At 39.0% G+C, this 72,089-nt stretch overlaps 1 protein-coding gene across 12 annotated transcripts; it reads right to left on the minus strand.

Annotated features, from left to right (window-relative positions):
- Positions 1-7,750: 7,750 nt before the first annotated feature.
- vit (vitrin) lies at positions 7,751-32,753 on the minus strand. 12 transcript variants are annotated; one of them, XM_058796789.1, is made up of 23 exons: positions 32,669-32,753; positions 28,919-29,015; positions 27,707-27,766; positions 27,459-27,615; positions 26,065-26,198; positions 23,774-23,851; positions 23,251-23,412; positions 23,001-23,033; positions 22,581-22,619; positions 22,439-22,492; positions 20,211-20,273; positions 20,033-20,095; positions 17,791-17,865; positions 17,540-17,605; positions 17,111-17,173; positions 16,222-16,272; positions 16,002-16,034; positions 15,093-15,158; positions 14,846-14,993; positions 14,267-14,370; positions 12,590-12,816; positions 11,975-12,488; positions 7,751-10,830 (listed from the first exon to the last, which is right to left on the minus strand). In XM_058796789.1, exons 2-23 carry the CDS (start codon positions 28,950-28,952, stop codon positions 10,652-10,654), a joined length of 2,403 nt encoding a protein of 800 aa, XP_058652772.1. In that variant the 5' UTR covers positions 28,953-29,015; positions 32,669-32,753; the 3' UTR covers positions 7,751-10,651. The 12 variants fall into 12 exon arrangements, with proteins under 12 accessions (XP_058652772.1, XP_058652771.1, XP_058652770.1 ...); XM_058796788.1 differs by lacking the exon at positions 23,001-23,033 and adding an exon at positions 23,100-23,150 and having other exon boundaries at positions 20,033-20,092; XM_058796787.1 differs by lacking the exon at positions 23,001-23,033 and adding an exon at positions 23,100-23,150.
- Between the last annotated feature and the right edge of the window lie 39,336 nt (positions 32,754-72,089).

Below are 72,089 nucleotides of genomic sequence, written 5' to 3' on the forward strand. Positions count from 1 at the left end.
GTGATGAGCATTGTGATGAATTCTACATGCAACAATCTCGTAACCAAGAACCTATGATCCCCCGATAAAAACCCAGTCGTCTTCAGTCCCGCTCCTGCAGATTAACCTTCCTTTATGGCTACCGCCACATGACCTTTGTGCTTTGTTTTAGCACACAGTTATGTTTATTTTAGTAATATTAGTAAATCTTTAGATTTAATTATTTATGTTACAGTATTACTAGATAGTGTTATTTAGCAGAGATTAAGTTTAGGGATTTCTGAAATAATGACGACTTCCAGTTTGATAATCAGTTTAGAAATAAACTCAAACATCACACATTCATCTCACAGATGTCTCTTTTATATGAGGGTTTTCATCTAGAACATAGGTCACTAACAGGTGGACCGCGGTCAGAAGCCATCCCATCTGGACCCGGGGCCTGTACCATGAAGCCGGTTTAGCTGGCTAGCCAGGTAAGTTTCAGTTTAGTTTGCGCCAACTCTGGGTTTTAGGTACCATGAAAGTGGTTTAGCTTTTAGCAGTGTTCATCGCCATAGTAACTTACGCTCTACAGTTAACCTGCTCCGGGGAAGGTTATGTTCTGGTTTAGAGAGCTCAAACCGAAATTTGACCAATCAGCTTCAAGCAAAGTGACACAATAAAGCCATTCCTCCAGTTTCTCTTACTCCAAATTAAAGGACGCTACATAGTAAAACACTTTTAAAAGATAAAATCATCTGATTTTTTAGAGATGATTATTTTTTATAATTATTTTATATTTATATAATTATTATACCCTTAATTCATTACACAAGCCAGCTTAGTTTAATAGTAATAAGATTTTGTTTAAAATAAATGTAAACATATAGATAATATGCAATATAAATAAGTTTTAGAATCAATAGCTTTAAGCATGACTACATATGAGCTTCGATTTTTAAGTGTTTTTATACCTATAAACATTCTCTATAAACTAACTTTACAACTTTTACTTGCACTTATATGGTAAGATTTTTTCTTTAAGTTTTCCTCATTCATGGATAGATCGTTTCATGATCGTGCTGTGTAAATGTGTTTAAATTCTTCATATTGTTCAATCTTTTAATCTTCGCACTGACTCTCTCACAAGACGTGAATCACAGTTTTAAGGCATGTGATTGGCTGCTAGTTACTGATGTCACACTTTCATGTGCACGTGCTCCATTAACTCAGCTCCATAAAGCCTGAGTTGACAGAGAAAGTTGATGATCAGCTTCACGGTACCAACAAAGCCGGATTGGACTGGTTTGGTTTTGTCAACTCAAAACTAATCCTGTAACCCTGAGTTTGTTTAGCCACCATCATGGTGCAGGCCCCCGGACCTGTATCTAGCTTCTATTTCAACTGGCGCAGCTTTTGTAGTCTTTACGGTAGCGGAATCCGGTCCGAATCCGTGAAGGCTTTTGACATAATGAAATAAATACCAAACGCTAATTTCTAGTACATCAAATTTATATCTAGCAGATCATGGTCAGCTCTAGAGCCGTTTGGGTGCAGTCGTGCGTGCAGTGATGAGAGCAGAGAGCTGCCCGCTGCGTGCAGACAGATGAAACTTTCAGTGGGTGAAAAGCAATGGCATTTAAAAAAATTAGGAAAGTTGAGGGGTCCTTAAAAATCTTAAATGTTACAAGAAAGTCTTAATTATGATTTCAGGTGTTAAATGTGGGGACTGAAAGACAAGAATTGCGCTATTCTTTGAATAAATATGAGCGCTGCATGTTTCAAAGTCATCTGCTTCGCTGCTTTGTGGAGTCTGTCTGTTGGGCTTTGTGTGCTGCCGTTCCCAAAGCGCCACCTGCTGGAAGAGAATGATTTTCCATTTTCAATCAGCCCGTACAGTCTGCTGTTGTCAAAGGCCAATGTGAAAATCAATCCATGTTTTTAAGCAAACACGCAGAGTTGTAAATGTGAACTGGTGGATCAACAAGAAGATGTGTTATAAAATGTAAACAATTAAGGCAGTAAAATATATTTATATGTTATTTAATTAATATAATACTTGATTGTTTTTGTGAAAACCTGCATCTGAACAGTAAATCGTGCTTTTTACAGCCATTTAAATTTTTTTTTTTTTTTTTTTTTTGTGCAGGTCTTAAAAAAAAAAAAGGTCTTTAAAAGTCTTGAATTTAAGCTTAAATATCCTGCAGATACCCTGGCCTGGCAAAAACTATCAATTGTTTTTTATATATAATTGTTCGGACCTCGGCTGGTGGGGAGGGTTCATTACTGGACCTCGAGCCGTTTTAGTTGAAGACCCCTGGTTTAGATGATTTAACAAGTTTATACAATTCTTCATTTACAATAGAAGAGAATGAGTGGAATTGTTCCTCAGGGGATCTATAGCGTACTATCTTATGCGATACTGTGGCTGACAGCTGCATGTAATTCAGATATCCACTTCATTTTAATTTTTGGCCACCTATTTGTGACAGAAATGCTACAGCCTCTTTAAATGCTTCAACAAAAACATGAGGACATCACAACCCTTACCAAAATTAACCATTAGCCATTCATAGTAAAACTGCTTAATTTTATTTTGTGTGATTTCTGAATGCTCAAGACCATAAAATCAATCAGACAACTGTCATGATGGAAACGCGGAAACAGTGCGCAAGTAAACTCGCTCTTTATTGAACCATAGAATTGATGACAGATACAGTCCAAAACAGAAACAGGATAGTGGCGCAGGGACTTCGATGGTCAGATAAGTGCCGTGAAGAGAAGTGCTGATGAGACGTGATGAATCCAGAGAGACAAGACCACAGGAACACGAGCAGGAACGTAGAAGGGACCAGACTGGAATGAAGACAGGATCAAACACAACCGGAACTCACAAACAACAATCTGACAAAGGAGATGAGAAAGTGGTGAGTATTTAAAGGTGGTGTGATGAGCTGCAGCTGGTGATGAATCAACTAGATCGTTGATCAGTGCTGATGAGTCGGCACACTCTCACACACACACATAAACAACGAGCACGAGACGAGAAGGAAACATAGGATTTATGAACCGTGACAACAACTGTATTAATAAAAATCATTGCCATAACTGTCTAGAGCTACAATTGTAATTGATAAATACTGTATTGTCCCGAATATAAGACGACCCTGATTATAAGACGACCCTCCTTTTTCCAGACGTACCTTTTGAAATCTAAATCTTTTTTTTTTTTTTTTTTTATAAAACATTTTTCTTAAATTATTTTCAAATTGCATATTTTTCCTATTTTAATTTTTTGTTTTGAAAGTATGATAAATACTGGTAAAATGTACTAACAATGACATTGAAAAATATACACTTTTTGATATACCATTGAAATAACAGGTAGCCCATCTGAATTATATGACATTTAGGCTATCCATCTCATAGCCTACCAAAATTTTATCACAGTAGAAGTGAAATCTTATTGTAGTCTTCAAATCTGGTACTGTCTTATGTTTTAAAATCACTTACAGAGGAAGTTTGTTCCCATCAGACTAACATAACAGTCACGACTCGTGCTGCTGCAAGCTTTTCTTTTTCTTTTGTTTTCACTTGCAATCTTTACAGCACACATTACATTACATATTTCATGGCACACTCGTTTTATGCGTTTTTGGCGCCACCTGTTGTTGTGGGTGTATTACTGACATGTCAAAGCCTAGACCCCGAATATAAGACGACCGCGTTTTTTCAGATGTATTTTCAAGAAAAAAACATAGTCTTATATTCGGGTCAATACGGTAATACAATTTAATTTCAATTTATTTATTTACTTTTGTATTTTATTAAAGTTCTACTTTGACCCCTTATAGTAGGTGTTTTTTGTTTTTTTTTTCCTTTCAGGGAGGGGGCACAACAATACTATTTTGCTTTTGGCACCCATTTGGCCAGCAGTGGCCCTGCGTATTACATCCAACAACAAAACAGGAGACATTCTTGTCTACACTTGCTCCAGCATCGAAACAATGGCGGACTGATGACAGCTCAGTCAGGGCGGGTCTAAGGTAAAACACCAATGTCAATCAACAATGGTGGGAGGGTCCTGCCAAAACTACATCACATTGCCAAGCAGCTTAATCTGAGAAAAAGTTTATTTATGAGGATTAAAAAAAAAAAAAAAAAAAAAGTGGATTTTTGTCATTATAGGGTGTTTGTGCACACACATTGCCAACACACATTTATGTTCAAACACCATGTAAAAGTTAATTTTGCATCTGATGTCCCCTTTATAATAGTCTTATGAACTGTGCTATTTTGGGACACCATGAATATGAACTAAAATGTGCTTTTAACATACTATATTAAAAAATGTATTTAGTTGCCACTTGTAGTACACTTGAACCCATCTTTCATACACTAGTGGGTTCCAGTGGTATATACATTATTATTATTATTTTTTTCAATACAGAGATAGTATGTTAAAAGCACATTTTAGTTCATGTTCATGGTGTCCCAAAATAGCATATTTGTGTACACCTAATTGTTCTGATTATCTTAAGAAGTACCAAAGATCTTTATTTTTTTAGCATATTAAGTACACAATTAGTACGTGAAAATAGAGTATTTTAAGTACATTATGGAAGTGCATTTTTCCCTTTGGTGTTCGGGTAAAGCAGAGAGGATCAAGATATGTTGCCCAGGATCCCGCACTGGACCCAGAGATGATGCTCAAACTCACCATGGAACCAAAGCCTGAGTCCGCGCCTGCTGTGTACCACAAGCTTGAGCCTCCTCCATCACTGGTGATAGAGCCAGCTACAGTGTCCACCCCAGAGACAGAGCCGGTCACCGCATCCGTACTGAGGCTGGAACCAATTGCCAGGTCCATCAGAGGGTTAGCGCCGGTGAGGCATCTTTACCTCTCAGAACTCACCTGCCTCAATGATGCCTCGCAGCTCCATGGCTATGCCCACACCGCAACTCCCTCCATCTTGTCAGCTCTGCCTCAGACCCTCTCATTGCTAGCATGGCACTGTGAAGCAGAAACCCTGGCTTCACCTCTGGGCATCTAGGCCCATTGCTCCACCTCACCCTGTCGGCTCTATTTACTCCCTCAGCTCAGCTGTGGTCTGCCATCACTCAGGCTCCACCAGGCTCCCTCATACTTCTGGCTCCACCTTGGTCCATTGTCACCCTGGTTTCTCTGAAGACTTTCAGGCCTCCATGTGCACCTCAGTCCTCCATCCCTTCAGCTCTGGTTCTGCCCTCGTTCTGACTACCTCCAGTTGTCACCCGGTTCTGTCTGGCCTCCATCTTCGCCTCATCCATTCAAACGCTGGTTGGCAGGGGGACTAATGTCAGGGTTATGTTATGTTTATTGTGTTTTGTTCTTGTTCCTGGGTTTCATTTCGGTTTAGTTCCTGTTCGGAACCTCTGAGAGTGTGTTCATGGTGTCTGTGTGTGTGTGTGCACTTGGATGGGTTAAATGCAGAGAACAAATTCAGAGTATGGGTCACCATACTTGGCCACACATCACGTCACTTTCACTTTCATTTTAAGTTCTCTGTGTTTAAGTACTCCCTCTTTTGTTCATTCCTTTGTCAGTTCTCATCTATGTGTAGTGAACAACAGTCAAACTGGCATTCCAAGGACCAGTTTATGGCAGGGCCCCTCTCTAACTGCCGGCGTGGAGGGAGATGTGCCCAACTGTGATTGGATCTTGGTGGAGGAACATAAAAAGATGTTCAGAACCATCAGATAAGATGCCAAGACAACAGCCAGACACCTCTAACAGGACAGGAAGGGAGACCTTCTGCATCCACAACCACCTAAGAGAGGACTTCTCATTTGGACTACAGGTTGACCCTCACCATCACACCCAATCCTAAGGTTTAGGAAATGACTGCCATAAAAATTCCTCCAGATCTCTGGATGCAACAGCAGTGGCCGAAACAAAGAAAGGCCACACAGATCTATCCAAATCCATTCATACCCATGTTTGGAGACCTTAAATGGATGCAAACTGCAAGGGATTCACTTCATCCTCAGATGAAGTACAGTTTATGTTGATGGCTATTGACTGTTAACACAACAGTTCACGGAAGCAGGCCTATTAATATATTATGGTATCAACAAGTGATAGTTCAACAGTTTCCTATCATGTTTGGACTCTTTTTGCTCCTCATGATGCTGATAATAGTTTGAAAGAGGTTTGGTAAAGAAATATTGCATGGGTGAAATGTTAAAGATACTGTTTAACTTTGTACTCCACTGTATGCAAATGAGTTCCACACTAGGGCGGGCAACATCATGGCCACCTTGGACACAAGTGGCCAATCACATTCCGGGAACGGAGAGGCGCCAGATTCCAATCTCCAGAGAGACAGTAGCAGATACGACGTTCTGAGTCTCTGGCCTGACGAGGAAAGAGATTTCAAGACAGCTAAGGTTTAACTCAGCTCCTGAGCAAACCTTCCTTATCGCATTTGGCTGCCCTTCAGTTGCAATGGACCCAGCAGTGACGGACCCCGTCTGACTCTTGCCGCTCCGAAAGCAGCACAGCCCAGTTCACAAAGGACCTCCGCAGTGGACACTGCCTGAAACCCACGGCTCCTCAACGACGCAGCCAGGCTGCAAAGGACCCTGTGAAGACCCATCTGACCCAGCTGCCCGGTCCATGCTCTAAGGACCCTTTGTGGCACAACAGAAGTTCAGCATCCTCCAGGTCAGCATTGACGGCTACCGGAGCGCAAAGCCCTCCCCACTGCATGCAGTCTGCATCACCAGTGGAAGACGTCTCTACCGCCGGACTGATCACCCGCCTGTGGAACGTAATTATAAACTTACCAAACCTCTTTCCTAAAGACCTTGGCTTAGTTTATACCTGCAGTGTGTGTTTCTCTAACCTGTTTAGATAACATTTACTTGGGGTCAGCATTACAAATAATAGCTATATTATTTGTTCAGAGATAAATAAGCAGTTATTTATCGTTAATTCCACCAGAGCTATTAAGTGGTTCCCATAAGCAACATTTCCATAGAAATCTCTTCCATTGCTACATTCAGCTCAACAGCATTGCATTCAGCCGTTCTGTGTTCATTCCATTTATTTGTTTCTGCGATTTAGTATCTTCCTTCATATTTAGTTGTCTATTATTCTCTATTAGCAGTGCATATTCACTTATTGGTATCATCACTAGTTGTTGTATTTACTCTTGCATATCTATTGTTAATAAATTTCATTTATTGTGTCTTCTTTGTGTTGAGGATCCAAGGCTCTACTAGCTAGCTAAATCACCAATCTTTCAGATAAATCAGTTGACCAGCTCCCTCCAATGTGTGCAATTCAAAATATTGAACAGCTTGTGGGAAACACGCCCGCATTGCCAAATTACCAGTCTTTGACTGGTGCACTAAACTAAGTGAGGTGGGAATTGGTCATCTGATATACTCATAACCGCACCTTGAGTGACGTGTGACCCAAAATCACAACGTCTTAGGTGACGTGAGTTCCACATACTACATATGTTGTGAGTTATTGTGGTTATTCTGTGTATTTTCCTGGTTAAATTCCCTTAGTGTGTATCTTTGACACAATATGCATTATGCTGAATTTCTAGGAACCACCATACGCATGACAATACATCAGAAAAAAAACAGCATAATAGCATTAACTTTGACTCTTTTTCAAGGTCAAGGTCAAAGTTTATTCATATAGCAACTTAAAACAACACAAATGTTGACCAAAGTGCTTCACAAGCAGAGCAAAAGACATACATAAGAAAACAGAAACACAGCTAGTTGTCACGCTCTGCTACTGTGTTGGAGACGAAAGAGATACACATTCACTTGTCATTATTAATCCAAATAAAGACACACATGTAGCAAGGGGGTTTGATGTACAATACCAGAACCAAGACACATGGACACACAGGGCTTAAATAATCAAATTAAATGAGATGATAACTAAACACAGCTGGAAAAGAATGAACGTTGATTTACTAATAAACTAATGAAAACAGAAACTAAACCAAATAAGGGCAAAACAGAATTAAACAGGAACACACATGTGACAAGTATTTTATCTGATAATTTAATACTTAATAAAACTTAAAATAATAAAAACAGGAATCATAATAGTCAAAAAATAGCCATAACCTGCTACAGCATAAACTGCTACCCCTAGCATTAAAAAAAAAAAAAATACGAGAATAAAATCAAGTTATGAGTAAGCCTGAGAAAAAAAGATATGTTTTAATTGATGCTTTAAAAATGGTTAATATAGGGGAAACTCTAATCTTTAGGGGTAAAAGACCTGTCTCCTTTAGTTTTCAAACAAGATTTCGGGAAATTTAATAACAGCTGGTCTGAAGATCTGAGTGATCTCTGAGGGGAATAAAGACTTACAAGATCTGGTATATGGGCAAGTCCATGAAGAGCTTTAAACACATAAGTTAAAACCTTAAAATCAATTCTTTGTTTCACTGGGATCCAATAGAGGGAGGCCTGGATAAGTGAAATATGTTCCCTCTTTTTTTGTCCCAGTCAGAAAGTGAGATGCAGCATTTTGAACTATCTGTAATTGTGAGAGTGATGACTGACTTATTCCAGCACTCAAGGCGTTACAGTAATCAAGCCTTGACGAGATAAAAGTGTGTATAACAATCTCCAACTCCCTAAAAGTAAGAAGGGACTTAAACTTTCGAAGCCGCTTTAGCTGGAAAAAAGCCCTGACCACCAAATTTATTTGCTTGTCAAACTTAAGATGGGAATCAAAGATGAGCCCCAGATTTTTGACATAAGAGTGATTGTTTGACTGAAGATGCCCCTAGAAAACACTGCATTTGTCAGTCAGCGGTTTGGAGCCAAACAGGATAATTTCTGTATTTTTTTCATTCAACTGAAGAAAATTTTCATCCATCCATTCTTTAAAATCCTTTAGACATGCTAGCAGAGAAAAAAAAAACAGAATCACTACCAGAATCTAATGGTTACTAGACCTGGGTATCATCTGCCTAGATGTGATAGGATATCTTATGACGCTCAAAGATCGAGCACAGGGGAAGCATGTAAAGAGAAAATAAAACTAGACCCAAAATTTAACCCTGTGGCACCCCACAGGTGATTGGCACTGGGGATGATAGAAATTCTCCAATTTCTACAGATATACTCCTATTTGAAAGATAAGACTCAAACCAGTCTAAGACAGCATCACAGATGCCAACCTCGCGATTCAATCTATTTAACAGAAAGCAATGGTCCACAGCAGAGGTCTTCAACCCCATTCTTGGGGACCCACTATCCTGAAGAATTCAGCTACAACCCTAATCAAACACACCTGAAGTGGCCAGTCAAGCTCCTCAAGACTGCTTGAAAATTGCAGGCAGGTGTGCTGAAGCCAGTTAGAAATAAACTGTCCAGGAGAGTGGGACCCCAGGAGAAGGGTTGAAGACCTCTGGTTCACAGTATCAAATGCTGTGCTTAAATCCAGCAGAACAAGGACTGCAAGGTTTCCAGAGTTGACTGATAATAAGATGTAATTTGTCACTTTTAAAAGGGCAGACTCAGTACTGTGCTTAGCCTTAAAACCAGACTGAAAAGGGTCTTTCACCGCATTCAGTGTAGACAGCATCACTGATTATAATGAGTTCTATAGTATTTTGTCGCGCCGCTCGCGTCCCGTGTAGACACGGTGTTATGGTAAGGCAAGAAGTAGGACCCGTGTAAATATCGGATCAGCTTTCCAGCACTGGAGAGAATTCAAGAAGCGGGAAGGCCTGTGACACTTAATGGCACTAACATTCTTGGCCATGATTTACATTACTGTTTTTTTTAGTTTTTAAAAAAAAATAAATCTCAGCATATAAATCTACTTGTTATTTGTGCTTGAAATGTAAAAAACAAACATTGTGTGCTATGGCATGAGCATTAATTACCCAAAATAATTATCAACATTTTAGCATAAGATAGATAAAAGATATTCTCTCTCAGTGTACATTTCAATCCAAAACCGTGAATTTGCTGGTTTTTAATAATCATTTTATTAAAAACTGCATTAAAATATTTGATCAGTTGACAAAAATACAAGCATTTTTTATATATACAAATACAAAAAAATTACATTATTTGAATTTAAACTGACAAGAAAAAAAAACATTCTGTTAGAATAGTTAGGAGAAACCACACAACATGAGCTTTTGAAATATTGCCATTTTTCTTTAAATGTAGTTGTATTCTCTGTAACTTAACATTTTCTTGTGCAGACAATTAGCGATAAGCTTTCCATATGAACAAAGATATTATTGTTAATTTATATCATTTTTTTTTCATATTCTTGTGTTCAGCATGTAAAATATAAATAGTCTATAACTGAAACCATTTATGCAAAAACTGTAAGCAAGTATTTTCTCTTATACCTCTGTGGATGTACACGTCAGAAAATCTGTAACTCTGAAGTCCATCACATGTTAATCCAAAATCACAGAACACACATCCACTGCCATATTTACCCTTTCCACATTGTATTTTGTTTAAATTGCAAAAAATCAAATCTGGAAACATGCTGCCATTCTCTAAGATTTTCATCCAGAAAGTAAGGCTTCTAACTACAGTATGCTAAATTTATAACACTGTATTTCTAACTGTGTGGTAATGCACTTACTCCTTGGATTTTTGGTGATATTCCACAATTTCCATCGGTAGGCCTGGTTCAGTTACGTGGTTGGGAGTTGAACTCATTGCAGATGTTGTGAATAATCTTTGGTACATACTTGTAGAGGTTGTCAAACTCATCTACGAAGAAAGAGTGGTCTCTGTCGGGGTCGGTGGCGATGTATTCCAGCTCGTCCTGTGCTGCCCAGGCTATACCAATGGAGTACGCGATCACACCTGGTGCATAAGATATGGGAGAGTGCAATACTTAAAAAATGTAGGCAGTGCTGGTCTGGAAGTCAGCTTTCTTCACATTCATAGAAACTAAATACTTCCTCTAAAATAGGTACTTTTATCATTCAGCAACACTTAATTAGGGCCCAGAATTTTCTAGCTACAGCCTTGACTGTGAATTCTGATGTTTAATGTGATTTACCCATGTTTCTGGATCTACATCTCTGACTGATCCTATAGGAACAACATTCCTATAAAGCAGTCACTGACTATGTTTACATGGATATCAGTAATCTAATTATTTACCTTATTCTAAATAAGACAATATTATGATTAAGGTGTTTACATGAGTTGCTTTTAGAATGTTCCATTCATGTTCCCATTTTACTTGTTATAGTACATAGAGCAGGGTTCCTCAAATCTTTCCCTGGAGGGCCAATCTGCTGCAGAGTTTAGCTCCAACCCTGATCAAACTCACCTACCTGTGATTTTCTAATGATCTTGAAGACTCTGATTAACATGCTCAGGTATGTTTGATTAGGGTTAGAGCTAAACTCTGCAGGAGTGGGCCAGATTTGAGGATGCCTGACATAGAGCGATTAATAGCACACTTCATTACGTCCCCATGCGACGCCATCTGACGTTCCAAATGAAGTTCAAACATATAGTTCATCTTCGTAATGATGCAATATACAGGTTTGAGTGTTTCATTTTTAATTTTACGAAAGCTTCAAGTGGAGTTATTTATTTCTCATGCTATACGTGCAAACTGATGACAGCGTTGTTGAAGCCATGCTCTTTTTTTTGCCGTCAAACGGTTGACCACTGCTGAGTGTAGATCCTGCCGCAAAATGCAGCGAAAAGTCCTACATGATGGTAATAGTGTGATTTAAGGTGTGTACATGTCTATACTGCACTTCAAAAATGCAACTAAAATAGGAATACTCCACATGTCCTAATTCGATTTGTGTTTACTTCTAGTATGACTTTTCAAAAATCTCTGTTTACATGGTAGATTCTTAATCAGAGTTTTGTCTTAATTGCATTAAAATCGGATTATTGTTGTCCATATAAAAGTACCGTCTGACTGTTCCAGAAACAACCATGGGTGCTGACCCAGGGACCTACGGTGTTCTACCGCACTCACCTTTACGATGTACCGCCAGCGCCGGGGCCCGCACGTCATCGTAGGACCGTCCGTCCGTGATCACAATCATGATCTTGCGCTTGTTGGGTTTGGATTTGCTGAACAGTTGATCTGCAGCAAATGTGATGGCGGCTCCCGTGCTGGTACCTCCGCTCCAGTAGTTTATACGCTTGATAGCATTCAGCAGATCAGCTTTGTTGTTGTATTGTCCGAAGGCGAACTCAAGCCTCTGTTCATACGTGTACTGTACGATTCCTACACGCGTATCCGTGTCTGAGATCTCAAATTCCTGCGTCACGTTTGCAACGAACTGGAGCACGGTGCGGAAGTTTCCGGTTCCCACGCTGCTGGAGCCGTCGATGACGAAGGCAATGTCGTTGGCGTTAAGGCAGGTCTTACTGCACACCAGGCGGTCTGTGTCGCACACGCGCTTCACCAGAGGCTGTACGGCTTTGCGCAAAGCAAACCAGCTCGTGATGGGGAACGAGAAGAAGCCATTGGTTCTGCACACAGCCTACACACCAAAACAAGAAATAAAGTTCCCTCTGTGTCCCTCAATTGTGTTCGTTTGCCATGAAATTCTGGTATGTCTCAAACTGTAATCAATATTAATACCTTGTCAACAAAGTTGGTCTCCACCACGTTCTGTTTTTCATTCTCATCTGGGCCCTCGATGGTGACAAAGAAGATGTTGATGCCTGACTCTCTGGCCAGACGTGAGGCCTCCTCCACTTTGTCAGTGGGCCAGCCGTCCACCAGGACCACAGCCACATTGGGCGCCCCACCTCTGTTCCCATTAGTATCACTGAAGAAATGCTTGTTGATGTAGGAGAGGGCCTTTCCTTAAAGGGCCACAGAGCCAGAATCAGTACAAAACAGCTACAGTTCCATCGGCCTTCCTCCCTGTGAACACTCTCTGCCGTGTTTCAATTGCAGCACTGTTTTGGGTCCAGTCTCTGCCCTGAAATGCTTTCCTTAAATGCTTCCAGGACTTCAGGAAAAGGCAAGAGTGCAGCACGCTACTGCTGAAAACTATCAATGTAGCAGTTACTAAAACTGCAAAACCTCTCTTTATCTTTGTTTCCACCACTTATAATTGATTTCTCAAATTTTCATACTTATACAAATGCTACATTAAATGGACCTGAAAAAGTACTGGGGAATTTAAGGCACACCTAAAAGCTTCTAAATGTTGGTGCATGAAGGTTGCTAAAACTCTACATGACTTTTGCCCAGATTTCTCTTGAAGAAGAGTTTCACTTGTTGTCTGGACGTTTTCACTAGTCTCTGGACGAGTAAGTGCTGAGATTTGGAGCCAATCTGCAAATTCTGGTCAGTCGAAGTTGACTGATTTCAGGTAAAATGGAAAAATATTGTTTATTTATTTATTTTTTCAGTTCTTTCCTCTCTAACCATTTATAAAGTCATCAAATGTATGATGTCTAGTGTTTTAAAAAGTCATGTAGTATCTTCCAGCTTTTAGATCAAGTGTCTGTATCTCTGTGTCTCAAATGCAGCAGGAGAGTTTTTCTTTAATAACTTTCACTTTAACAATTTTCACTATCATTTATGCTTAATGTATTTTAATCAGCTGTTTTAATGATTTTTAGTGGATGCATGAAAGTCAGTTCTCCCCTAGTTCACCAAGCTTGATACATTTACCACAACCAAATGTCTATATTTTCAACACTAGATCTATTGTTTTAACATTCCAGTTTAAGCATTGAAATGTGTAAAAAGGTGTATCATGTTTCTCTACAATACATGACACTTGCTTTGATATTTTGCTATCTAATATTCATATGTTGCGCATGACTTTAGTGCCCGAATAGTTTTGGGGTCACTGCAGGCCTCAGGTATTTCTGAGTCCAAACAAGCAGGTTTGTGTAAATCATGTACAGAAGATGAAGGGCTATGGTCCTGATTAAACATCATCCAACCAGATTCATCAAAGCAGATAATGTTGTGTCCTCAGGCTATCTTTAACTTTATAGCTCTGCTAGAGAGGGCAGCTGCTTTTTTACAGGATTCCACTGTTATATTAAAGTGAAACACTATCTATAACACAAACCATGCAACCAATGTGAAAAACTAATCTCTAGGTTGGATAAACCTCAGGCATTTGGTCAGCTTACACAAAAACACCACAGAGTGGCACCAGCCCTGTAATTTAGCCACAGTTCCCAGCTCAGATTTAGATCTTATTTGAAACGGAGATGTGAAATTCAGTGAAACCATGTGATGACTTCTGCTCTTTGTCCTTCAGGGTATAGTTCAGGGTCCTTCACTCACCTACATTGGACAGACCGCCCTTCTGGACTATTTTGCTGATGGCCGGCTTCAGGTCCTTGGAGCTGGAGAACTGTTTTAGACTGAATTCTGTGACTGGATCATCCCTGGATCAGAAATGAAATGTTGATACGTTATATAAGCATGATCTACCTGTGTATATGTATGCTTTAGTACGTTGGGTACACACTAACATGCATATTATCAACGAAATTGCACCACTGACCTTAGAGATGTACTTAGAGATGTTTAGTTCTCTGAATAATATATTATACATTAATTAAACCATGCTATAAGTTCCTTAAATTCAGTAGTGTACAATCTTGGAAGGATTCATACACATTTATGCACACGTGAAGATCTTGTTTAAATATGTTTTCATTTTAGACACTGTCAGTATATTGATACTGTATGTTTCAGTGGCTATCCATGTGAGTGAACATTTATGTATGCTAAAACCAAATTTTACTTATGAATATCTACCAATACTAATGATATTATGTTTTATGTGATAGTCCCTCACTTATTCTTATTAATACTTCAAGTATTTGAGTGTTTTCTGGGACAGGGACACATTATTACCCATATTGAATGATGCCCATCATGGGTCCAGCTACACCCACATTAATGACCTGAGAAACCTCCACGAGAAAGTCTTTCTGAATCTTAAAACGGCGTTTCCCAATGCTCCAGCTGCCATCCATGAGGAATGCAATATCAACTTTACAGTCTACAAAGACAAGATGAGGATAAAATGAGAGCCATGAAAGGAAGTGAATAATACTCTCATAATTAGTGGCAGTTTTGAAGGAGCATGAAGGAATTGTACTTGAATCTCCTTGAGACATGAGTCCAGGAACTCTGGCTGTTATGTCATATCCTTGTGGGCTGAAACCTGGGAGATGAGAGGATGTTACAATTACATTTTAGGAAAATCGTGATCCTTATCTATAGTACTTTAAAGAACTATCTGTATGGCTATATTATCAAGTCCAAATTTAAAATTAAATAATTTGTAAATAATCATAGAGTACATCTTGAAACTATGCTTGCTGATTAAGGACATTGTGAAGTAATCCCAGAAGGTGCTCTTTAGTAGGGTTTGAAACAACTATTACGAAAAAGAAGAATCCAAGGCACGTCTTCTGGTAATAATTTGCCTATATAATTGAAAAAAAAAAAAAAAAGAAAATGGGAGAAAGGCTACAAGTCTACTGGATTTTGCTGATCAAGTTACTTATCATATAATAACATATAATAAAGCAACCCAGGCCCATTAGAAAAATCATTTCTGCAAAATGATATTTTGCTGCTTCTTACACGTTTGGCATGTTCAGTGAAATGTCCAGTGAGTGGAACTAAAAACATGTTCAGGTTTATCTGACACAGACAAATGACAAATGACACAGTATTGTGCAAAGGACCACTATTTCCCGGCCATTGACATTATTTTCCAGCTTTCCGTGCTTTCACCATTTTATGGAAGGAGGCGCAGTTACACATTTTCTAAAAGAGTGCTAAATCTCTGGATCAAACACAGGCGAAGAAGAATCAGAAGAAAAGTGTTGGTATTTTACTGCTACTAGTGTTCATTTCAATGGGAAAATGCGGTGAATTGTATGTATAGGTATGTTTTGGAGTTTTGCAAAAATGTACATATAGGCACATTTTTCAAATGAACCCATGTGGCAAAAGAAAAGAAAAGAAAACAAAAAAACTACTTAGTTAGATGTCTCACCTGACTCGAACGGTTTTGACCCAGCAAGCACCTCTGTGGCAGTAATCAAAAACTAATTATTATATATCACGCGATAATTAAAAAAATGAACGAATTAATCAATTAAATTAAAAATCCTGTATTCAATCATAGTTTCTTAAGCAGGACTATATAGCAATATTGTGCACTGTGATAAAACTGTGCGCCTTAATATACAAATGTGCTTGTGCCTTTGACACACCTCTAGTGTGGCTCGTCTCAGATGGAGGCTTGTGGTCTTCTGGCGCAGGAGCTGAAGACAGAAAACATGTACACACGAATCAGGCCTCCAGTTTCACAAAGACACAGTGGCTCACAGTGTTGGTGACCCCTCCTCACTACAGTTACACAACTGGTAACATACTCACTAGAGCTGTGCACCCAACTCCGATTTCACAGCCATGACGACTGATGCTTTGAATAAATATGCAATAAACCTGGGAGACTGGCAAATGCTTATAAGTTTCTTCTCATTAATCCAGGCATGATTTTCTATTATAGCATTTACTATGAGTACAGATACTCGTTTTGGTACATGCTGCATTATACCAATGCATGTATTATTAGCAATGATGTAACATAATCTAACTTATTTAAATAAGCTATCTAGCAAAATGTTTATGAAAGGAAATTTGGCCCAGGCAGTTTTTTGCTAGATAACTCAAATATTAACTGACCATGGATTTCTGTCCCTGTGGTACAAACCAGAGTCCAGCAGCATTTACAGCATGACTAAGGCTCCCAACAAAGACTCTATTGAATCCAGACACGGGGACAGACATTGTAGTTATATGGAGTGTGCGGTCCACACATTGCTCACTGCCATCACACACTTAATGGAAGCTTCCCACCATAAGTCAGGCAGAGAGACCCATTAGACCAGACCATCTTGACCATGTTGGGAGAACGGCTTAAACCAGCTAAGACCAGCGAAGAAGCTTAGGCAAGGTTACAATGTTATTTCAGTTGGAAACCCTAGCAGAGAGCCATGTTCATACGGAACACGTGTTATAACACATGTATAACATATACTCATTGCATAGACTTTTTGGCATAAATGTGTTATTCCAAAATAAAATGAGAATACTTACAATACTGTCCAAAGTTATGCAGCTGGTACTCATGCTCTGTGTTATCAGGCCTTGGGTCAAGAGCTGCAGAATAGAGGCAGCATTTGCAGGAACAGTTAGTTCAGCATTGTGCATTATGGAAAATATACCCATAATACCCATAAGAAAATAAAAAGCCAAACAATCAAAATCTATAAAGAGGAGTACAAAAACCTGTAGCTTACCACCTATTCTCTGACATGAATGATGAAGTTAAAGTCATGTAGCTCCAGCAGAAATGCATGCTGCTCTGAATGTTTTTGATATCATATGGGTCGCACATTGGCATGGACTTTTAAAACTAACTTGAAAGCTAGTGGCATGGCCTATTTAAGGACGAGGCACTGCAGGTGAATAGGGTAATTTTTTTTAGACATTTAGACATATAACATCAGCGTATGAAATCCTTACCTGTGGGGTCACCAGTACTCATCCTGCTCCATTTAGAGCCTGTGTTTGGCACAGAGTGGCTACTATCTGAACACAGAAAGTGACGGTAGGGCCTCATGTCAGATTTTGATTAGCATGAATTATGAAGTGTTTATGGATATTCACTTGGAATTTAAAAGGATGTTTAATCTACGTTTATGTCTTTTTTATTGCTCATATGGAGGGTTATGTTATTGAACTGGATGATGAGACCTGCATAATGATTATGATACCTGTTGGTCTTCTGGTGCCAGAGAACCAATCAGGTCGTGTGTACGCAGGGTGCGGCCAATCTCTTCTTGCAAATGCTAGATAGGGAGATTGAAAAACTATTTACAATACATTACTTCAAGACATCAAATGGACTTTTAGATGTTTATGTAGCAAGGAAATATTTTATATTAATCTGTTAATCATGTTAAGAGGTTTAGAGATCATTTACTGTCAGATTCAAGAAAAACAATGTATTCTGTCATGTCAACTATGATGTCAACTCCAGTCAGACAGTTCTGATAAAATAGTCACTTTGTATATCACACAAGCATTAATTGTCACGTTTATGGTCTGTTTTGGTTTTATTTTGCCCGTTTCTGTTCTTGTTTCCTAATATGGTCTTTTTCCTTTTCTTGTTTAGTTAATTGATTATTCCTCGTTTAGTTTAATTACGATCCCCTGCACCTGTGTTTTGTAATCATCCTGTGTACTTGAGTTCCTGTCTGTTCACTTCTGGTTTGTCAGTCAGGGGATTTTACAGTGATTCTTTCTGCAGGTGAGTGAGTCAATGAATCATTCACTTAACCGATTTGTTCAAAAACATGGAATTATTCAGAAATAAACACCGTAACTGTGCGTATTGTCCTCTTGCATTATCGACACACTATTTTCCTGTTTAACACTGTAAAGCTGCTTTGACACAATTTGTATTGTATGAAGAGCTTTATAAATAAAGGTGACTTGACTTGACGTGATTTGTTGCTTAGAGACACAACTGTTGATTCAGCTTTGACTTTGTTTGACAGGATTGGTTTAATTGGCAGTTGAGCATAATTAGAGAAAGTAAGTGGCAGTATTGTGTCTAGAAACAATTTAAACCATGTCCTGTTTATTGAACTGTTGTATAAAAGCATTGTATATTTGTGTCTGAGATATGTTTCAAGAATCTGTTAGGTGCCTAAGAGCCTTATTCACGCCTTAAAGCGGTCATGAACTGCCTCTGTTTTTTATTTTGTATTGTTTTCTGAGGTCCACTAATAATGTTATCAATAATTTACATTTTAAAAAAATCATAATTTAGAAGCAATAGGCTATTTGTTTTTTTTTTTGTTGTTGTTGTTGTTTTTTTTGTCCTGCTTTGACCCCCTGATCAGAACGCTCTGTTTAAATAGGCGTGGAGGATTGTAGACTCAGAAGTAAACTCCCACTGCTGTGATTGGCTAATAGTTGTGTATGTTTGACAGCGTGCATCCTTCACAGATGGACACATAAATACTCAGTACATATCAAACGATCTGTAATAACAGACAAAGCACTAGTGATCACATAATGAAAACAGTCACTCACACTTGTGTGTTGGGACATTACTGTCAGAACCAATATATTCGGCACAGCATCGTCTTTTATTTTCAGTTTTTCTGAAAATTCTGCATTGAATTGTGCCTTGTTTGTAAATGAAGTGAACAAAAGACCTAGTTCATACTGACTTGGTCTGCATTTCATTAAAAATAAAGTTAATCAAATAAAGTTTATCAATTGGTGTCTGCATAGATCTGCGTTTGCCGCTCTTGTCATTTACCTACTACGTGTGCAGGGCTAAACAGGCAACGATGCAGAATCGGTGGGCGGGGCTAAACAGGCAACGATGCAGAATTTAGAAATGATAAATTGATTGTCAATAAAGTATGAAAATACAATTATTAAACATTATAGATATGCTCAAGAACAAATCATTTATAGCTGTATTTATAAACTATTTACTATTGCCTATTAATGTTGGAACAATGCTTTATAAAGGATGAATTGACTATTTACTAATGCTTAACTAATGATTCCTAGTGTGCAGTTTTTTACAGCACAATGACCTCTTATATATCAAAAGATCAAGGGAATTGTGATTTCTCAGTTCATGACCCATGATGCAAGTGCATGGTGTTGTCACTCGTCTGAGTTGCCTTACACTTAGTATCCAATTTATAACTAGTCTTTAACTTACCTGATGTCACTGCAGTAAGCTGGTAAAGCTGTTAGTAAATATAACCAAGATGTACTCAATATTTATTTACAGTCAAGTATGATTTGAGCATGTTTACTTGCTTTGCTAAAGCCTTGCTATTTCTAAAGGTGCTAATTTCAGACAAAGCTTTACCTGATCCCTCTGATGCAAAAAGAGCATTAGACTTCCAAATGTGTTTTTTGATGTGTATCAGCACACATGTGAAGACACGCACATGCTAATAGACGGCATCTGCAGATACTTACCAGGATTAGAATGCGCCGTGTGCTGCTTCCTCTCAGACTGCGGCTGCACCCGACTGAAAGCTGCTGAACAATGTGAAACAGATGTAAAAATATCCAAGAGAGAAGAAAGCAAGAGTTCATGTCTGCATCGCAGCTGCTACTGAGTGATGTCTGAATTGAATGAATGAATCATGCGAACCTGAAGCTGAGGAAACATGCGGCTGTCTTCGGATTGCGGTGCCCGTCTCTGGCCTGTGCACACCTGCCATCAAAATGCAAACACATTCAAGACAAGACACATGTAAAGCTGCACCGTCTGAGACATTTGACATTCACATTCACAGTCTGAGCTGATCTATCAATGCGATATACTAAGAAATGTGTCTTTCACAGTGGTGGGCCGTCAGGGCCAGCAAAGCCGTTTATGCTGGCCTAAACACTGCCAGAATCACTGACTTAGTTTTAATATATATATTTTTTTTCCATGAATGTGTATTAAATTATTTCCAATAGTCTATTGTCTTCATTTCATAGCTTTTCTCTTGGTGACTTCCACTAGTGTATGCTTATATTAGAGCTTTTATCCAATCATATTTCAGCAATTGTGTTGCCAGGGTCAAAGAAATCTGCCTAAGGCCTTCAGAATCAACAGTGCAGGCGTCTGTAGCTTAAAATCAATGGCAATGAAACCGTTGTTTTAACCAATCAGATTTTGAGTTGGCAGCACCAGGGTCATCTAGCAGGCTTACGACAGCATCAGCATTTTCTCGTTCTTTGATTGGATGCTCAGAGAGCATACTAGCCAAAGCTAGCTAACAGCATCACTGTAAATCACATTTTTGTTTTCACCATATTATTAATGTTTCTCAGGTTTCTTACCGTATATGCTGTGTACAGTGCGTTATTGTATATTTTCAGTGCATTCTGAAAAATATTCGCCTTCTGTAAATCTAAATACTAAAGTACTAAGTGACTGCGAAAAACAACCACACACCTCCTCGGCAACGGTGCTGTGAAAGACTCGTGAAGATGAAAAACTACTAGAGTATGGTAGGTTATATTTCATTTTTGACTTTTTATTTCTTTATGCTTTGTATTGCATAAAATAACTGATGTTATTTGCAAAATATAAAGCTAGGTTTAAGTTTCCATAAGAATATCTCAGTTTCCCATGTTGAGCTGTGTTAACTGGTCTCTTCCTCCGGCCGCAGCACCGCTGGCAGAGAGGCAGACCGATGGGAGACTCGGTGTGAAGATGAGAGTCACAGGGGTATGTTAAAACACATGTATACGCTTTTCTTCATCGTCTTGTATGATTTTTTTTAATGTTACTTGCTCGCTCAGTGCACGGGTAGAGCGGACTCGTTAAGACGAAAAGCAGTAAGAGTTTGTTAAATTGTTAAGTCAACTTTAAAACACATGTAATGGCCTTATTTGTTTTATACCAATGTTATCTGTAAGGTATAAATACGTTCGAGTTAATAAATGTCTGTAAGAACATCGGGTGGACTCTATTTGTTTCATTTTGTCAGGTTAATGCCCCAGCTAGAGATTGCTGTCTGTGACACAATGCCCTGTTACACTGCATTTCTGCATTTCCATATTTATGGTTTCTATAGCCATGGCATTATTATGATGGTATTAAGAGGTGTATTAATTCATGTAGGATGCCATTGAAGGCCTACAGTAGGTGTAAAATGCATGGCCTGCCACTGGTCTTTCATATACTACATGTTCTGTCTTTGGGGAAAGTTGTAAGTGCTCCTTGTCTTCAACTATTAATTGTGGAAAACAGAAATGGCATTGTCACCAACAGAGGAGGATACACTGAGGATACACTAATTTCCACAACAGAGGTTTATTTGCAGGTAATGTTTGAAACAAGCCATGTGAACAGTTGAGTCAATGAGTTCAGAGAATTTCATCAAACTTAGCTCAGATGGTAATAGGCTTTCTATTTTGCAGGCACAGCATATAAAACAGTGCAACAGGTAATCATGAAGACAGACGAAGACGGAAGACAGGACAATCCACAGCCAAGAGCCTCTGGTAAGGAGTCAGGTAAGTAATAATGAGGTAGGTTAATGTGCTGTCTACCCTAGACAAATCAGGTTCTCCATTTGTGTGAAGAAATTAAATTGTGAGCAGATGTTTGATATTTCAAATGGTTTGATCATGGTGAGGAAATTGATGGCAGGAAGTGTCTCATTATTTGTTCTGCATGCACCCTTAGACACGGGCAGAAAAAACTTTGGAGGAAAACAGCAAGTGAGATCAACACTCATCTAGCTCAGGACACAAACAGTCACCAGCAACATATCAAATTCCAAACAATATACCTGTTCCTAGAGTACAAAGAAACTTAAACACAACAGGCAAGCGTCACAAGACAGGACACACAGTCAGAGTAAAAGGAGTGTGGTTTACCTGAGTTTGTGCGGGGTGAAAACCTATTGGCATAGACGGAGCTGCCTCTAAATGCTTTAGACAAATGTTATGGTTAGAGTTTAGGGCTTGTGTCACTGACAGAGGAAGTGAGGACTACAGACAGTGTCAAAGCAGAACATACCTTGCGCAGGACCTTTTCCTTGGGCGCTCTGTGACTGTCCTACATGCAGTGTTTAGAGAAATATAAGAAAAAAAATAAGAAAAATATCTTAAACCATCATCAAAATCTAGTAATAAGTTCTGCCTTTGAAACAACTGGTGCTCCAAAGAAGAATTTACATTGAATATCTTTGTTACTCAGGAAAACATCATATGTTTGAAGTAAAATGCTGTTTCATGCCGACTTTTCACAGGCCAACACCATCTACACCCCAAAAGACACAGACGGTTGCTACGAAAACAAAGAACCAAAGGAAAACTGCAAGAGACCATTAGTTCTGTAAACCACTAAAAACACACCCAGAGGGCCTGAATAAAATTATATGACAGCAGCCACAAGAAGTGCCACGTGAGGGAGATTCAACATGCCTGCTTGACTTACGTGCAACAGAGCTGAAATACGGGTGACTGCTGCCTAGATCAGAAAGAAAGAGGTTGCTTTAGAAACGGAGAAAGGGAAGAGGATGGATAGAGAGGGAACCTGATCCATATCGTCCAGACAGGATGCTCATTTCAATAGGGTACTGAAAAACTGACCCAAGAACAAATGGATAAAAGTATTGCATTGAATTTACTGTAATAAACTATGATTTATTCAATTAAGGCATCAGATCTGTAAAAGACTGGCTCACCTGCCTCGCGGACTTTATGAACGGTGACCCGTGGCTTGGCTGATGTGGTGATGGGTGTGGTCACATGAGTGGTTGTGGGCGGAGTTGCAGTGGAGCTCGGCTCCGTCTCTAGAGCCTCTGTCACAGGCGACGCTGTGGAGTATGGTAGCTCTTTGAGATCACCTTGGGATCAAGGAAATGTGAATAGATGATGAGCTGCGACATGGATGATTCTGAAAATGGATCCACTCTCTGCTAGGCTCTGCCAGATGGGAGCTGTGAGTGGCTTTAATCACTGTGTTTGTCAGACAGAGATCCTTTGGCATACTTTCCATGTTTAGCCATTTAAGATTGAAGTTTGACCCTGGTAAAATCTCACATTAGCTGCATCTCACCTTGTCTACTCAGCGATTATGCATTCTCTAGAAATCAAATCCATGATCTTGGCATTGTTAGCACCATGCATTACTGTTTAAGTTAGAGGAAAGGTTTAATGACATAACAACACATATAGGAGCATTACCAGCCGGCTAAAACCGCTTACCTGTTTTCACTGTGGTGGGTCTTGAGGGTACAAAGACCAGAGTGGATGGGTAGGTCACCCCCTTCTTTGGTTTACCCACTGACACACAGAACCGTTAAGCATGTGAGAAAGTACTCGTCATATGAAATTACTGTGTCTTAACTCTTTCCCTGCCAAACACAGAATTTTCAATTATTTATTATACAACGCTTCCCCACCAAAAACAGAATTCTCCAGGTATTCACTGTTATACACTCGGGGACGCTATTACACGTCCTGAATCAGTCCAGAATCTCTCTATTAAAAACACAGGTGAGGAAGACGCAGAAACGAGCGATCTCATAAGCAAATGCATGCAAAAAATAATGTAATAATCAACAATAAACCACATATAAATTAAAATGGTCTAATGTTACTGAGTGAAATGTCGATCCAGGAAGTGCTAATGGCCTGTGCAAGCTTTGGGAGTGCTGATGGAAGCAATCTACTGCATCTTTGCTTTGATCATCATTAGGGATGTTCATATCGGTTATTTTTCCTAACCGACAACTGACGCTCGTTAACCGATTATTAACCGTTAACCGACAAGATTATTTTAAATTAGAACTGAATTAAATTAGCAAGAATAAGTGTCTGTGACCCGTTAAAAATACTAACATTTGTTTTCCGGGGATTCATTTTACACGCGCAAAAAGCAGCAAACAACAGAACATGAGGATTCACATGGTCATCATAGCTATCACATCACGCACCTGCATCGCTTCAGCAGCAGAGAAAAACATAATAAAGCTAGGCGCTATATATATATATATATATATATATATATTATAACGAATAAATAGGTCTATACGAGAAATACATTTGCACTTAAATCATAATTTAAGAAAACGAAAGAAAAACTGTGCAACAAGTAGGGAAAAGAAACCAGATGGCAGATATTGGCCTATTTTTTTGGCTTATTTTACAAAAGCGCAAAGATTTGTTTTTATTGTGAATGTACACAAATAAAAGCAAACCTTTTACAATTCCGATTATATTCATGACTAAAAGGAGTAGTTGCTTCCATTGTTACAAGGGGGAAAAAATCAAGTGATTGCTGCTGCGCCGCATGCACGCACACAGTTAAGCATTCTACCTTGACAATGCAGCCTGTTCATTATCATTATAAAAACAATCAGTCAAACATATGGAGAAAAACAAACAAACAAAAAAAAAAACCCACACTGCTCAGTTTAAATATGTAGTAAAATCTATGCCGTTAAGCGTTATCACCATACCGCCGTGAAGTTATGCAAAACGTTTTGTTTTACGTGGATATTGGAACGCGAGCGAAGTAGGCCTGTACATAAAAGGTAAATAATATTTTGGCATTCAAATACATCACGAATACGGAAACATTTGATTTTGTTTGAATGAGAGACCCAACATTGGTTTCAGTTACATTTGTTTTAGCCTAAATTAATTCGTTTTGGTTTTTGGTTTTATATAGCTAGGTCTATAGCTTCTTACATTTTTAATTCTTGTTCTTTTCTAAATAGCCTACTGTTAATTGAAAGGATTTGTTGAGGAGTGATGGGAACTAAAATAGCCTATATGTTTACAGTGTTTATTATAATGTTTGTAATTCGCGTCGGCCTGTTTCTGAATGAAATAATAAAATGCGACTTATAGGTGACTTATGTTTTTTTTCTCTCTCTCTCTCTCTCTAAAAAACGTATTTTTAAAATTTTTATACGCATAGCTTATTTTAACCATGCAGCAAACCTTTTAAAATATTTTTATAAATGACTGAAAAATAAATAAATAAAGTGACTTTAAACCGTTTAACTGATTGTATTAATCGGTCAAAATTCTTATCGGTCGGTTAACGGTTAAACGGTTAAAATGAACATCCCTAATCATCATACTGAATATGATCCAGATAAAAATGTGATTTTCTCAGCTTTTTGCTCAAAATTTCTTTTTTAAATGTATTTATTTATTTATTTTTTATGAGACTTACATATATTCAAGTGTTGATAAAAAATAAATCTTAACGCTAGAATAAAACTTTTTGTTGTTGTTGTTGTTGTTTAAAAGTAGAGGCTCTGTTCTTTACTTTGATGTATGAATATCTGAACATGCAATACAACAAAATATTCTGGGGGCCTTGAAATTTTAGTGAAAATTATCAAAAATGCTGGCGGGGAAAGAGTTAATATTCTGTTGGCATATTTCTCTTTTCTATTTAACTGCTATACAGAGCCTGTTTGCCAATACAGTACATATAGGTGTTTTCCAACTGTGTTTGTTCAGGGTAAGGTCTACACTACCTGAGACAGAAAAGGATTCTCTCCAGTTGGGTAAGGACAGAGAGCGGACACCGTTGGCAAAGCTACCCTTGTAGATCGTCTGTCCTGCCATCTTCATCACAATTACCTTTCCTCCAGAGTTAGTGATGACTCCACTGACAACAAAATAACAGCAAAAATCACCATGTATGTGAGATGTATTTATCTAAGGGATCTGTATTGATTTGGGTAGCTTTAATAGCTTAGAGTGAATATTGAGTAAAAAAAAAAAGGGGAAAAAAAGGCTAGAAATGCGTAAAAATGCTATGCTATGCTATGAGATCGTGTAACTTAAATTTGACTGAGATCCAATGGCAAAGATAGCCAGATCACTTCTGAGGGTGGTCTATGGAATAAGAATATAATCCAAGCAAATGCATGCCATCTGTCTTTTACTGGCTGCATACATCTCCCACATGTGCACTGACTGATACACCATAGCAATTGATAAACTAACACAACCTCCTCAGCTGACATTATTTGTTGAAGAGGCACACACATTTTGTTCAGCTTTCCCTTTGATCAACCCATGTTATTCTAATCATTTATCAAGTTTTATAGGGTCAGAACTTGACCCATGAGGCCTTCATCTCTCAGGATGTTGTGATTACACTTAACAACCATGAAACAGATGGCTGACGATCAGACTCTACAGATGACAGATGTTCGCAAAGCAGAGAAGGCTGTAAAAGATCTCTAAAGCCATCTTCTCCCTTCCTGAGGTAGATCCATAGCATCATATACAGGTTTCCCATACTTTTTGACTACTAAAATGTTATGAAAAATCTCTGAAGAAGCTGCTTGTCGCACCCCATTAACTACAAAGTTCAATTAGAGTCGCAAGAACTTCTGCAGGTGCAAGAGCTGGTGTCATGTGGGCTAACAATATTTGCTAAGTGTACATTTTTGCAGATTTCTTTTCAATTAGATTAGCAACTTGTGATTTCATCAAGAGAGCTCAAGCTTTTGCATAATATTTTAATTTGTCCTACTGATCATTGTGGAACACACAACACTATTATACACTTATTTATCTAACAAACATACTTAGTCTACATTTCAATTTGCACATAATATACCTGTACATACAAAACTGTCTATTGTAATATACCTGTACATACAATTGTCAATTTGTATATTGTTATTCCCTATTTACTTATTCTATTCTTTATTCTTCTTTTATTATCTGTGTTTTTGTTCTGTCACTGTCATTCTGTTGCACTGTGGAAGCTTCTGTCATGAAAACAAATTCCTCGTGTGTGTAAAAATACCTGACAATAAAGCTCATTCTGATTCTGATTCTGATACTGATACATTAACACCAGGTGAACTTTATCTCACTTTGGTCTCACAGACTGCAAACTGTTTGCGCTCACCTGTGAATGGCAGCATTGCAGATACTGGATATGGAGGCAAATACACCTGTCCCATACACCTTCTCCTTGGTCTCCTTGCAGTTAGCTGGACACTTAGCAATAAACTCTGAGAGATTGATCTTCCCAGCCCGCATATCACATTCTATTGCTGGCACAGCTGGAAAAGCAGAGGCAATGTCAGAAGAACATAATTTAGTGGCAAATGTCTCAAACATGCATATTACTATCAACATATTTATTGCAGCTACCTTGTTTTGGCTTTTTGCTCTTTCCATTTGGCTTTGCTCCACTGGAAGTCAGTAGAAATGCTAGGAACATAGTTCATACAGAACATCATACAAATGCAAATTACGAGACCACATAATCCAGGTTTTTTACAGTCCCTAAATACAAATGAGACAGCAATACGACTATTCCTAGAGTAGTGCAAGAACTCAAAGTAGCAGTAAAATTGCTAACATATGCAAGGGCCTTATCTCCCAAACACTCTTTTCTTTCCTCTCTTCATGATGTTTAATGGGGTAATTTGTGTAATTTCAGCTATTATTTTGAGTGGCTTTCAACGCTTGACGCTTGAGCAGGTAAAAATGCAATGAAAACCCGCATTAATTCACAAAGTGAATAAACAGATCACAAAGCTAACATACATCTCTAATATGAACACTTTTTTTAAACATGCTATTTAAACTTAAATGTAGGCCGTCCAATTACTACAACTGCTGCACACCCATTGAACTGTTACTAAACTGAATATATGCAAGCTGCCATCTACAGTTTACTGAATTCTTGATTCTGATTGGCTGATGAACATTCGTTCCAAGGTGTGCAATTATTTGTCAATAAATGCACAGCTATGAGGTAGTCATATCATGACCAATGAATTTCAGTTATTTCAAAGTCCATACAACAGCAAATGAACCAAAACCAACAAAGGCACTGAACATACAAAGAAATATGACTAACAATAGGACAACAAAAACAATTTCCATTCAATTTGTTCTCTCCTCCCTCTCTCTCTCTCTGTCTCAGGTGTGCATAACCTTTTCTAAGTTATGGGCATGTCCATGTATTTCACCAATAAAAGTAACTATAAATGCTATAAATATTCTATTTGAAACCAAGAAATTACATCTTTAAAGACCATCTGGTTAAAACTTTTTAAATCACTCTTACTACTAAACATTTAGTCCCAAACTGCAGTGGTAAAGAAACAGCTTTCCAATATCATCCTACTGAGAAATTATACCAGACATGATAGCTTGAAGAACGCTGAGTGTGTTAGTCAGCCAGGACTGTCATGAATAATCCAGGATGTCCGTTCATCCAAAGTTAATTTAGTGAAGAATCAGCAAATGCATATAGGAAAAAACATTATTTGAATGCATATAGGGGAAGAAAAAAAAAACTGTTTTAATAAACACAATTATTAAATGAAAAAATAAATAAACAAACAAACTTACCTATAAAGACGGCAGTGAGAGTTGCTTTACTCATCTTGTGCTCCACAACAGGAGTCTAAATCTGGTCAAATGTTCTCTTAAGCCTCTGTATTGCTTCCTGTAAACATACAGAATAAAAAAAAGCATTGCTAACTTTACAGACACATGAGACTAACACGGAAAGACCATATCAACTGACTTTGTTACAGGAAATATAATGAAAGATAGCTCATCAGACCATGTTATTTTAAATTCCTTATTTCAGGGATCCAGATTTTGTGCTCCGTTCTTTGTGTATTTTTGTGCACTGGTCCTGGATACAACTGGTTTCTTAATGGCAGCCCTGCCTAAACCCTGGTTTTATGATGCTCTCTGGATATTTTACAGCTCACAATTGCTCAACACACACTCCCAACCACTTCAGGGTAACAAAGACTAACCATTGCAAAATGAAAGCTAGCACAGCAGATCAGTAATTTATCATCTCATCATTACAGGCTGCATCCACATTGCTGGTACCAACACATCATCTCTAAACTCTACCTGTCTGCAGGCCTCACTGCCAGAGCTATAGGCCTGATTTACTAAAAGCCATTACAGTATTCCAAACCATACTGTAACTGACAGGACAGATATGTGAAAAAAAAAAAAAAAAAAAATGCTGAGCTACTAAAATTGTCTGCTGAGGATTGGGTTGTGAGCTGTAACATATCTTTCTAAAGATTTCCTTTAGTTTTTATTATTTTTTTTTTTTGGTGATGGAAGTACATCACAAGTAGTTTAAGACATCCAATATAAAGTGTAATCTTCAGTACAACATCCCAACTGCAATGACTGCTAAATGAGCTAGTATTTAGAGACCTTGTTTCTGTTTACCCTGCTTGAACCAGCGCAACCAGCTGAGAACCGATGCTTAAAGATGAGCTGGTCTCTTAATATGTACACCAGTATAAATGAGGCTTCCACTGTATATTTCTCTGCTTCTTGAGGCAACCTTTGTTGAAATCATGGAATGTATCTGGTTGCCATGACAACTTCAGACGCACCCTCCCACTAACAGCACCAACTGTCTCCACCACTTTCTGACACCCAAAGGCCTTTCTGGGCCCCAAACAGGCAGAGTTTGTCTCATTAACGCCACAATGATATACCTCACTGTAACAGGCGATTTAAGAACTTGTTGAACTCAAATTGAACTCACGTTTCACTGACGTTTCATGTTGTGTTTTACCCCCCTAGGGGCTTCACCACATATAGTTTTATTTTTTCCGCCGCTATAATCATTCAGTGCAACAATAACGCCCGGATTAGGGAGGAATTTTGAGATCAATGAGCTTCTACTCTTCTTAAAGCCCAGAATGAGCAGACAGTCCAAACCAATGACCACATGGAGTCCACACATGAAAGAAAAGCTGAGACACATTCAAGCATCATAAAAGAAGTCAGGGCTGTTTTTCATCAAAGGAAACTATACACATTATTCATCCATCCATCACTCTGTTCTCCAAAGCTGCTGTCCTCTGTAGGGTCACAGGGATGCTGGAGTCTATCCCAGCGTCTCAGACCGAAGAACAGACGACCAGTACATCTATCACTAAACATTCAACATTATATGAATAAATTAACTCGTCAACATGAAAGCTTGTGTATCTGAACTCCACCACCACAATTAAGAAGAAAGAAAAAAAAAATTACAATGTTTTCTGAATCACAAGACTGAACACAGCTAATTTTCAGATCAGGGGCAGCCGGTACCTTGAGCTAAAAAAATCTCCTGAACAATCATGTGTTGTTCTAAGAAACAGTCTAATATCCCATAATCCTTATTTAACTGATTTACTTTCAAGTAAACTCTTTCTGCTATGTGCTACTGCAGCAAATGCAGAACAACACAAATAATAAAAACATTGAACCTTACGTTAACTTAACGTGTAATAAGTAGCCTATGTACTAGAATTTAAATGACTCTTTTGATACAATGGAATTGTTTTGTACATAGTCCATACTTCTGTTTTTTTTTTCACTCTATGTAATTGAATATGTAATTAATTTTTGTAATTACATTTATAATTACACTGTTGACTGTACCTCTACACCTTCACCACCAAAACTAGCCCCAATCTTAACTGTATCCTACCTCAAAAGTAGAACAAGTGTTTTAGGTTATACTTTATTTTAAGGTGTCCTTGTTGCAGTTTAATTATACATTTAAGTACTGAGTAACATTAATTAACTATACTTACTATATGGTTAGGGTTAGGATTATGGTTTGGCTTAGGGTTACTTGCATGTAATTATGCATAATTAAGTGTTATTATAATAGTAAGTACATGTAACTTTGGGTCATTGTGTTACCGTGTTTTACAATACAAACATGATAAGTACATTGTACCTAACTTTCTTTTGAGGCAACTACACAGCTGAAGAAACTTAATATAAAGTGTGACCAAAAATATCTTTCCAAAAATTGTTCTTTCTGCATTTGGAGAGCACTGTAAAACAAAAAGAACGGTCGAGAAAAGTTTAAAATGATGCATACAGAAGCTCTCTCAACTTTGTATTGTTAACTTGAATTTGTTTATTCACTAAATGCAGAAAGCCTCATTCAGATAATCACATACGTGTTTAGTCATTACTACTGCTTATGGGTGTCAAGTCAAAATAGGGGGAGGGCCATTCTTAATGACAGCATTTGACTGGAGAAAAATGAAAACACCTTGGTGCAGGTTAAGTCATATACAATTTATTTCCAAACAATTTTTTTTTCTTCTTTTTTCCCTTCCCAGATGAGGAAGACCACGGATCAGCAAAGTAAATAAATTCATCAACTTTTTAGTAATTAACTACCATATAATGTATGACCTCTTCATAGTTTGTCTATGTCTTAAAAGCTCCAATGTAAATGAATGAATGAATGAGGCATTTATATAGCGCTTTATTGTGTATTGCAATACACCCAAAGCGCTTTACAATTATGTGTGTGTGTGTGTGTGTGTGTGTGTGGTGGTGGTGGAGGGGGTCATTAAAGTTAATGTTAAACTAAACACACGTGATTCTTTAACAAATTGAATAAACCAATTGAAGGAATGTAATGTTAGCAGGTTGCAGTTTTTATTTATTTATTTAACTGCCACATTGTATAGAGTAAATGGACAGGAAATGATGGCTGGATTTAAACCCTCAATACCTGCCTACATGAGCACCACAGCTCTTAACCCACAGCTCCGACACTGTATTGAAATGTATACGCGCTGTATATATGCGGGAATAATGAGTCGACACATATATCATCCAGAGACGGGTAGGACAGCTTCTGAGCCGAAGAACAAAGAACAGCAGGAGAAACACAGCAGACTCCCGCAGTCCTCAAAGAGCAGACATGTCTCTACAGAGCTTGCCTTCACATCTCCACACACAGACACGCATCGTTCACTCAATACAAGCCTGATCAAGCTGACAGCGATTCCTCACATACTGCGCCAGTGTGGCAGAATAACTAAAGCAGAGAGCTGGGCGCAGAACTCCTCTTCCCAGCGGTGTGAAGCTGCTGATGGCGTACAGCTACTGTACCTATGCGAGCGAACCCAGATCTCCGCGCATTCCCTAAAGCGCACATCTGTCTCTATAATTACTTAGGGAAAAGTTTTAATAGGGGGAGAAAAAACTGAACCACAAAGCCGCAGGTAATTCAAAATAATCTGAAGGTTTTTGCTTTTTTTCTCCGCGAAAGCGAAACCACATGAAAGTGAGTGAAATGAGAGAAGATCTTACCTTTAGAGCTGCTCGGCTGACGCGCAGAGACGCTTTGAAACTCCAATCACGCGCGGGTTTCGCTCGACCTGTCAGTGTGTGTGTGTGTGTGTGTGTGTGTGTGTGTGATGCTGGAGGGGGGAAAGTTACTGCCTCCTTCAGTCCCACCCTAAACACACGTACAGCTGTGAACAGTCAACAAGGTCACGACCAAAACTCTCCATCTATATATCAGTCTTGCTGGACAGAACATCGGCATTTCTCAGTCATTACGACCCATACATTTTTTCACTCATCATCCAGTTTGCAGGTCATTTAGAACTTTTGACTGTGTGTGTGTGTGTGTGTGTGTGTGAGAGAGAGAGAGAGAGATTAAACAACTTCGATTTACATCTAGGCTACAGTATTTATTATAAAAGCTGATTATTAATTATTGGAACACTCAGTTTTATGACAAGTTTTATGACAAATCAAAGTTTGCTTATAGGCTATCATACAAATGAAAGAGTAGAAGAGGAGTGACACAAACTGAATCTTACCTGTTGCAATTTTTTCAAAGGCTAAAATAGCTTTTATTTAATCTTAAACTCTAAATACAGTGAATGTTTAATGATAAACAAGATGAAGACTGTAAATTCAAAGTGATCAGGTGCTTCATCAAAAAATTAATTAATTAATTAATTAATTAATTAAAAAAGGCATTCAATTATGCACAAAAGTCTTGAATATGCAGCATTTATCAGATGCGAGAACAGACTTAAAGAGCGATAATTGTCTCCTCACTAGTGTAATAACTCTCCAAATTGGCCAGTGAGTTCATAGCAGTACCTGCAGTTGATTTCCAGCTGTTCCAAAACTAGAGTTTCTTTCTTCTGGAAAGTGTTTTCTCCATCTCATTACCTCTAATCTGATTGGCTGGCTTTATGCAACATCCTGGAGTAAGGACACTCCTGTGTTTTTGTCTGCAAGTAAGGTTGTGTTTACAATGACATCTTGTCTTTCCCCAACTTGCATCAGGAAGCATGCTTACTATGCTAACCCTCAGGGAGAGTAATGCCGAATATACAGTTTAGAACAAAGACTGTGTAAGAAATTTCATGATGTCAACAACTTTACAGCTATTTGTGTGGTATCTGGAGCAAACAACAGCAGCTACAGTGATCCTTTTTTTTTTTACTTTAACTTATTTTCCTAAAGCTGCCATGTTAGGTGCTTCAGTTTCTCATATTCATTGTAATATCAGTGATCCAGCTCAGTTCTACTGTATATACAGTAGACTCACTTAAGTAGGCCTACAGTGTGTGTGAATCCGGAGTAAGAAGCAGTGCACAGAAGCAGGTAGTTTTTTTTTTTTTATTTTTTTAAACAATTCATCTGGAACTACAAAACATTTCCCCAGGCCTTTATTAATGTTTTATATTATGATTGCATTTATGGGTGTATTTATTTAATTATTTGTATTTGTCCTTGCACATTTAACATTTTTATATAGAACTATTTATGCACAAATCTGTGTATTTATTAATATTTTTTGTTTGTTTCTGTATTTGTTAATTTACTGGTCAGCCATGATATACTTTTCATGTTGTGTTTTTTTTTTTCAGAAACAAAATTTACAAATCCAAACCTGACCAACTCAAAAGGACATTATTATTATTTCCTATATTTCACCGCTGTGGGTGTACAGACATCAGGAAGGGTTTTCCATGGCACATAAATCATAGTGAAGTTTGTTTATATCTACATGCATGTCCACAAGAAACCCCATCAAACTGAAGTTGCTGCTTCATTGCTGTAATGATAATGATGTGTAACAGTAGATCACAGTGGAATAGCATTGATATGTCTCTCTGCTGTAGACAATTAAGAGTTCAGGCAGTGGACAAAGTCCAGGAAATTGCACAGGGGAAGTCTGTTCTGTCACACAGCTGTTTTGGGTCATTGTGACAGAGCTTTACGGCAACCGTGATGAAGCACCATAGACTCCAAGTGTGTCTTATCACACAAAGCCAACTATGTTGCATCAGTGGCCATGCATTTGGCCCACATCTGGGCAAGAGTTGGTAGTATGAGATATTTTATGATTAGGAGAATGTTTCTTTGTCAGCTAATGCTCAATCATTGATGTAATGCACAATAAATCTTTCATCTACATACACACATACACACACCCTGAAGTGTCTGAAACACTAAAAGCAGATGCCAGTTCTTTACAAAATATGGAGCTCATGCTTAAAGATTTAAGGGAGTTGAACAGGCTCGCTGCTCTGGCCGAGGGCCAAGTGAAAATGCTCATGGTGGGTATATGAAAACCACAGGCCGACCACATGGACACCACAGCATATGGAGGCTAGTCCGCAATATTGGGCTCTGTAGACGACTATAAAACACTGGAGTATACAAGCTGTGTTGAAGACATGGTCAAACGTACAGGAATGCCTTGCCGTTATATATTACCTTCAAATCTCATTGGAGGATGCTGAGCAAGAACAAAATCTCTGGCATGAATGTCCATTTATAGAGCTATTATGTATTACATATAGAAATCTGGGCCAGGTTTAATGTTTGGTCATCTGGTTACCATGTTTGCCAACTAACATCTACAATTAGCCAATCATGAGCCTTCAACAATTAGTTATCTTGCATTTACCACTTCACCAACTTCAAATCAAAGACTCAACATTAACTCTCAGATGTTTTGATATTTGGTGTAGATTTGAAAGATCCCTTTTTTGGGTTTTGGTTAGTGCTCATGCTTTGCCAGCTAAATTGATGACTGCAGGATTTACAGTGAGGTTTGTAAATAACACAGTTAGAGTTTGGCTCTGGTAAATAACAGCTTCAACTAAATTCAGCCTTAGTGAAAATGATTACTGCTGTGACCATAAAGATGCAAATGAACTACCATGTAAGAATGTTTATTTATAAAAAACAAAACAAAAACAAAACTGTGACTCACTGTATGGTCTCTAATTAATGCAATGACAGTACCTAATATCTGTATTTAGGCAAATTAATATGTAGTTCAGACACACAGTTTGGAAATAACACTAAATATACATTTCTATATTGTGAACAAAACAAACCAAAAGAACAGACATGAAATGTAAAGTAAAGTATATATGTGTGTGTGTGTGTGTGTGTGTGTGTGTGTGTGTGTGTGTTGCATTCTGTTCATTAGATAAATACATACAAATAAAAGATCAAATAAGGTGGACATAAAATAAAATAAAATAAAATGGACAAATCACAGTAAACATATGTCATATCTAAGAAAACATGGGTTCTTCTATATTTAACAAATACTGAGGTGGGGGGTCATATGGGATTTCTAAATGAAGCACCACTAAATATGGTTTAAACAATAAATCTAAATAAAAGCTTATTTAACAAGCAAAACATAACATTCAGCATTAGCATATATAATATCAATTTCGGTATATGGCAATATGTTAATGTTATGTTATGTTATGTTATGTTATTTTATGTTATGTTATGTTATGTTATGTATTACAATTTGTGGTGAAAATATGCGAACCACATAGTTAAAGTCACAATGAAACAGAAATATCAGAAATTAGCAAAAATATATTTTCTCCAGTATTCAGATGTACATCTGAGGGACTTGGATCTGAACATCTGTTGATGTCTGGATGAAGGCAGATCTGAATGTGAGGTTTAAGCAGACACATTGATTGGAACAGAATGGCATATGTCACCAGAGACATTTTACTTACATATTGTACAGTTGTGGCATTGTGATTTGGTCACACATTCAGAGGTGCTCAGGGATGGGTTTTCTTCTCATTATCTGCGTACAAATGCATAAGTAATGCAATACAGTGGTGAAGCTACAAATGATACATCGACAGGATTGAAAATATTCCATAATGCACTATTTGTAGGCATTAGTGATAATATTGTTTGTATAATGCTTGGCATTTTAAAAGTAAATGTATCATAAAACATTTGTGATAAGAGCTATGTTAGTCTTAACAAGATTCTTGCCCTTTTTTCTTTTTATTCAGTTCTCACAATGTACAAACAAACAAACACTTGAAATCATCTTTGCAGATTTAATAATAATAATAAAATAAAATAAAATAAATCTTGCTTGGTTTCCTCTTAAATATATTAGCATCCTGCACTATGTATGGGAGTATTTCTGATAGTAGATGCTGGTGCAAATAGTGGCAGAACTATCTGCACCAACCCACTATTATATTGCACCCAACTGAAATACTATCATACTGTATACAGCCATCACTGCGACACATTTATTGTGTGCGTGTCTTTAAGAAAACTCTACTTGGAACCCCTACCCTATAAACATAACTTACAATTATAACTACGGCTTTACTGCAGTAAATGTCATTTGTATTAAAACCACTGCAATCACAGATGTATTACTATAGTGAAGACATTACTATGATTTCAAAACCATGGTTTCTCTAACAAACAAACAAACGTGGTTATTACATTCATGGTTGCTACTATATTACTTTGTATTGTTTTTTTTTAGGACTCATCCCTACCCATTTTGTGATAAAGCCATCAGACTTCGTACAAATGTATATGATGAGCAGGTCATGTGTAGTGGACAGTGTATGTCTTATAGATCCTGTAGCTGTTGCCAGTTTTTCACTTCCTTACTAGTGTAGTCCTTACTACTAGGGTCTTGGTGTATGACAAATTAATTTTTAAAAGGTCATAAAACTGCATTCAGAGTAATAATAAAAGAAGCAACTTTAAGTTGTCGAAGATAAAAGATTCATGAAAATTATCTAATTTAAAATGTCACACCACAGGACATGTCAACTTTGCTAAGTATTCATGTCTGTTACTCAAGATGTCAACAGAGCTGTCTGTACCAGAGTAATGTTTCTTTTGTTGTTGTTGATGCAGCTCAATACCAATGGTGCTGTATTTCTCCGTAAGTCTCTCCTAGTGAATCTTGTCCCACTGGAGTACATGGACACTCAGGTGCAGGCTTTCAATGCAATGCAGCCCTTGTGTGGCTGGTCGTGTCCCATCATGTTGATAGAGTAACCTGTAAATGCTTCCTACATGCCTGTCTAGCTCTCTCTCACTCACTCTCTTTCTCACATTTACATGCCCACATCTCTCTTCCACTTCCAAAGGGAAAACACTGTCAACAAAATGCACTTATATGAGGTATAGGTTACCTTTTGCTTCTTGAATTTTAATTGGCCAGAATGGCCAGAATTTCACATGCCTTGTCCAGAAGCAAAGAAATGTTCACTATTTTCATTCTGTCATAGAAATAAAGGTTCACATTCTCAAACAGGAGGATATAGTCTTGTTATTATTCCCCACACCCTGTTTTTTTAAGGTTCTACAAACAGTCCTCTCACACAAGGCGACCGTATCCCACTGCATAACAGGCTTCGAGCAAGGAAATAAGCCAAAAGCAGCCCACATTCCAAGCTAAGTATGAAGACAATGCTAACAATTTCCCTGCCAAATGACAATGAAGAACACCATATTCTATCCTCTGAACAATTATGAGTACACCATAATCAAGAGATAACATAATCAAGAAAATATGGCACCAAAAATGTTGGTTCTCAAACTTGTATTTATGGGTTTTAAAAAGTCTGTGTTTTGGAGAAGCCATGTAATTTCATACACAGTACTGTCAGGGTGTGGAGGTGTTCACTTTGCAATCGAAAGAAGTCAGTCATTGTTCAATGTAGATAAAAACAGGTATTAATAAACAGTGTTGTATTCAGCCCAGACAAAAAAAGGCCATACTACTACTACCACCAGCTCAATGCAACATTGTGCTCATAAATGACAGCATGCAACTTTTGACCTCAAAACTAACTCAGAAAGGTTCGGTTACAGTTCTTCGGCATGGCTTCAATTAGTGGGACTCCTAGATCCCCATTTTAAAATATCTAAGCCTTTTCAAACTAGAGAATTGCACAGTATGATACTAAATATCAGTGATGCAATAGTCAACACTCTGTGACAGGCCAGGGTCCTACTTCAGGCACTGTGTACTATCAGTAAGGGAAACTCATTTGTAAGCTGAGCATTAGAAGAATAAAATAATACAGACTAGTGAAGCTATATACAGAAAGCAATCTAATTTGGAGGCCAGACTTGTAATCCCAAGATAGGACATATCTCAGTAACCAAAAGTGCTCCACTTAATGAAGTTGTTTTGCTGACTTCAGAGACAGCATGTCCAAAGCCAGTAGTAGGCATGAGAGAGGTAAAATAAAACCTACCCACGCAGGGCAGATATTTCTTGAATTGAGGTGCCATATCTCAGAGTTGCAGTGACAGCAGTAAAAGAGGTTTTTGTCGGTCACAGCATTCCAGAGAGGACTGTCACACACTGCAAACTTGTACACAAGCGGTCTGTGCTATTGTTTGGATATAATGGGGAAATCAGAAACTCTGTTTGTCATTTCTTGGCAGTTAGAAAATGAATATCATGGACAGAATCCCTCTCAATGTTCTGGTGCAGACTTAAAACAGAAATCTACGGTGGCCAAGAGAGCTCAATGCACTGCAAATGAAAAAAACATGCTAAGAGAAACAAAACACCTGCAAATTAAGAAAACATCATCTGTTTGACAGCACATGTGCTACAGATACTCACGACACATCCAAAAACAGAAACGCGCTGCAAATACTCACAACACAAACAAATACGAACAAGCTGCAAATATGCACAAACTACATCGGAAATGTTTAAGGGAACTGTAAAAATGACGAACCTGGCTGGGATATGTCTACTCTGATAGGTAAGATTTTTGTTTATTTTACAATACATCCTGATCATATTATTCCTTAGTTTTTTTTTTGTTTTTTTGGGGGGGGTCAGCTTATTTAGTTTAATAAGCTGACGAAATACTAAACAATTACTGTAACTTTAAAATGTAAGCTGGTGTCACACCTGTTTTGGGTTTTGGTTATGTTCATGTTTTCATGTTTTTATTTTGTCATAAGTCATGGTTCCTGTTTAGTCATGTGGTTCCCTTATCCTCATGGTATCCTGCCAAGTGTATGTGTCATGTTCTGATTGGTTGTCTTGTTCCTGTGTCTTGTTCTCATTTGTTATTGTCCTGTCATGTGGTTTTCACTTCTGTTTGCTCATTGGTTGATTTATGTCATGTGACCCTTATTGTTTAGTATTTATAGCCCTCATGTTGCCATTGTCTCTTGTCGAGTATTATCCCTGTAACCTCTGTTGGTGAGTTCTTGTTTTTGTTCATGCCAAGTCAAGTCTTTGTTTATTTTTTGGTCACTTTTTTGGATGTAATAAAAGCTGCACTTGGGTTCTCACTACGCTCACTTTCAGTGGACTTCCGTTACAGCTGGATACTTTTACAACTTAAAAAAAAAAAAAACCCTGGTTTTACTATTAAAATAAATAAAAAGCATATATATACAATGCCTTGCTAAAGTATTTATACCCCTTCATTTTTTTCACCTTTTGTTATGTTGCTGCCTTATGTTAAACTGCACACAACTACACTCCATACGCCATATTGACAAAGCAAAAACAGTACTGTCACAACTTAAATTTATAAAAAAAATTAAAAAAAAAAAAAAACTGAAATAAGAACATTGCATAAGTATTCATAACCTTAACTAAATATTTACCCGAAGCACATTTACAGTCTCAAGCCTTTTTTGTTTGATGCAACAAGCTTTGCTCATCATCATTTGGCAATTATCTGCCATTCTTCTCCTCACCTCTTCACCTCTCAAGCTCTGTCAGGTTGGATGGGGTCAGATTCACATTTTCAAGTTTCTCCAGAAATATTTGATTGGGTTCATGCTCTGACTGTGGCTGGGCTGCTCAAGGACATTCATAGAGTTGTCTATAAGCCACTCCTTCTGTGTGCTTAGGGTCATTGTCCTGTTGGAAGGTGAACCTTTGGCCCAGTCTGAGGTTTTGAATGCTCTGGACTGGGTTTTCATTAAGGCTATCTCAATATTTTGGAGCATTGAGCTTTTCTTCTACTCTGACGAGTCCCTCAGTCCCTGAAGTTGAAAAACAGCCCCACAGCATGAGGCTGCTTCCAGCACACTTTACTTTTGGGATGGTACTCTGCAGGTGATGAGCAGAGCTGGTTTCCTTCAGACATGATGTTTGGAATTGAGGTTCATCAGACCAGAGAAAATTTCTCACAGTCTGTGCGTCCTTAAGATGCTTTTTTTTGCTAATTCCAAGTGTGTTTTCATGTGTCTTCACTCCACAACAATCATACCGGTACCAAAGAAATCACCTGTGTCCTGTCTAAATGACTACCGTCCCATAGCACTGACTCCAATCATAATGAAGTGCTTTGAGAGGTTAGTCATGCACAACATCAAAACCAGCCTCCCCAACACACTCGACCCGCTCCAGTTTGCATACCATCCGAACCGCTCTACGGACGATGCAATTTCCTCCACCCTCCACCTAGCTCTTACCCACCTAGAAAATAAAGACTCCTACGTTAGAATGCTGTTCATCGACTTCAGCTCAGCATTCAACACAATAATCCCACAACAGCTCATAAATAAACTCAACCTGCTGGGCCTTAACAATTCCCTCTGCAATTGGATCCTGGACTTTCTAACCGGAAGACCTCAGTCAGTCCGTGTCGGCCACAACACCTCGAGCACTACCACACTGAACACAGGTGCCCCACAAGGCTGTATGCTCAGCCCGCTGCTCTTCACGCTGCTGACCCACGACTGCACTGCCAAGTCCAGCTCCAACCACATCATCAAGTTCGCTGATGACACAACAGTGGTAGGTCTCATCAGCAACAACGATGAAACGCACTACAGAGAGGAAGTGGCACAGCTGGCTGAATGGTGTGGCACTAACAACCTGTCCCTCAATGTGAGTAAGACAAAGGAGGTTGTGATGGACTTCAGGAGAAACTCCGTCGATCACCCCCCACTGACCATCGACAGCTCGACTGTGGAGAGAGTCAGCAGCACTAAATTCCTGGGGGTGCACATCACAGAGGATCTCACCTGGACCACCAACACCATGTCACTCTCCAAGAAGGCACAACAGCGCCTACACTTCCTCCGCCGGCTGAAAAGAGCAAGTCTCCCTCCACCCATCCTCACCACTTTCTACAGGGGCACCATTGAGAGTGTGCTGACCACCTGCATCACTGTCTGGTACGGGAACTGTACCGCAGCAGACCGCAAGACCCTCCAGCGGACAGTGAAAACAGCTGCAAGGATCATCGGTGCCCCTCTCCCCTCCATCCTGGATATTTTCCTCACACGATGCTCCAGCAAAGCCAATAGCATCGTGAAGGACTCAACGCATCCCTCCCACAGTCTCTTTCAGCTCCTACCATCAGGAAGACGGTACCGGAGCATCAGAGCCCGCTCTGCCAGACTGCTCAACAGCTTTTTCCCCCAGGCTGTGAGAGCCCTGAACCCAAATCACCCGCCCTCTCTGAACCCCCATACAATCCCCTACCTCCTGTAACATGTAACGTGCAATTCAAGTGTGCTACACACAGGTGAGTGGGCCTGTACAAACCACCTGTAGTAGCACACTCTCCTCCTCTATGCGCACTAGTCACTTTTCACACACACTGCTGTGTGTACACAAATCCCACAAAAAGAACTCAGTAATATATGTATGTTTACATGCTCATGCACTACAAATCATCCTGCACTGTTCCCCAGCCAGCTGCTTGAACTCAATGCTTCTCCTTGCACATGTACAGTATTTATCTGAAGCATTCGTATAGTGACCCTGGACCACAAAACCAGTCATGAGGGTACATTTTTGGAAATTGAAATTTATACATAATCTGAAAGCTGAATAAATAATCTTTCCATTGATATATTTGTTAGGATAGGACAATATTTGGCTGTCATACAACTATTGGAAAATCTGGAATCTGAGAGTGCAAAAAAACCTAAATATTGAGAAAATCGCCTTTAAAGTTGTCTAAATGAATTTCTTAGCAATGCATGCCACTAATCAAAAAACAAGTTTTGATATATTTACAGTAGGAAATGTACAAAATATCTTCATGGAACATGATCTTTACTTAATGTCCTAATAATTTTTGGCATAAAATAAAAATCAATCATTTTGACCCATACAATGTATTTTTGGCTATTTCTATAAATATACCTCAGCGACTTAAGGCTGGATTTGTGGTCCAGGGTCACACACACACACACACACACACACACACACACACATATATATATATATATATATATATATATATATATATATATATATTCTATCTGTTTTCTTTTTTCTTTTTAAAATAAAAAGAAAACTTGCAACGTGTACTACGTTAAGCTAACTGAGACTTGTTATAGCACTTGCATATCATTGCTCTTTTGTTGAGCAATATATACAGGCATAGGCGTAAATCCCGGGGGGGACGGGGGGGACAGGACCGCCCCTATCTGAGGGTTGTCCCCCCTAAAAATATAATTACAAGCGACTCTGTGTATTAAAAATAATATAATTGACATATACTTAAAATAATTGCGTGAGTAGTAAAACAAAATAAACGCAAAAAAACGTTTAAGTTCAGAAATGTTTTGATTCCCCCCTCCCTTGCCTCACAGTGGTTTGGTCCACTGCCTGCTTTCCTCTTTTACCGACACACGCGCACGATTCCGGTGAGAGAGAGAAAGTTCCTCAGTAACAGTTAGTTATGTGTAAGTAACTTAGGCTGTCACGGCTATTTTATTCTCTTTAAACATTGGGTGAAATGATTCTCTCTCTTTAATACAGATGATGCTGGATCATTAATAAATTAGTCATGACAAAAAAATTATGATGTCCGATGTTTTTTCTATGAGTGATTATAAGATTACAAGCTTAATATTGTAGCTTGTCACCCAGTACAACTAACACGGCGATAAGCCTGTGTGTGAACTGATATTAGGCTAATATTGTAGACCTACCTATGTGTTGGGTTTTGCTCAATATGATGTTAAATGGCAGATCAGTGGGCTTAATGCGGTTGAATATCTAAAGAGACGTACTCGGTTTCAGACGAAATCTAAAATACTATGGATGACGCAAAATAATAATTATAATATGACCGCTTGGTGAACCGCGAACCGAACTCATATTTAAACACGGTCCATGCTATGTACACATGCTGTGTATGCATAGCTATCCTTACAAGTACAATTTTGGCTGTATTATTTGTGTCCCCTTCAAAAATTGCTCTTGAGAAATTTTATGTTTATTGTCCCCCCCTACTGTTAGATGAAATTTACGCCCCTGTATACAGGTGCTGGTCATATAATTAGAATATCATCAAAAAGTTGATTTATTTCACTAATTCCATTCAAAAAGTGAAACTTGTATATTATATTCATTCATTACACACAGACTGATATATTTCAAATGTTTATTTCTTTTAATTTTGATGATTAGAGCTTACAGCTCATGAAAGTCAAAAATCAGTATCTCAAAATATTAGAATATTTACATTTGAGTTTGAATAAATGACCATCCCTACAGTATAAATTCTGGGTATCTCTTGTTATTTGAAACCACAATAATGGGGAAGACTGCTGACATGGCAATGATCCAGAAGACGAACATTGACACCCTCCACAAAGAGGGTAAGTCACAGAAGGTCATTACTGAAAGGTGTGGCTGTTTACAGAGTGCTGTATCAAAGCATATTAAATGCAAAGTTGACTGGAAGGAAGAATTTGGGTAGGAAAAGGTGCACAAGCAACAGGGATGACCGCAAGCTTGAGAATACAGTCAAGCAAAGCCGATTCAACCACTTGGGAGAGCTTCACAAGGAGAGAACTGAAGCTGGAGTCAGTGCATCAAGAGTCACCACGCTCAGACGTCTTCAGGAAAAGGGCTACCAAGCCACTTCTGAACCAGAGACAACGTCAGAAGCATCTTAACTGGGCTGTGGAGAAAAAGAACTGGACTGTTGCTCAGTGGTCCAAAGTCCTCTTTTCAGATGAAAGTAAATTTTACATTTCATTTGGAAATCAAGGTCCCAGAGTCCAAAGGAAGAGTGGAGAGGCACAGAATCCATGTTGCTTGAAGTCCAGTGTGAAGTTTCCACAGTCAGTGATGATTTGGGCTGCCATGTCATCTGCTGGTGTTGGTCCACTGTGTTTTCTAAAGTCCACAGTCAACGCAGCCATCTACCAGGAAATTTTAGAGCACTTCATGCTTCCTTCTGTTGACAAGCTTTATGGAGATGCTGATTTCATTTTCCAGCAGGACTTGGCACCTGCCCACACTGCCAAAGGTACAAAAAGCTGGTTCAATGACCATAGTGTTACTGTGCTTGATTGGCTAGCAAACTCGCCTGACCTGAACTCCATAGAGTATTGTCAAGAGGAAGATGAGAGACACCAGATCCAACAATGCAGAAGAGCTGAAGGCCACTATCAGAGCAACCTGGGCTCTCATAACACCTGAGCAGTTCCACAGACTGATCGACTCCATGCCACACCGCATTGCTGCAGTAATTCAGGCAAAAGGAGCCCCAACTAAGTATTGAGTGCTGTACATGCTCATACTTTTCATTTTCATACTTTTCAGTTGGACAAGATTTCTAAAAATGCTTTCTTTGTATCGGTCTTAAGTAATATTCTAATATTTTGAGATACTGATTTTTGACTTTCATGAGCTGTAAGCTCTAATCATCAAAATTAAAAGAAATAAACATTTGACATATATCAGTCTGTGTGTAATGAATGAATATAATATACAAGTTTCACTTTTTGAATGGAATTAGTGAAATAAATCAACTTTTTGATGATATTATAATTATATGACCAGCACCTGTATGTGACCCTGGACCACAAAACCAGTCTTAAGTGTCAATTTTTCGAAATTCTTCGAAGTTCTTAGCAATGTATATTACTAATCAAAAATGAAGTTTTGATATATTTACGGTAAGAAATTTACAAAATATCTTCATGGAACATGATCTTTACTTAATATCCTAATGATTTTTGGCATAAAAGAAAAATTGATCATTTTGACCCATACAATGTATTTTTGGCTATTGCTACAAATACAGTATACCCCAGCGACTTAAGACTGGTTTTGTGGTCCAGGTTCACATATATACACACACACATACACATATACAATATATATACAGTACACACACACACACACACACACACACATACACACAACTTATTTAACAAACCCGATTCTGATCATCAGTTAGTTAGCAGAGAGATCCATGAACTCAAATCAGTGTGTCAGATATGAGAGGCATACAGAGCTGTTCCCAGGTTTAGGATTGAAAACCACTGACCTAAGGGGAAGGAGTAAGGTTGACAACGTAATTATAGATGTAACTAGATAGTAAAGTTCGTAAACAAACTCTAAGTTGGCTTGAAAAGCCTAGCCAGAAAGTTTGTAAAAGTTTTAAAAGCTTGAAATTTGAAGGTTTTCAGTTTGAAGTAGTTTGAAATACTTAAAATAATTTAAAATATTAAAGTTTGAATGTTTTGAAGGCAATACAGTCTATCAGAAGAAAAGACATAGAAAAACAGATCGCTAGGGTACCTGGGGTGGCATCTAGGGTGGTTGCTAGGTTACTCAAGGTGGTTGCTAGGGCATTTCAAGGTTACCTTGGGTAGTTGCTAAGGAATTGCTATGTGGTTTCTAGGATACTTCGGGTGGGAGCTAGGCTGTTGCTCTGCAGTTGCTAAGGTACCCGGGCTGGTTGCTAGGGTGCTGCTATGCGGTTGCTAGGGTATTTTGGGTGGTTGCTAAAAGGTTGCTATGCAGTTGCTAGGGTGTTGCTATGTGGATGCTAGGGTTGCTGGGGTGGTTGCTAAGGTGATGCTAGGTGGTTGTTAGGCTACCGGGGTTGGTTGCTAGGGTGCTGCTATGCGGTTGCTAGGGTATTTTGGGTGGTTGCTAAAAGGTTGCTATGCAGTTGCTAGGGTGTTGCTATGTGGATGCTAGGGTTGCTGGGGTGGTTGCTAAGGTGATGCTAGGTGGTTGTTAGGCTACCGGGGTTGGTTGCTAAGGTGTTGCTATGTGGTTGCTAGGGTACCCAAAGTGGTTGCTAGGGTGTTGCTAGGCTACCTGGGGAGATTGCTAGGGTGGTACTATGCAGTTGCTAAGGTACCCAGGGCTGTTGCTAGGGTGTTGCTATGCGGTTGCTACAGTACTCAAGGTGGTTGCTAGTGTGTTACTATGCGGTTGCTATGGTAACTGGGTTGGTTGCCAGGGTGTTGCTATGCAGTTGATATGGCACCCAGGGTGGTTGCTAGGGTGTTGCTATGCGGTTTCTAGGGCACCCAGAGTGGTTGCTAGGGTGTTGCTATGCGGTTGCTATGGTACCCGGGGTGGTAGCTAAGATGTTGCTATGTGGTTGCTAGGTTACCTGGGCTGGTTGCTAGGGTTTTGCTATGTGGTTGCTAGGGTACCTGGGTTGGTTGCTAAGGTGTTGCTATGCGGTTTCCAGGGTAACCATAGTGGTCTCTAGGGTGTTGCTATGTGATTGCTAGGGTACTTAGGGTGGTTTCTAGGGTGTTACTAGCATATCTCTACAATGATTAGTATGTTACTAACATGTTGATAGCATGTTTCTATGCTAATCCAGATAAAACCAGTTGATTCAGTAAAAAATAAAAATAAAATAAAATGTCTAAAAAACAGCTGAAAACCAGCTAAGACCAGCCTGACCTGCTAAAAAAGTGGCCAAAACCAATTTAAAACCAGCTTGGGAGACCTACCAAAGCAGCCAATCAGCATAGGTTGGTTTTAGTTGTTTTTCTTTTTTTTTTTCAGTAGGGAGTTATTAAGCTTTGCTATGGAAATACACAGCTTAAATACACCATAAGATTCATCGTACAAAAGTTTTGAACCCCTCAATCAGAGGCGGACAAAGTACACAACTTCCTTACTTGAGTGAAAGTACAGATACCACTGGTCAAATACTACTCCACTACAAGTGAAAGTTGTAAAGACAGATTTTTACTTAAGTAAAAGTACGGAAGTACATGTTTTTAAAAGTACTGAAGTATCAAAAGTAAAAAGTAAATGCATTGTTTTATTGTCGCATTGTTGTATACTTACAATACCTTATGCCACCAATGCAACCTACTGAATACACTGATTAGCTTGTATTATCTTTGGAATTAAGAGCTTTTATGTTACCAAACCTATAGAAATGGAACAACTGAATGAAGATAATCATCTTTATTTTTTTATTTAACACTCCTACAACTACATTGAACTCATTTTAATACTTGTTTAAAAGTTACAAAGTTCTTTTTCAAAGAGATATTGAATATGATATGGTTCATTTTAGACAAACAAAGCAAACATTGAAAAGAAAACAAACCTTTAGTCTCTTCAGAAAACTGGAACATACTCTCTCAGTATGGCCATGGGTGTTAAGGTTGCGCCAAAGAACCATCTTTTTGATTTTTGCCATCAACTGATCAGTGTTCATAAAATGCTCAGAAATCAGTGAACTTCACAACATGTGGCTGGGTTGGGTATTGTCTGAATTTTATCCATTCAGATTCTGATTCTGCTTATTGATTTCAATTCCTATTGATTCCCAGTTTAGATTCCAAAGTTTTCATTTAGCATACTTTTTGAACATTTGTTTGCAAAAAAAAAAAAAAATATATATATATATATACAGTGGGGCAAAAAAGTATTTAGTCAGCCACCAATTGTGCAAGTTCTCCCACTTAAAAAGATGAGAGTGGACTGTAATTTTCATCATAGGTATACCTCAACTATGACAGACAAAATGAGAAAAAAAAAAAAATCCAGAAAATCACATTGTAGGATTTTTAAAGAATTTATTTGCAAATTATGGTGGAAAATAAGTATTTGGTCAATAAGAAAATTTCATCTCAATACTTTGTTATATACCCTTTGTTGGCAATGACAGAGGTCAAACGTTTTCTGTAAGTCTTCACAAGGTTTTCACACACTGTTGCTGGTTTTTTGGCCCATTCCTCCATGCAGATCTCCTCTAGAGCAGTAATGTTTTGGGGCTGTCGCTGGGCAACACAGACTTTCAACTCCCTCCAAAGATTTTCGATGGGGTTGAGATCTGGAGACTGGCTAGGCCACTCCAGGACCTTGAAATGCTTCTTATGAAGCCACTCCTTTGTTGCCCGGGCGGTGTGTTTGGGATCATTGTCATGCTGAAAGACCCAGCCATGTTTCATCTTCAATGCCCTTGCTGATGGAAGGAGATTTTCGCTCAAAATCTCACGATACATGGCCCCATTCATTCTTTCGTTTACACGGATCAGTCGTCCCAGTCCCTTTGCAGAAAAACAGCCCCAAAGCATGATGTTTCCACCCCCATGCTTCACAGTAGGTATGGTGTTCTTTGGATGCAACTCAGCATTCTTTCTCCTCCAAACACGACAAGTTGAGTTTTTACCAAAAAGTTATATTTTGGTTTCATCTGACCATATGACATTCTCCCAATCCTCTTCTGGATCATCCAAATGCTCTCTAGCAAACTTCAGACGGGCCCGGACATGTACTGAATCTGTCCTGGCCAAATTCCCGCCACTGGCCCTTGTCAATCATGGCCTCCTAATAATCCCCATCCACTTGATTGGCTCTATCTCTCTCTCCTCTCCACCTGTAGCTGGTGTGTGGTGAGCGCACTGGCGCCGTTGTCCTGTGGCTGCCGTCGCATCATCCAAGTGGATGCTGCACACTGGTGGTGGTTGAGGAGAGACCCCCCACATGATTGTAAAGCGCTTTGGGTGTATAGAAATACACAATAAAAGCGCTATATAAATGCTTAATTCCTTCCTTCCTTCCTTCCTACTGGCTTAAGCAGGGGGACACGTCTGGCACTGCAGGATTTGAGGCCTTTGTTACTTTGGTCCCAGCTCTCTGCAGGTCATTCACTAGATCCCCCCGTGTGGTTCTGGGATTTTTGCTCACAGTTCTTGTGATCATTTTGACCCCACGGGGTGAGATCTTACGTGGAGCCCCAGATCAAGGGAGATTATCAGTGGTCTTGTATGTCTTCCATTTTCTAATAATTGCTCCCACAGTTGATTTCTTCAGACCAAGCTGCTTACCTATTGCAGATTCAGTCTTCCCAGCCTGGTGCAGGTCTACAATTTTGTTTCTGGTGTCCTTTGACAGCTCTTTGGTCTTGGCCATGGTGGAGTTTGGAGTTGGACTGTTTGAGGTTGTGGACAAGGTGTCTTTTATACCGATAACAAGTTCAAACAGATGCCATTAATACAGGTAACGAGTGGAGGACAGAGGAGCCTCTTAAAGAAGAAGTTACAGGTCTGTGAGAGCCAGAAATCTTGCTTGTTTGTAGGTGACCAAATACTTATTTTACCGAGGAATTTACCAATTAATTCTTTAAAAATCCTACAATGTGATTTTCTGGATTTTTTACCATCATAGAGGTATACCTATGATGAAAATTACAGGCCTCTCTCATCTTTTTAAGTGGGAGAACTTGCACAATTGGTGGCTGACTAAATACTTTTTTGCCCCACTGTGTATATATATATATATATATATATATATATATATATACAGTATATATATATATGTATTTATGTGCAGTGTTTTGACAATAAAATAATGTTCAGATTTATATACTTCCCTGACCAGTTTTTGACAGATATATTAGCCTACCATTTGTATTGCCATAGTTTAAATCAAACTATAGTTAATATAATAAAACTATGGTAAATTTGTGGTTACTTAAGTTTTACTACAAATAGCATATGGTTACTATAATGAGATAATAGTACATTTGTGGATACTGTGATTTTACTGCAAATACCACAGTTATGGTTATTATAGTAAAAACATGGTTAATTTTCCAAAGGGCTTTAATGAGTTAACATGCCTTTTTAGAGCACTTTTAGCTGTGCAGTAGCGCCGATGTTTACATTATCTTAGTGGGGAAGATCCCGAGGTTGCCAGATTTGCGTTAAAAAAAATCAGCCAAATTCAAAGCTAGGCGGAAAACTGCAGGCTTAGAAATACTGTAACACTTGGCAACACAGGAAGGTCCTGGCAGATCGCAGGCCGGATTTTCGCAGAAAAAAAGGTTTCAGTGAATCTGAAAATGCACACACTGTAAAAACTGCTACATATAACGACTTTCTACTTGAGGACCTTGATATAAATGTAGTTGAGTAAAAAGTACGATATTTGTCTTTCAAATGTAGTGAAGTTAAAGTCGCAAGTTTCCAGAAAAAAATAATACTCAAGTAAAGTACAGATACTCAAAAAGTATACTTAAGCACAATACTCAAGTAAATTTACTTCGTTACTGTCCACCTCTGCCCTCAATGAAAGTCTATGGGATTTTAGGTGGTTTTGATAGTCTGGTTTACGAAAACCGTTAGCCGGATCAGTTAGAAAAGATGTAGCAACCCGAGTCAGACCAGTCTGAAGGTCTGAGCCGAGTTTGGTGGTTGTAGCTTTAAAAGTCCAGGAGGATATACACTTTAAAATTTTGTCTCAGAAGAAGAAGAAGAAGAAGAAGAAGAAGAAGAAGAAGAAGAAGTTTATAGTGCCCCTATTATGGGTTATCAACGTCTCCCAAACAATTTGCTCAACGATTAATTTTTTCCAAACCCCTCCTTTGTTTGACGCTATTCTGCGGTGATTGGTCAATTTCAATTAAAGCAGTGCTTGTGAGCTTTTAACGCTCCAAAAGCAGCTAGTGGCAAAGAATGAATTTGCATTTTCATTCAGACCAATGCAAAAATCAAGTTTTCCTAGGTCTGTGGGCAGGCAATATGCTACTGTTTCATGTTGACGTCAACATGAAAGGGCTTGGGATTCATTTTAAAAATGACTCGTTTCAATGATTCAGAGTCGACTCTTTCTTTTGAGAGACAATAACTTTATACACGGTGCACTTTCAGATTTAAAACTTTGCAGGATGTTTTCATTCACTTAGAGCTGTGTTCCACACTGCACGAAAGGTCATTTTCAAAAATCCATAATAGTGGCACTTTAAATAGGATTTCAGGAAGGTGGCTCTTTCAAGCCAACTTAATTACAGTACATAAAATACAGATGTATTGACATTCAGTTTTTAATGTAAGTAGAATGTAAAACATGCATGTACACAATAAGTGTATTGTATCATGATTTAATACACTGATAAGTGATAAATGCCAGTACTCACTACTCAAGTGTTAAAATATATCATAAGGAATTACTATCAAAAACCTCAAAAGTTTTCAATGACATCTGTCATTACTAGGGAGTTATCATACTGTTCAAAATAATTAATAATTCCTTTAGAAGGATGTAATAACACTAATAACACATTATTCATTAACTTTTTGGCAGCGGCTATTTGCACTAAGTGCAAATAGCAATGCATTCTATTTAAACTAAATGAAAATAGCATATTTGCTTAGCAATAGATGCTATTTACTCTAAGTGAAAATGGCTATAGATGCTGTTTACACTAAATGCAAATAGCAATGCATTTACACTGCAAAATTACAAATGCATAACTAATGTTATGAACTAAGTGTTTTGTTTTGTTTTTCTTTTCTTTTTTTTTTGAAAAGTGATATTTATGGGCTTTTTATGCCTTTATTGGGACAGGACAGCAGAGAGCTGACAGGAAAGCATTGGGTGGAGAGAGGGGAGCAGGATCGGCAAAGGACCTCAAGACACGAATTGAACTCGGGTAACCGCAAGCACAGTATGTCAATACACTAACCACAAGGCTGTTGGTGCCAACATTAGCTTAGTGTTTCAAATCAGTTTTTTAATATATAAATAAGAAATGTTGGGGAAAATGCAATTATAGGCTGCTTTAAAAAAATATGAAAGTAAACCACAAATAGGTGGTGGCAGCATAAAGGAGTCATTGAGTCATTCATTCAAAGGATTTGTTCAGAAGGCTGATTTATTCAAGAATGAAGCAAGTGGCTATCTTAATGAATGGTTATTAAACCATTGACTCGCCTGATTCATTCAAAAACACTGAATCATTCAGTAAGGAAATGTGTTGTGTTGTTCAGAAATGTTTGATTGTTCTGCTGTGATCTTTGTTTGGAACTATTTTCGTTAACTAAACCGAGCAAAAAAGTCAACATTGACAACATTGTGTCGAAAATAGTGCTGTCAAATGAATAATCGCGATTAATCGCATCCAAAATAAAAATTTTGTTCACATAACATATGTGTCAGGAGTAACAAGATGGATTCAAATGTGAGCTTAGATGATTCTTTATTATGCATGAATGAGACAAGCAAAGTCACAGAAAACAGATATTTGTGGGTGCAGCGATCACAGGCTTCCTTGGTAACGCTAGGCTGCAGTGGGCAAAGATCCATAAATCCAAACAAGAGACAACAGGTGGAAACCAGTCCAAGTATCCAAAAACAGCAGGCAGAAAATCCACCAGCGAGCAGGAACCAGCAACAGAGCAAACCAGAGGTACTGCACAAATAACAGACATGAAACAACGATCTGACAAAGACAAGATCAAATGCAGAGACTAATATAGAGCAGTAGACGAGCTCCAGCTGAAACTTGTGAACTAATCAACGAAAGTACACAGAACTACCAGAAGGGGCCGATGCATCTATGAACCGTGACAATATGTGTGTGTATTGTGTATATTTATGAGGTATATATAAATACACACACATACACCATATATTTTGAAAATACTTACATGTATTTACATGTATATATTCATATTCATATAACTTATATCATATATAAATGCATTTAATATATAAACGTAACATATTTTTCTCAAATATATAAATGAATTTGTGTGTATTTATATATTCATAATAAATATACACAGGAAACTTTTGACAGCACTAGTCTTAAATTTAAGTCACTTAATATTAATTACTCATTTGAACTTTTGCATGAAATCAATGTCAAATTTGCAATCGTACTGGGAAAACTGAACTCTCTTAGCGAGTTGGATTTTATATACAGTAACAGAGCTCGACATTAATGCTTGTCCGGGACAAGTGGATTTTTTGAAGGGGCAACTTACCTGATTAAAACTTTTAATTAGAGAAGCACCGAAATTTTGGTGAGAATTATTCTGATTTTATTACATTTGGTGTAAACCAATTGATAATGTATTGACAGTAATACATTAATACATATGATATAGCCTAGTTAAGCAACATGAGACAATGTTGCTTAACTAGACTATATCATATGTTACCAAAAAAAAAAAAAAAAACCTGCCTACCTTCTGGGTGCAGTTGTGTTCATTTGTTTTGATTTCTTCACCAGTCTCTCTCTCAAACACAGACAGGCTGCGCATGCTTCAAATGGCGTGACCTTTTTACTGTCAATACATTATCAATTGGTTTACACCAAATGTAATAAAATCTGAATAATTCTCACCAAAATTTCAGTGCTTCTCTAATTAGAAGTTTTAATCAGGTTGAAAAAAATCCACTTGTCCCAGACAAGCATTAATGTTGAACTCTGTTACTGTATATAAAATCCAACTCGCCAAAATGGCTAGTGGGTGCGATTGTGTTACACGCCACTGCTGAAATCCACCCACATTAGATGGGTTGGTGGGTGTTAATGTCAAGCCCTGATTATTTGCATTAATAATGAACCTGTATACTGCAGTTCTTAGTAGTCCCCTGTTGTCAGTAATCTTCTTAAAGTTCAGTAATAAATGGTAGTACCACGTTAATATAATATAATTCTATTTTCAAGAATATCAGGTATGCCAGAGGTGTTGGGAAATTTTAAGGCAAACACAGCAAGTATTGCATTTAGCCTTACTCTCTTTAAATTCTTTCATCCCTCTAGGCTTAAAACTGAAAATATCTATGATTTCAGGCACCAACACCCACATGTAACCTGATTCCCTGCGTGGACGACACGCTCACAGTATGTCCCTTGTTTTAACACTTGCCTGCAGCCCAACTCCTGCAATTCTCTGGATGTAATGTGAAAAACTCTAGCGGTCTCCTAACAGTTTCCTTTGAGCACAGACAGCCTGCGCTATGGGGATAAACCCTTGACCGACACTGTCATTTATCTGCTATACAACACTTCTCTGCTTTACTTGTCTCACACTCAACCAGGGATTTATAGAAGCATTCATCACCTTTGCTGTGTCTTGCAAAAAGTCGATGCTCACATGTGAAAGACACATTTACATCTAAAATGTCACAAAAATATGACAGATGCAGTAGGTATCTCATAAAGAACAACAGAACGCCTCACTATCATTTTATGTAACATCATTGATGATATAATCTTCATAGACATTCCAGTGGCTATAGAGTGGGGGAACTATGATGTCACTTTGTAGGCGAAAACCTGGAAGTGAGTTAGCGTTTTAGCACTTCCGGTTCCATCATCCCAGAGTCAATGGGTTTTTTGAATGGAAGTTTGGTTAAATCCCCTAAAATAAGGTCCGTGGTTCACACAAGCTCAAGATACTTTCATGTTTTATTCTAAGACATTAAAAACACACCAGTTACACCCCACTCAATATTTTTTTTAAACTGTTACGTTTCTTTAAAAAGACGGTTGCTAAATGGGACTACAGGCGCTGTCAGAGACATTAAACATCATCACGCCGTACAGTTGATCAATTTACAGTATTTTCCAATCGTAGTGTATAATTTATTGTAAAATTTTACAAATTTTTTATTGTACAAATTGTAGCAACACAAGTCTTCGGATGGAAGATGCTTATTTTATCGCTTTCCTACTGAAGTAGAGACTCTGGGTGCGTATCATAAGGTAAACTCATATGATTATTACATGTAAACACAACATTTACTGGCTTAGTCATGGTTAAAGTGAAACTTTAATGTTGCATAGTGCTTAAAGCCAAGTTAAAATTAAATGTTTATGGCCACATGAAGCTGTTACGAAGAATACAGTATAGATTGAGGATTTTCTAGAAGCAAGGACAAAATAACATTTTGTGTACCCACCCTAACAAAACAATAGCTGAAATGTGGTACTTTATTTACTAAAATAAGTTTAATCTTACCATATCCAAAAACTCGCTCACTCTGCTTTTATTTAATATATTAAATTCACTAAAATTTTATTGAACAGTATGTGGAGACACATTTTTTATTAAAATATTCATATCAATCAAGGATTTATTGACTGTTAATGCACCTTATTTCGAAATGTACAGAAATACGTTCTTTCATATGTCTTTTAGTTATGATTGTTTCATTTATTCACTATACTATTTATTACTAATGTCTCATTTCAGTTTTGGTCACACTTTATATTAGGTGGCCTTAACTACTATGTACTTACATCAAAAAAATAAGTACAATGTACTTATTGTGTTCATACTGTATTGCAAAACACTATTGCTGCTATTGAGGTGGGATATGGGTAAGGTTAGGGACAGGTTTGGTGGTATGGGTAGGTTTAAGGGATGGGTCAATAGTGTAATTATAAATGTAATTACAGAAATTAATTACAGATGCAATTAAATATAGGTATTTTTAAAAATATAAGTACAATGTAAAAACATGTATGTACACAATAAGTGCATTGTACCAAATGATTAATTCAAATGTAAGTACATAGTAGTTAAGGCCACCTAATATAAAGTGGGACCTCAGTTTTAGTTTGGCTCTAGTTTTGTAATTATTCCAGTTTATATGAATAGGTTCATGTAGTGTGGATTAAAATTCATAGGCAGTCTAAATCCTTTTCACTGAAAGTGTTAAAAATAAGATTGAAAATAGTTGTTGGGAGCATGCTGGTGGTGACGTTGAAGGTGAGCGACTGTGGTGTTGTAGTTCGTTTATAGCTTTTAGTTTAGAAAGTTTAGCTTTTAATTTCTGGTGCTTTTATTTAGGCATCAAAATTCATAAAAGTTATATTATTTTGTGAAGATTATCTTGATGGACAAAACGTGTAAGTTTCATGAACTATGATTGAAAACAGAGCTTATTTTTTTGTGATAATCCAAAAGCCTATGGAAAAATCCTATTGGCTTTTTGTTGAGGGAACCAGTGCGATGCTAACAACCGATCTGCATACAAAGTGACGTCATAGTTCCTCCACTCTATTGTCACTGCTGTACCTGAAGAAATGAGGAGGTGTAATCTTTAATCACTGCTGAAGTCAGAATATGAGTGTCAAGACCTGCCACTGGCATTTTGCCTCTTGTTGGGACAAATATAAAGGAAGAGTACTTTAGACTTTGTTTAGCAAGTCATAATGGAGCAGAGGAAGTAGTCTCTAAAACGAGTCTCAACAGTTATTTGCAAGGGTGCTTTTTTTCTTTCTTTTTGTTTTTTTTCTTTTCTTTTTTTAACAAAGCATATATATTGTATTAATTTGTTATCCAAGTTTTTGGATTGTCACTCAATTTATATGCATGGTATGTTTAATGATACTAATTGTGCTTCTAGGGTGATAAGATTGTAGCTCTAATAGATTATTTTCAGGAAAGAACTAACCCCTAATGTTTGTTTAAAGCTTCAGAATGTATTTGTTTAGGCAGCATAGAAAATTTCAAGTTGTTAAGTACCATCAGCTATAAATAGTTCAGGATTTGATTTACCTTTAATTACTGTAAAAGTGTGTATTACTCAAAAATATAAAGTTAATCTCTATAGGGGTAATGGTTTTTCTACTGTACAAACTGTATTTTCTCTCCCTCTACAGTAAACCTACCCCTCACCCAAAACTTTCTGAAGCATTGTGCTGATAATTATATCATTACTATAGCAACAGAAAATGACAGCTGTATAGTTCAGATTTGAAAACCAAATTAGATGTGAATTGTGAACAAGTCTTTGTTCCCAAAAAGTGGGAACTTCCGGCAATAGTTCTAGGAACTATGAAAAGGTTCCTCCAGTGCGAAAGCATCTATTGATCCAAGAAATGTGATCAGGAGTAAGTTAATTCAACTCAAAGAGCACAGAATTCAGGAGTTTGCAGAAGAAGTGTGTCACACTTCAGTGACGCAGAACTTGACATTTTAATGACTGTGAATGAGAATTATAAACCAGACTGAACTCGCATGTATAATGATACAGATGTACATTATACATTTAGTTTTGTAATTACCAATTTGCTACCACCTATAGACATGATATTATAGATAATATTATGTTGACAAAAAAGAGATGTGTAAGATTAAATATTGGGTTTATGTTGGTAGGGTAGAATTAAATTAACTTTAAATCATGTCACAGCCACTGGCACTTCATCAGAAGTGCATGCATGTGCTGAATGCCTCTGACGTAGTAACCACGTTAACTGTAAAACCAGTAACCATAAAACATAAAGTGCTCTGGTGCAAGGTAGGTTTATGGAGTAAGTTACTGTGATTACTAACAAATTCAGTTCAAAAGGTACACATTAAGGTACACATTAAGGTACACATTTTATGTAATAACACATACTTTTAATTGATGAATTTGCAAGCAGACAAAGAAGTAGGAAGAAGAAGAACACAATTGCATGGATGAACATAAAAATCTTAAATTTAATAAAAAAAAAAAAGGGATATGGCCTTAAAGGTTGCAGTTAAATCTAAAGTAAGCAGCGATAGACATACTTTTATTATGTTACGAAATAGGGTGGTTAAAGAACTAAGGGTAGCTAAAGCTAATTTCTTTCTGAATATAATAGAAAAAGCTGGAGTTAATACTAAGTCTATTTGGAGTCAGTTAAAAATATTAATGGGACATAATTCTATAAAACTTAAATCACTTGAACTTGTTATTGATGGAAAACTTCAGAATAAGCCATCTGAAGTAGCTGATGTTCTTAATAATTATTTTGTTGATTCAGTAGAGCATATCATTAAGTATTTTACTCCTGAGTATAAGAACACTTTTTGTCAAGTTAAACAGACAGAACCATCTTTCAACATAGTATCTATCACTGAGTTAGATGTGATGAGAGTGATTAGATCCCTCAGGCCATCTCGAGCTAAAGATGTCATTGGGATGAATACATGTATGTTGAAAGAGCTTTCAGAAGTATTAGTTAACCCGATTACAAAAATTGTAAATCGTTCATTTACTCATGGGATGTTCCCAAATGTGTGGAAATTAGCTGCTGTAATTCCCTTATTTAAAGGAGGTAATTGTCTATCCACCAGCAACTATAGACCTGTTAGCTTTTTGCCCGTGGTTTCTAATGGCGCTTTTCCACTGCGTGGTACGACTCGGCTCGGCACGATTCATAACGGCACGGCACGGCATGGCTCAGTTCGGCTCGGCTCGGCTCGGTTTGCTTTTCCACTGCAGTTTAGTACCGCTTTAGAGTGGGTGGGATTATTCACGTGTCGTTATCACACTCTTGCTGGATCCGCTCCTTGGCTATCAACGAGAGGACAGTCTGTACTTCCTCAACAGACAACGAAACATCGTGCCGCAAGTTCAATGACGCAGGCAGTGACGATTTTCTCCGGCCAATCAGTGATCACCAGAGTTTATACGTCATGTTTTGGTAATGGTACGGTTCGCTTGGAACCTTGGCCGAGGTGGTATTAAAAAAAGTACCAGGTACCAGGTACTATACCCTGTGGAAAACCCCCCAAAAGTGAGCCGTACTGAACCGTACCGTGCCGTACCATGCAGTGGAAAAGCGCCATAAGGTGGCCGAAAAATTAGTTGCAGAACAAATGATAAATTATTTAAATACCAGTGCTTATCCTTTACATTCACATCAGTTTGGTTTCCGTACTAATCAGTCAACAGATACAGCCAATTGATATTTTATACACTGAACAAAATTATAAACGCAACACTTTTGTTTTTGCCCCCATTTTTCTTGAGCTGAACTCAAAGATCTAAGACTTTTTCTATGTACACAAAAGGCCTATTTCTCTCAAATATTGTTCACCTGGGCTGGTGTGGTTACATGTGGTCTGCGGTTGTGAGGCCGGTTGGATGTACTGCCAAATTCTCTGAAACGCCTTTGGAGACGGCTTATGGTAGAGAAATTAAGATTCAATTCACGGGCAACAGCTCTGGTGGACATTCCTGCAGTCAGCATGCCAATTGCACGCTCCCTCAAAACTTGCGACATCTGTGGCATTGTGCTGTGTGATAAAACTGCACATTTTAGAGTCGCCTTTTATTGTGGCCAGCCTAAGGCACACCTGTGCAATAATCATGCTGTCTAATCAGCATCTTGATATTCCACACCTGTGAGGTGGATGGATTATCTCGGCAAAGGAGAAGTGCTCACTAACACAGATTTAGACAGATTTGTGAACAATATTCGAGAGAAATAGGCCTTTTGTGTACATAGAAAAAGTCTTAAATCTTTCAGTTCAGCTCACAAAAAATGGGGGCAAAAACAAAAGTGTTGCGTTTATAATTTTGTTCAGTGTAGAAAAAGTGAAGTTATTAATTGGATCGAGGAGGGGTTGTTGGTGCCATTTTTCTAGATTTAAAAAGGCCTTCGATTACATTAATCATGGAATTCTCTTATCTAAATTGAATGCATTTAATTTTTCTGTAGATACTATTAAAAGGGTAGAATCATATTTATCACATCGGACTCAGTTGGTTAGAGTGAAGAATCATCAATCAGGTGTTGTTTCTTTGTCAGCAGGTGTCCCACAAGGTTCGACCTTGGGCCCACTTTTATGATTTATGATTTATTCTATGATTTGCCAAATGTTTGTCTCAATTCTAACATCCGGATGTATTATGATGACACAGTAGTTTTTGTACATGCTAATAGTGCAGCTCAAGCTGCTGCTCAGTTAACAAACTCAGTTTTAAAGATCACAGAATGGCTAAAACATAATTGCTTACAACTAAATGTATTGAAAACTGTATGTATGTTTTTTAGTCAATCTAAAAGCTGCTGTGCAGAGCCAGATGTAGTCATAGATGGGGAGAGACTACAAGTTGTATCAGATTTTAAATATCTGGGTGTATATATTGATAGCAGTCTTACTTTTAGATCACATATCAAGAAGGTTTGCAATAACATTAAGTTCAATTTGGCAAATTTTAGATATGCTCGTAGTTGCATGTCAACTAAGGCTGCGAAGATGTTTATGCATTCAATGATCTTCTCACATATTACTTATTGTTTAACAACCTGGTCACAAGCAAGTAATACTTCTCTCAAACCAATTCTCTCTCTATATAAACAAACTTTGAAAGTATTAGATAAGAAATCCCTACATCATCATCATTGTGATATTTAAAAAATATATATATAAAATTTTAAGTTAGGAAAATTTGATTGTATATTCAGATCTTTGTCTTATGTATAAAATTAAACATGGACTGGCTCCTCCTGTATTGAACCAGTTTGTAAACGTAGCACCAAATGGTTATAGATAAACGAGAAGTGCAGTAAGAGGTGATTGCATAGTCCCTTTAAGAAAAAGTGTATTTAGTCAAAGAGTCTTTTCAGTTAGGGCTGCCCGTGAGTGGAAATCCATCCCAAATTACATTACAAATTTTAATACTTATGCCTCTTTTAAGTTTCACTTAAAGAAGTGGTTAATTGAAAGTCAGTATTGTGAACATTAATTTTACAAATTAAATTCTACTGCCTTCTTGTCTTGTCTGTTTGAGTAGTTAAGATTTTTATGTTATATACATGAGGTTGTTTGGCTGAATACTGATTGAATGATTACTGCTACTGTTACTTATCTGTATGCTTACATTGTCTTTGCCTACATATTGATATTATGGATTAGTGATACATGCGTTATTTTGTCTGACAGTTGGATTGTGTATGTGTTTGAGTGAGCTGGTATTGATCTGTTGGTTCTAGGTATAGTATAATTTTTATGCGGATGTTAAGTTTTTTTTAGGAATTGTGTAAATTTTTATATGTATTTTGAAGCATGTGTTAATTATGTTTTGATTAATTGTTTTATATATTTAGGGTGACAATTTTACCATCAGTCCAGGGACTGCAGATGCACAATAGCCTTCTGGCTAATTCTGGCACATTGTACATTTATGTATTATTGATGTGCATTGTCCCTGTCAAATAAACCTGAAAATAAATAAATTTCTCCTTGTTACGCCTCCACAATTCCTCTAGGCTAGAAGGGAGGACGTAACAGTCCATATAAACTTCCTCCATTCACTTAATGAAGTGAAACACACTTCAAAATTGCAGAAGAGATTTCCCTAAGGGGACGTGCTTAGGGAAGTCTGCAAGTGTCTAAAAATGAAGTGGAACCCCATGACACCTATGCAGTCATATATTTAATATATCTGTACTTATTTATTTTTTATTGTTCCAACCTGTTTCAACATACCTGCCTGTGATTTTCGAGACCTTATAGCTGGCTTAGGTGTGTTTGATTAGAGTTGCAGCTACACTCTGCAGGACAGTGGCCCACCAGGAGCAGGAATCATACTCAATATTGCCATTGTTACTTTCCAGAACATACATATGTTTTTATGTATGTAATGTATGTACTTTTCTATTAACATCAGTTGATGTAGCTGACATTTACAATTGTGCAGTGTTTTTGTGTTTCTCTGTTGTTTTTCTGTGCTCTCTCTTTCATTACTTCAGTCAGATTTTTGTATACCAGTTGCCAATCATGAACATCAAGTGCTGAGTGTTACGGTGTGCTATACTAATGAGGCACACGACGAAGAGTAAAGTCCAAACAGAGTCTTTTTAATAATAATCCATACAAGAAACAGAAACAATCCAGGAACTAGGGGTAGCAAACACACAGATAAAATAATAGCAGACAAAGAATCGGAGGAGCTGGAGTAGGGCAGGCAATGGGGAAGGGACAAAGTTCATAGGGCCAGGGTGGAGTTGATGGAGGAAGGAGCCAGGTGGCAATCCAGAGGCCAGCCAGGATGATGGCCCACGGTGGAGTTGACAGCAGGAGCCATGGTGGAGAAGGGACCTCTTTGGGACCGTTCGCTGGCAGGCATGCCTTACACCGCTCGCTCAAGCTGGAGATGTAGAAAACACAGAGCGAGCGGTCCGGGAAGTGGGTAAGGCACGCCAGATCGAAAAAGTCCCTGGTATGGTCCTCCAGTGAACGGTCCATCTGCTCCAGGTACAGGAGTTGGACGGCTGACAAGGCCATTCCGGGAGAGGAAACAAACAAAAAAATAAATAAACAGAAAGAAATACGCCACTTAAAAATAATTCACTTTACGGTCTGCTATTCTGTTACAGTGTGCTATACTAATGAGGCGCACGATGAGGAGTAAAGTCCAAACAGAGTCTTTTTAATAATAATCCATACAAGAAACAGAAACAATCCAGGAACAAGGGGTCGCAAACACACAGATAAAATAATAGCAGACAAAGAATCAGGGGAGAACACAGGCTTTAAATACTCAAAGTAATCAAGGGGAAACAGAAACAGGTGAGCTAATTAACTAATCTGAAAACTAAGGAAACTAGGTCAACGTAACACTGAGCTGCTCGGACTGCTTAATTTTATTACATACTGGTGTTGTTGTTACCAGTCACGTAGCTATCTGTGGCCCACCCAATGAGAAGTTTGTAATTTTCCAAATGGATGTAATTTATTAAACAATACTAATAAACGTCTTATTTCACTGTAATTTTATTTATTAACAATATTAAACGCTTGTGTTTATGGTCAATTACAGGTTGTTTCTTAGTTTTCCCTCTTCCTATAGGTGCATATCATCATACGCTTGTCAAAATGATGATTCATCCGTTTCTGTTAGTCCCACCCACAATGTTATGTTTACGACCCATGTTTACGACGTAAGGATATAATAGTAAAATGCGCGCGTTTGTGAAGTTAAATTTGAAAATAGCCTAGTGAAGCAAACATAAATCAGATTAATTCTTTTAAAAAGTAAAAGTATTAGCAATTAATCCAGACCATCTACAAATGAAACCCGACAGACCACCTGAGGGTGCTGGATTTATAGATCGGAAACTTCTGAACCAAGTGTGTTTGAAACATCATATTAGCATAGGTACAGTGTTTGATCTGCTAAACAGATGCGTCCTTTGTGGAAAGAAACACATAAACATTGTGCTAGAACCTGGTCGCCACAACAAACTGCATAATTTGCAGCTGCGCACATTCCTGCGGTCCTCGATGTGTGTGAACTGACAGAGACGTTTGATTATGAAATCATCAGCAAAGCCCCGTTGTTTCACACTGAGGTAATGCTTTTTAATAAACTTTCTTTAATTAACGTTAGTTAATGCATTAACTAACATTAGCTGTCACGGGGTCGTCGAGGCCAGGGAAACGCGGAGACATGGAGACGTGGAACAAATTACTTTATTGACAAAACTACCATAGACTGACATAACCAAAATGACAATGTAGACAATCTATGACAATTTAAGACTCAACACAGAGGCGAGGGAACACAGGACTTAAGAACACTGGGAAACGAGATAATTAAAGACACAGGGCTGGGGACGAATTAACTAATGACATAAAGTAGGACACGGACAGGAACTCCAAATAAGGTCACAGGAGGAGGGGAAACATAAGACGTAGGGACACAGTCTGACAGTACTGTGGTGGGCGCTCTGGAGGCCTCAGGGGCCAGAGTACATGGACGGATGGCCTCCAGGGCGGATCCAGGAACTCGGGGAGCCATGGCGGATTCTGGGACTCGGGAGGCCATGGCAGATCAGCGGATTAGGGAGGCCATGGCGGATCAGCAGACTCGGGAGGCCATGGCGGATCTGGGAACTCGGGAGGCCATGGCGGATCTGGGAACTCGGGAGGTCATGGCGGAGCAGGAAGCTTAGGTGGCCATGGTGGGTCTGGGGACTCGGGAGGCCATGGCGGAGCAGGAAGCTTAGGTGGCCATGGCGGGTCTGGGGACTCGGGAGGCCATAGTTGGTCTGCCTCTGAGACCTCTGCCCCAGCCCCCACCTCGGCCTCTACGGCATGGGCCCTACTAGCCCCCCCCCAAAATTTTCTTGGGGAAATTAGGGGTATTTTTAGGCTGACATTCGGGGGGAGCGGACTCTTGGCGGCGCTCTGGCAGCGTGGAGATAGGGAGGCGCCTTCGTGGCACAGGCACTGGGGGGCGCTCTGGAAGCGCGGACTCTTGGGGGCGCTCTGGAAGCGTGGAGAGAGGGAGGCGCCTTCGTGGCGCAGGCACTGGGGGGCGCTCTGGAAGCGCGGACTCTTGGATGCACTCTGGAAGCGTGGAGATAGGGAGGCGCCTTCGTGGCGCAGACACTGGGGGGCACTCTGGAAGCACGGGCTCTTGGGGGCGTTCTGGAAGCGTGGAGCTAGGGAGGTGCCTTCGTGGCGCAGGTACTGGGGGGCGCTCTGGCAGCGCGGGCACTGGGGGGCACTCTGGTAGCGCGGGCACTGGGCGGCGCTCTGGCAGCGCGGAGATAGGGAGGCGCCTTCGTGGCACAGGCACTGGGGGGCGCTCTGGAAGCGCGGAGAGAGGGAGGCGCCTTCGTGGAGCAGGCACTGGGGGGCGCTCTGGAAGCGCGGACTCTTGGATACGCTCTGGAAGCTTGGAGATAGGGAGGCGCCTTCGTGGCGCAGACATCCCCTCGTACTCTACCAATAAACCTAGGGGTACTTGTGGGATAGTTGTATTCTTTGTCGGCAGGCTTGCCATACTCTCTGTCGGAGGGCTTGCCATTCCCTCTGACGGCGGGCTTGGGTGAGCCACGAACGGCAGCCGGGATTTTGAAAATAGTAAATTTTGAAATTAACATTAACATAACAAATTACTAATGTTAATGCATGCTTTAGAAGTACTGTGTAATGAACCTTGGTGCTGTATTTTTTGTTGGCAATTTGACATGCAGTTTTCATATGCTACACACCTGGCCCATGTAGGCCCACCCACTTAAACATTTCTGGCTACGCTAGTGGTTGTTACTGTATGAGACAGTAGTTAAGAGCTCTTTTTAATTTTCTTCCCCAACCCCCAGAAAGAGAGGAAATTTAACAGCATTCATACTGCAATTGAACAATATTATTTTTGTACAATACTTGAGCTATGCTTGAAAGAAGTGTACAATTATTTACAAAATGATCTTTTTTACACTTGCACCATAAGATAGTTTTTCATGTGGATTATATGACGTGTAATAATATCTTGCTGTACTTGCTGTGTTGTGCTCAAAGTTAATGAAGCAGCACAGATTTTCTCAGGAGCTTCAGATTTTTGACCCTGAGATGTGTATAAATATTATTGTAGGCCGCTCCATTCAGGAGGCAGTTTCATCTGTAGGCCTTTATGGTTTGTTTAACTTGGTAAATTACGTAAGTAATGCTCAAATATGAGGAAAAAATATGACTATCCCAAAGGACACCTTGTATAAATACAAAGACATTTTGTTGATAATATATTTAGCCAAACATTATATAATAAATTATTTCCATGATGAAAGAGAAAATGTAAAGTCAATAGTATTCAAAAAATGATATTTTTGGGTCTGGTGCTCATGAGAGCACCTGGAGATTTGGTTTGGTGTTCATAATTCTCACAGTGTGACCCATTATATATTACTATAAAAAATAAAATATGGTCACACTTTATATTACGTGGCCTTAACTACTATGTACTTACAACAAAAAAATAAATACAATCTACTTATTGTGGTCATATTGGGTGTGCAGCGGAGCCATTATTTGTATCTGTATCTGTGACAATCTCAAAATTATTTGTATCTGTATGTGTATTCAGATAGATCCGGAAGTGGGCGTGGCTTAAACCAGAAGTTCGTCAAATTACATGAAAATACCATTTTAAATACAAATCTGTTCGATTTGTAGTTTTCATTTAACAAATATGCCTTGTATAACAAAATAAAGTTTTTTTTTAATTCAATTCATAACTTTGTAAAAAAGAAAAAAAAAGAAAAAATAACTTTATTCTTCTTATTTTCCAGTGAAACTTTGTGTACAAATTTGACAAGAGGCAAGCATCCACAATCTTAAATAAGAGCACTAGTAGAAAAAAAGAAGCTGGGAAAAGGAAAGAAAAAAAAAAAAAAAAGAAATGGAAAGAAAGTGTTCAGTAGCCTACTCATAGCAGAATGATAAGCTAGCTTGAACTTTAAGTAGATCATGTGTTGCGGGAGTCTGTGATCATTTCCAAGTTTTTTAATCAACAGAGCGCAACCAATCATTTGGACCCTCCAAAAGCCTTGATCAAACATCGCTTTTCTTCTTCTTGTATAATTAAATGTAATGCCATTCACGAAAAGGGCTAATGTAATGCGTTTTTACAGTTGGATTTTGAAAAGTTAGGACCGTTTTTAGGATATTTTTGTCGAGTTGATATAACTCCAGACTGTTACGGAAGCAGACTAAGACCAGGAGTAAGATGGATCACAACCGTTTATGGTGACGTCGTGGTGGTCTACCTCTACTCCTGGGTGCTGGACTATCCAGGTGACTTGAATGGAAGTCTTCGAGTAGTGTGGGATCTAGGATGTAGTTTCTGGGAACCCAGGATCTTTCTTCTGGGCCGTACCCTTCCCAGTCGACCATGTACTCTAGTTGACCACCACGGCGCCGGGAGTTCAAGATCTCCTTGACCTCATAGATCGCTCCGTCTTCTAGGATCACTGGGAGAGGGGGTTCTTCTGCTGGGCCAGACTCTGTGGAGGGAGAGACAGGAGAGCGGTAAGGTTTGAGCAGAGATATGTGGAACGTGGAGTGAATCTTATACTGAGGGGGGAGCTGAAGCTGGTAGGTAACCGGGTTGATTTGTCTTGTGATGGTGAAGGGGCCAACAAATCTGGGACTGAGTTTTTTGCAGGGTAGGCGCGTCCTGATGTCCCTGGTTGACAGCCAGACCTTCTGTCCGGGTTGATACTGTGGGGCTTCGGATCTGCGAAGGTCGGCCGTCATCTTGCGCCTACGCACTGCACGCTGAAGCTGGTGGTGAGCAGCGTCCCAGACCCGATTGGGAACGGGCAGTGGCAGGAGCTTGCCAGATGGTAAGTGGCGTGGACTTTTAGAGATGGCACAGTCAGCACAACCTTGGACGAACCTTCTCACGTCTCTAGCCATCTGTGGCCACCAGAAGCGATCTTTTAGCAGCGAGAGGGTGTTGTTGGCCCCTGGGTGGCCAGTGCCCAGTGATGAATGAGCGGGGTGGATGATCTGTGTTCGTTGAGCCCTGGGTACGTATTGTAAGCCGGGTGGACAGCCCGGCGGGGTGGCCGTGGAAGCATTGGTGGAGGAGAACGGACTGGAATCCCACTGGATGGGACTTACGATGAGCAATGCCTCCACTCTTCGAGGGCCAGTTTGATGGCAAGGAGTTCTCGGTTGTCAATATCGTAATTCCACTCAGCCGGGCTGAGCTTATGTGAAAAGAAGGCACATGGATAGAGTTTGGCTGGTGTCCCCTGCTGCTGAGATAATACGGCACCGACTCCTGAAGTAGAGGCATCGACTTCAACGACGAATGGTTCACTGGGATCTAGATGAACAAGGACAGGGGCTTTGGTAAAAGCTTCCTTGAGCCTCTCAAAGACTTCTGATGCGGTTGGAGTCCAGGCAAGGATCTTAGGCTTATTTCGTAGTAGATTGGTCAGGGGGCTAGTAATGGTGCTGTAGTTGTGTATGAACCTGCGGTAGAAATTCGAGAATCCCAGAAAGCGTTGGAGTTCCTTAATGGTATTAGGAGTGGGCCAGGTCCGAATAGCCTCCACCTTCCCCTCGTCCATCTGGATGCCACCGCTGTCGATGTTGTATCCAAGGAACTGCACTGAGGACTGGTCGAAGGAACACTTTTCGGCCTTGAGGAACAACTGAAAGTCCCTCAGGCATTGCAGGATCTCCGCAACGTGGTGGCGATGTTCGGCCATGCTCCGGGAGTAGATGAGGATATCATCAATATAGACCAGCACAAATCTATGGAGAAACTCTCGGATTACCTTGTGCATAAAATCCTGAAATACGGAGGGGGCGTTGACAAGACCATACGGCATGACAAGATATTCGTAGTGGCCAGTAGGGGTCACGAAAGCTGTCTTCCACTCGTCCCCCTCACGTATTCGGATGAGGTTGTAAGCGCTGCGGAGGTCCAACTTGGTGAACACGGTGGCTCCGCGAAGATGTTCCAATGCTGCTGGGACGAGAGGAAGTGGATAACGAAACTTAACCGTTGTTTTGTTGAGTGCCCAGTAATCAATGCAAGGTCGTAGGCCCCCATCCTTCTTGGCAACAAAGAAGAAACTCGAAGCAGCAGGGGAAGTCGAGGGTCGGATGTAACTTTGTTGTAAAGCCTCCTCGATATACTCTTCCATGGCCTTCTGTTCGGGAAGTGAAAGTGGATAAACTTTTCCAAGGGGCACTGGCTCACCCGGTACCAAGTATATCGCGCAGTCCTATGGCCGGTGGGGAGGTAATTGAGAGGCCTTCTTCGGGCAAAAAATGTCACTGAAGTGGGAGTAACAGTCTGGGATGGTAACCGATTACTTCTCTAGTGGACTTTCTATGGACGTGGAATTGAGAGCTACTGTCTTGACACGGAGAGGAGTGGATTGAGGGATATGTGGAAAACAGTCAGGAAAACATTGGTTACCCCACTTCAGGACTTCTCCAGTTCGCCAGGATATGGAGGGTTCGTGTTGAACAAACCAGGGCCGCCGTAACACAATGTCCGCTGTGGATCCCTCCAGAACCAGTAACTGTATTTCTTCTTCATGTAGCAACCCAATTTTGAGTTGAACAGGACCAACACTGTGACGGACACTTTTACGGCTGAGAGGTTTGCCGGTTATCGACTGGACTTGATAACTCGCCTTGGTTGTGATGGTCTTAAGATTGAGCTGACGGCTGAGGTTCCCTGAGATGAAGTTACCGGTGGATCCTGTGTCGAGGAGGGTATGGACTGGAAGAGAGAGTTTGGGAGCGATGAGCAGGGCTTCTATTGACAATGGTTTCATGTTTTGGATTGCTGGTTGAATCGCACTCACCAAAACTCGTGGTGGACGAACCGGACAAGCGGCACGCAGATGTCCCTCAGCTCCACAATACAGACATAGACCTAGGCGAAATCTTCTCTGTCGTTCATTGTAGGATAGTCAAGTATTTTCCACTTGCATGGGTTCATGTACTGGTTCTGAAGGGTCATAGGTCTCTGGGTGACGGAGGAATGGAGTGCAATGGGAGGAGGAATTTTGTTCCTCTATGCAGGATTGCATACGGGTGGAACATCGTATGGATAGCTGAATGAGGCTCTCTAATCCGCACGAGTTGTCATAAGCCGCTAGTTGCAAACGTAGTCGGGGTTCCAACCCTTGACGATAGGTGGTTAAGAGAGCCCTTTCGTTCCATCCGCTGGCTGCTGCAAGGGTGCGAAACTGGAGAGCATAATCATGAATAGACATCGATTCTTGACGTAGATGGTACAATTTATCAGTAATAGAGGTGTCTCCTATAGGTCTGCCGAAAACTTCCTTTAAGTGAGTAACAAAATTAGTAAATGACTGGGTTACAGAACCGTCCTGAGCCCAGATGGTTTCTGCCCATTGCAACGCTCTCCCTTGCAACAGCGAGATAATAAAGGCGATCTTCGCCTTGTCATCGGGAAACAGATACGGTTGTCTTTCTAGAGCCAAAGAACATTGAAGCAAAAAGCCATTGCATTCCTCCGCCACACCAGAGAAGGGTGCTGGTTGGGCCATGGGACTGGCGATGACAGTCGGAGAAGAACTGGTTGTACTGATGACGGAAGTGTTGGGAGCAGCAGGTGGTGGAGTTGGGCGAACAGGTGTGAGTACCCGCTTGAGAGAATTTACCAGTTCTTGGAATGAGTCGGGGTTGCTCATGCTGCAATCCTTTGGTGTTGGTCTGGTCTTTTGTTACGGAAGCAGACTGAGACCAGGAGTAAGATGGATCACAAACGTTTATTTCAGGATTGAGCAGAGCAATATGGTTTGAAGGTGGTGAGTATAATATCAGGTAGACCAGGTAACTGCTGAAGATAGGTTGATGGGAGATCTTTGTCTTGACAGGAACTCTTAGAATGCGGACCAGAGCACACACCTCACACCGGTGGAGTAACAGACTTTGGAAGCCGATCACTGGAGCAGACAGACTGGGGTACACGGTGGACACATGGCTGGAGAGAACACTGGAGGTAAGTACACAAGGAGGTAAGTAGCAGGTAAGTCGCTGTGATAGCATAAGGAGTCTACTTCGTATGAACTAGACCAGACAATGAGGTGTAGTGAGGTGTGTGCTTATATGCTGGTGTTGATTGGTGATTAGATGAGGTGCAGGTGTGGCTGATTAGAACTCGGGTGAGGAGGTGCGCTGTGACTGGCTGGTGACAGAGCCTGGTAGATCCGTAACACAGACAAAGCTCTGATTTCTGAGAGACGCGCATAGACCCCAATGCTGTTACTGATTTGCGCTCATTTAATTCATATAGGCTATAGTTTACACTCATTCACTTTACACATCCAGGCCCATAGCCAGCTATGAGGTCCAGACTTCCGTAAATGTTTCATTGTCAAAAATACATTTTGAAAACATATGAAAAATTATTTAAAATCATGTCGCTGAATAAATTCATGTGGCTGACTCGCAGCAAACGCAGGAGTGAAGGAGCTTGGCGCAAGTGCAGCCTCCACTCCACTCCACTCCGCTCTGTAACAGAGTTAATAAAGTAATCATCTACTAATAAAGGAAATTAATAAAGTGGGAAGATGAAGGTTGAGGTTAGAGATTCTGTATACTATTTGCAAAATACAAGATTTAAACTTATTTTTCTGCATTTTTCAGGGGCTTGGTTGTGTTTGTTTTTTTAGCAATATCTGGCAACACTGCTTCGCCGGTGGAGTGTGCAAATAGATTATTGCTGAGGAGACCACATTCGTTAGACAAACGCAATGATCACCATGATATTATCTGTACGAAACTGTGTCAAATGCTATCAAAGCAGTACTAGTCATTATTATTGCACAAATCTTAACAACCGCAGACCTCACTAATGTAGTGCTGTTCCAGCAAACATGTGATTGTGTCTGCCGAATATTTTTTCTGGTATTCGGATGAATCCGTTATTCGTTTTGAAGCCATTATCCGTGCCTTTACCGAATAAGGTATTCGGCTTCGGGCACATGCCTAATTGCAAAACACTTTTGCTGCTATTGAGGTGGGATACAGGTAAGGTTAGGGACAGGTTGGGTAGGTTTAAGGGTGGGTTAAGGTGTAAGGGATGGGTCAACAGTGTAATTATAAATTTAATTGCAGAAATTAATTACAGATGTAATTACATATATGTATTTTTAAAAATATAATTACAATGTAAAAACATGTATGTACACAATAAGTGCATTGTATCAAATGATTAATTTAAATGTAAGTACATACTAGTTAAGGCCACCTAATATAAAGTGGGACCTAAAATATTAATAAACAAATAATAATAATAGTAAAAAATTGTATATTAAATCAAATAATAAACAAATTAATAAAGAGTGATAGGCTATTATTGTATTTTAACATAAAAATGAGATTAAATAAAAATACTATTATTTTATAGTAC

Source organism: Onychostoma macrolepis, chromosome 13, assembly GCF_012432095.1.
Source record: "Onychostoma macrolepis isolate SWU-2019 chromosome 13, ASM1243209v1, whole genome shotgun sequence".
Taxonomy (NCBI): Eukaryota; Metazoa; Chordata; class Actinopteri; order Cypriniformes; family Cyprinidae; genus Onychostoma; species Onychostoma macrolepis.

Excerpts from the sequence above, each read along its gene's own strand:
- vit (XM_058796787.1), bottom strand. The coding sequence starts at position 28,952 with ATGAGTAAAGCAACTCTCACTGCCGTCTTTATAG. Across the intron at positions 17,174-17,539 it reads GAGTACTGGTGACCCCACAG|CTCTTGACCCAAGGCCTGAT; the intron begins GTAAGGATTTCA and ends TCTATTCTGCAG. Across the intron at positions 14,371-14,845 it reads ATGGGCATCATTCAATATGG|GGATGATCCAGTCACAGAAT; the intron begins GTAATAATGTGT and ends TTTCTGATCCAG.